The sequence below is a fragment of the Numenius arquata genome, chromosome 3, assembly GCF_964106895.1.
Source record: "Numenius arquata chromosome 3, bNumArq3.hap1.1, whole genome shotgun sequence".
Classification (NCBI taxonomy): Eukaryota; Metazoa; Chordata; class Aves; order Charadriiformes; family Scolopacidae; genus Numenius; species Numenius arquata.
Window position 1 is genome coordinate 14,635,935 of NC_133578.1, and position 71,845 is coordinate 14,707,779.

Here is a 71,845-nt window from a genome sequence, read left to right on the forward strand (position 1 = left end):
GAGCTGCCCACGCCGCTGCCCTGGGCTCTCCAGCGCCATCGTGAACGAGCCCCTTTGGCTTGCTGGGACCCCCCCTGCTTTGCAGGCTGCGGCATGGTATGCACGGGGAGGGGGGTCTCCAAATTTCTTTTTGGGGTTTAAACAACTTCTCTCCCCCACTCACGTTTCACTGTTAAACTTGTCTAAATACTGCCTCCCCTCCACCTATAAGGTCCCTCTACTCATTCAACTGACGGAGACTCCTCTTTGTTCGGATGAAGCCCCTGCTCCGATGCCACCTTACAGGCACAGCCCTGAGCGGCAGGACTACATTTCAGATTCTACATTCAAAAAGGCTTCAGCAAAGAAGAAAACGTTAAATGCCAGCAAGTCTTAAACAGATGGAGAGTCAGTGGCAAAAACTACAACGAGGATGCTCCAGAAAGGTGATGCAATGAAGAAAGGCCCTTACAGCAGCTACGCTGGATAATATGGAGGGAAGACAGAAAGGTGGTATTGGAGGAGTAGAGGCAATGGAGAATGAACGGCAGAAAAGGAGAAGGAAAATATGAAAGGAAAAATTACCTGAGTGCTGGCTGATTTGTGGAGAACTTGTAAGTCTTGTAAGCTGCAAAGTACAAATGCCCTGCTTGAAAGTATCCTGCACCAGAGATGCAAAGCAATTTTCTCTCTAATGCATGCATTTGGTGGGCACTCTGGATAATGTTGTAATGGCCTACCATAAGTCTCTTAAGCATAACTGAGTGTACATTTAACTGCAATGATTTTATGAGGGTAGCGAGTCAGATGGACTGCAGCCTCTCTGCAAACCAAGCCTCTTACAGTACTCAGCAGATATTATTTGTGCTAGGTCTTAGAGATTAAATACACCCCTGTTCGGTTTTGTATGGCGAAAATGCAGAAAACGCTTGCTAATAGGCTACCTCTGCATGTCACTGACGTTTTTATGTGGTCTTCTTTTGCTGACCCCAGCGAAGAAGGGCTCCTTGACTGAGCAGGGCACTGTGCAAAGTGAACAGAAAAGCCATTCTAGAAGCACAAGAACTGGCAAGGCTCAGAGTGCAGGTAAACAAAAATACACTTCTGTTTAAAAAACCCCACACCCATAAACTGACAAGTGATTGATTTACCTGTGCAAGTGTCTCTCTGCCTTTTAGAAAGATGTTAGCAGATGAAGACAGGAATAGATTATGTAGCAGAATTGAGTGGTTTAGGCAGAGGTCATTTCTTAATTGAAATTGTCCAGTAAGAAGGATGGCTGTGAATTAAGGCGTAATTGCAGAGCTGCATGATTTTTATATGAATAGAGAAGCTGGTCAAAGCTTTTCTGTCAAAATGATTAGTGAATTCAAAATTATTGGTGAAGCTGGCATTTTTTGTAGAGTCTCCTTTCACAGAAGCACTCTCTCTTTCTGTTGCTAGAAACCTAACCAGAGCAAGGTCTCAGCTACTTCTTCCCTTCATGGTTTCTGACTGAATAATATCCGATTTATATTTTGGCTTTCTTGATGAAAAGTCAACATTTTTTCTGCATTTCTCTCCATTGCCCTTCCCTGTCCTCTGCCTAAGAAGGGAAAAGCAGAGAAATAAAGCAGCTACAGAATACAGCCTCCCGGTACTTCTGAATGGACAATGTGCTTTAGCAGTGACTGAGGGCTCCTTTGAAAGCAACAATAAAAGCATCTTTTCTGTTGAGGAGCACAAGGCTCACAGGGGCAAGAGACTTTAATGACACCATTATCTTTCAGGCAATTAGGACTCGCTGGCACAATCCAGCATTGGTACAGGCACTATTTTGATTGCACTGCAATGGCTTAGTGAAATGTAGACTGCTGAGACTTAGGAACATCATAAATCGCTTTTAATCTTAAACCACCATGGATAAAAATGTACTAACATGGGCATAATCAGAATTCACAGGCATATTTTCTCTTTTAAAAACATATGCCCCGAAACATATGCCCCTCCTCCCATCGTCTCCCCGCTTACATGAGCCATGTAATGCTTATTCTGCTTCTCTCCTAAAGCGCTTGCAAAACCGGGTTTGAGCCTGCCAGCTGCGTGTGTGTTTGTTGTGCATTGTGGATTATATTTTAATGACATACCCTAAGCCTCTTACGCTCAAACGAATGTGCATTTAACTGTCTGTGCGTTAGTGCCGGTTTATAAGGTAGAGGGTCAGCCAGCTTATCCCCCGGCTTCTCTGCGAGGGCACCGTCCAAGAATTTTAATGGAGCTTTCAAAAGCCTCCCGTTACGCAAGGTGCCCTTAATGGAGAGTCCTCCTGCCTCTGAAATTCCCTCTTGTTGCCAGACACAATGAATCGCGAACCATAATCTCTGCAGAGAGCGCCCGGATTTTTTCGTGTCGCAGCGTGTAGCTGGGATGCGGAGCACGGCTCCCTCCGCTCTCCTGCCACAACCAGGGGGATTCATTTCATTAGTTCAGAGAGCTGTTTCAGAGGGAAGGGAGGTTATGTAGGTCACCGATTCATCTCTGCTGCCTTGCAAAAAGAATTCATTATGAAATTTCACTTTAATTAATGCAATGCACCGGCTCTTAATAGTATTTCATCAGGACATCTGGTAAAAGCACATTAGCTACAGTTTAATGTTAAGATATAATTGAAAAGAACTCCTGTTGGAGCTTGGCTTTTGCAATATGTTTCACTTCTGCTTCTCCTGCAAGCTGCCGATTAAAGGAATTGCGAGACTCCCTCGTCAGAAGGTGATGGAGCCTGATCCAAAGCTGTGTCGACTTAACAGAAAGGCTCTGGTTAACATTCATGGGCTCTGAAGAAGGGCTCTGAGGAACAAGCCCAACATCCATCCTATGTTTACATACCAGGTACTACTGGTACCGCTGCTGATCTATAATCCTGAATATAAAGTAACAACTCTGGTGTTTAGTTCCAGTTGTGTTTGAAAGGCCATCATCAAAAGGTCTTAGTAAACCATTTTCTTTTGGCTTAACTTAGAGCTTTTCCCTTTCTAATTTTATCTCTACATAATTGTGTGTTTTAATACTTATTTGATTATCTGCCCAAATTAATGTCAGCGCAGCAGCTTTCCAAACAGCCGTATTAAATATTCACATCCAAAAGGGATTATTCAGCCCTTTGTTTTACAACGGTCTCCTGCACTATAAATGTGAACTCTCAAAAGATTTTAGTTACTCGGTAAGTACTAGGTCATGATTATTTAAGTCTAACTAACAGGCTACAAAGCCTTTGGAAGATTAATATATTTAGAAAAATTTTGTGAACTGTTTGAAATCTTCTGTTTGATTTGAAGCTGCTGCCTTCACTTCTCCTTTTCTTTTTTTGGGTAAGTGTTTGAATAGCCGGTAACAGTAATAATAAAAAACATCCACTACTAATGCAAGTGCAGATTGCTTAGTTTCCCTTTTACACTTTCCCCCTTTGGAAATTTTTTCACCATTGTTTTTGGGGCAGTTTTACCTCCAACCGTTGCTGAGAAGGGACACAAAGAACTATGGTCTTAGAGAAGCTTTTTGTGCTGTTTAGCTGTTCCTTGGGTCATTTTCTGCACCAGGAGAAAAGAGAAGGGGACAGGTGGGATCTGGAAAAGTGTAGTGTGCTCTCACCAAAACCCCCAGCAGGTTCCCAGTGGAGCCCAGCACCCGGCAGTCCTGCTGGCGGTACCGACCCTGCACACACGTGAAGGGGTCCCGGTGGCGTATTGGCCTCCCCATCCACACCAGACGCCATATGACCAGCTGCGTCTGAAGAACATCGCACCACTCACCCTGTCTGCGTTTGCTGCTGGACATTGTCACAAGGGGCAGGTGGGACCAAGGGGGAGCGCTGGGACAAGACCAGTCCACACGGCGGGTAAGGCCACCTCTTCTTGCAGGTGCTCTCCTGGGATCCAACCTGTCTATAAAACGGCTGATCGTGATACCATGTGAAAACACAGTGTTCCTGTCCTCATCTGGTCAGTGCAGGGGATTCATTTCGGGAAACAGCTCGATTGCTCCAAAGCGGTGCTAAGACCCACTTAGTGATACAGCTCGGCAATGAATTTGACCCTGTCCTTGAAGCTTCTCCGTGCAGTAACCACAAATCCAAGCCCACACCATCAAATTCAAGGCACCAGCCTCTCTCCAGGGAGGAGCACCAGCTCTGTCCCACCTTTACAGAGGCTGGGGTAAAAGGCTGTTGCAGACAAGAGGCAGCTGGGCAGTAAAAGAAAACACTGGGAAATACGCTGCTTCTGGAAGCGACCTTTACCTACTAGGTATTTACAGTTTGTGTCAGGGACTGAACCTCTCAGGATAGCTGCCCTCAGATGTCTTCTTTCAGCATTTAATAATTATCTTCGTTTAAGTCTGTGCTAATTGTAGTTTCTCAGCTTGAAGCAAACTGAGCACAAGTCCCAGCAGTGCTAGGTGTTCGGGCATCTCACCAGCTTCAGCTCTTTCTTTCTGTATGCTTCAGATCGCTGCGCTCTCATTTCTGCAGCGTACAGAACAAGATCTGTCGCCTCTGAGTGTCCTGACTGTGAAGTGGTTGGATCGATCCATGAATGCTTTATGATCCTGAAATGAAAAATCGTTAGTGCCACTTCTCTATCCTTACAGCAGCAGGTACCATGTGAATTTTCCCAGAATAATCATTACATGTTAGAGTAAAACCACCAGAAATGTAGCAGAGTGTCATCTCTGACTTTAAGTATTTCATGCTGTTGCTGTGACTCCTCTTCCCCGTGAAACACCTTCTGCCAAAGGCTGCCCAGTCACCCCCCCATGAGCACACTAACCCTTCTGGCCAAAGGGTGTTGAAGAAAACAAAGAAAATTCACCAAGTTGAGCAAAAAAACGTGGGAATGGAACTCTGTGACCAGCTCTGTGGGAAACTCAATACCAGAGACCGGCTTAAGCTCTTGTGAAGGTTTGGAGACAGGGAAGAGGGCAAGGCAAGGCAGGAAGCTCCCAGGGGAGGGCGGGCAGCACCCTGTCCCCAGCTCACACCATTGTGCTTTGTTCAACTTCCACAATTGCGCGAGCAGAGCCCGGCGCATCAGCCTTCACTTCAGATTTCCTGCTTTTTGTCGGCTCGCATCCCGGGAACTGTTGTTTGAAACACGGCTCTTATTATGGAACTTGCAGAAAAGAAACCTCTGCCCCATAAGCATGTGCCCAGGCCTTTCAGCGGGTTCCCAGCGCCAGGGCTCCCACTTTAAGGGGACATGGGCTATTGAGATGCAAAGAGGCATGCCAAATACCCAGCTGGGTCTTGGGCTGGTTAGGCATGACTACAGCAGTCGAGAGGAGCTGCTGTCGCAGAAGCTCCACAATAACCAGCTCTGTGTGCAGCAGCCCAAGGACCAGCTCATGACTTGTTCAGCTGGGCTGACTTCTCAGCAGAGATTGTCCTAATCATGCACCGTATAATGTCTCTCACCCAGATTTGCAGAGGATTTGGTTTTATAAAACAGGCTCCCGATTCACAAAGCTCCTCTCTTGCTCCTGCTCTCTTTTGTGCAAATCCAGGATTTTGTCTGAGTCCCTCCTCTTTGGCTGCTGGACCTGACACATGCCCAGTCTGAGCTCTCAGGCTACATTGCATGCCCTGGTCTGCATGAGAGAGACCTGGGAGAAAGGATGGAAACCAGAGAAGTAGTAACACTTGTGGCAAGTCAGACTGCTGTGTTGGGCTTGACTTGATGTTGCTGGTCCCCCAGGATTTGGCCAAGGGAACCCTCAATTCAAAATTCAATAAAAAAAACTGTCTCAAAACTTCCAGAAGGATTAGGGGATTTTGCCTGTCTCTACTCCGCACTCAGCACTGCTAGACATCCCCATCACTGTCGGGAGCACTAACCCCTGTGCTTATCAACCCTGCACGGATCTCACATGCCGAGTGTGAACCTTCCTCCCCTGGCCCCCCTCCCTTTGGCATCTCACACAGCAGCAACACAGCACCCACGTGTTTCTCCTGCCTCACGAAGTCTTGGCCTGCCTGTCCTGTTGGTCACTTATTGGTGACTTCTTGAAGCTGAAGGGATTTGCCACAGTGGTGGGAAAAAACCCCAAACCAGAGCATAGCTCTGTGCTGCTGCTCCTTGTCTCTCCCCATCATGGGATCCAGCACACACAGAGTCGTCTCCATGCTCTGTTCTGCTGCGAGCAAGTCCCATGCCATTCCAGAAACTGTGTCTGTGAGATCATCTATGAAATATTTATTCCCCTTGCATGCAGGAAAAAAAAAGAAGCAAAAAGCCTGCATAATATCGATGGAATCCCTGATAGGCAAATATTGAATTATTTACAGCCTAATTGTGCAAGTGATACTCATGAGATCGCTTAGGCTGCAAGATGCAATTAATACATTCTGCAAAATTGGTGACTTCTACTTCAGGCTTTGTTTTGATGCATTGGTGAGTCCCTAAAAAACAGGTGAGATCACTTTGCAGGAGAAGAGCTAGAATATCCACAGACACTTGAATATCCACAGACTTTTCTCGGAGCGCTGCTGTGAAATAGGAAAGGGCTCTCAAACCACCATGGGCTCAACTAGTGGCCTGAAAATATGCACCTGGAGCCATTTCAGATGCTGAGGTGAATCTTACCTGGCTGCTGGCTGTTGCTTCAGAAGGGCACAGATCTCCCATAGGTCTTGTGTTACATCTGCAGCTCCCAGGCAAATGCCCTGGATACCCTGAGGCATCTCAGGTGGCATTATATATATATATGCAAGACACAGAATTGAGCCTATGTGACCACTGGCCCCAGCAGACCTCCCAGCACAGGGAGCAGTGACCAAGAACTGCAACATTCCCTGCAACGTAGCATCCTTTATCTCCTTTTTACTGTAGTGCTGGATGTGTAGCTGTAATAAGGTTCTTCACACATACACTAAAGCTCCTCCTTTCTGCCCAAGGGACAGCAGGTAGAGTAGATTGGCCATTGAACCCCAACTCACAGAACTTGGATTTCCAGACACAGAATTTTTCTGTCCAGTCCCAGGTACACGTGTCAATGTGGCGGCTGTCACGGTGGTTTGGATATTTCTCTAATGCCAAACTTCTCTCAAGCCCTCCCTCTCTCTCACTAGTAAATACATATCTGAACCCTGACATCTGGAGTAGTCCACAAGTTGCGCCTCTTAAAACACTCTTATATTCTGTACCTCTAATTATCTTCTACCCTTAGCAGAGCTTCATGGGGATGGCCTCATTCCCAAGCACTTCAGCAGCATTTAGTGATCATCCCTTGAAATCACTGGAGCTGAACAAGGCTCTGGGCAGTCGGTTTTGGCCTTAGGATGGTGACAAGCATAAAAAATAAAAAAGGAAAAGTCTGAGCTGGTATTACAATACTGTCCTCTCTGTGCCTAAAAATGCTCATTTCCTCTCGAGACAAGACACATCATGTATGTATAAACCCCTCAGCCTATCCCAATTTACAAACTCTGGTACAACTGTAGGTTTAAAGAGCCAGCCAAAATTAATTATGACAGATTAAGGAACAGAGCAACATACTACAATGCCCTCTTGCTAAACTGAAACACCTGATCCAAATGAAGCAATCTCAGCCCCTCATTAAGCTCCTGCTTGTCTTGTTCGCCATCTCTAGTGTTTTTCTGCTGAGCACCATCATCTGAACATGGTTTACTCAGATGTACCCAGACTTTCATTCAGCAACTTTGCCAGTGATAGCACTGGCCTTGGCTGAGACAGCCAAGAAAGCAGGTTTGTAGGTAGCACACCACCTGTAGGGCTGCACGGTTGGGTTTTTTGTTTGGTTTTGTTATTATCAGGCTTTTGTTCCATTCAGAGTTGGTAGGCAGAGAGGGATAATTAAATCCTCTGCTCATGCCAGAGGAAAATGTATTTATTTTAGCCAGGTACTTTTCCTTCTCTTTCTTCCAATCCCCCCTTTTCCTTAAACGAGAGAAAAAGACAGCCAGACAGATGACTTTTCTTGTACAATAAATGCCACACGTCTCAAAGGCCAGTAAGAAAACAACCCAGTGTCTGCTCTATAGGCAGGAGGACCTGAGGGAGGAAACAGCAAAAACAGCAACACAATTTACCTGAAGGCAGTGGTACAGCTGGGATGACATCCCAAGTTGGAAAGGTGAATTATGCCTTTAAAAAGCCAAAAACTTATGTAGCTTATGATTTTTTTTTTGTTTGTTTTACAAATATTTGTGAAATGAAAAAAAAGGAGGTAATTTGCCTAAAATGAAAAAAGGAGACCATTTGGGTATTAAATATAAGCGAATCGGTAAGGTTTTACCACTCCATTTTGTTTGTTGGTGTCTGTTGAAAGCAAAGCAAGGCTATGGCCAGCTCTCCTTTCTAAATTCCTGTTTATCAGAAGAGGAACCCGTTTGCTGAGACAAGCGAATGCAGATTTACCCAGTGGCTGAAGATGACATTAGGTCACTTGGACCATCAGCTCTTTGGAATATGAGCCCCAAGTGCACCCTTGTAGGATCCTTCTCCAGACTGCCTCTGACCACAGCAAAGAAGTCCCTTTCCATTGGATGTTCCACAGAGAAAAATAAGCCACCCACCAGCACAGTTGGTGCTTTTGGTAGCGTAAGTACCACCAACCCAGGTCTCCAGGTGCTGCGCATAGCAGGGAAGGTGCTCTTGGTTTGCTAACAGCGCTGAATATGAAAAGGTGAGTTAAATGACAACAGGTTTTGTATCCCTTCACTATTTTGAGTACCCTAGACTCCTTACAGATGCAATCCCAATTGGAAAACACTATAAACAAATTGATGAACTTGGAAAAAAACAGGCATGCTTTCCCCATTTGCCACTAACCGTATTCAGTTGCTAATCTGTTCCTTTCCCCTCCTCCCCCCATTATTCTGCAGTGTCTGTTAGTTGCTCAAGAAGCTGAAGAAACAATTAAGATGCTTCAGAAAAAGCAGATAATTTCTCACATGCAGTGCTGAGAACCCAGCAGATGTGACTCAAGATACACACATGCTGTTTTCAAGCAAGTATTCCCAAGGGTTTAGATAAAAATAATAAAGATGAGGGGTTTCAGCAGACATCAGGTTATTTTTAAGTGGAAGGGCTCCAGGGGGTATTAGCAGGGCTCCCTGAAAATGCCATCATCTTCTTGTGTATGGGATGCCATAGCATTAGATCCCATAGATCCCATATGGGATCCCACATACAGTAATTAACGTATAATTAAAAAAAATTAAACCAGTAGCCAGGCTAGACAGGGATTCTGGCAGGAAAGCAGTAACAGCAGTTACAGCAAATTGGGTCGGTTGCACATATCAAACACCTTCTGATTTAGAGGTTTTCAAGGCAGAACAAATGAAATGCCTACAGGGAGCTCTTCAATCCCAGAAGATCGTGGCAAGTCTCAAGAGCCAGGATTTGACCCTTTGGTCACCAAAGTTCAGCCAACACGGAAATGATACAGTGGGAGAAATCCTGCAATGGTCTGGAGCCAGATCTCAGTTGACACAGGGTGTTGCAACTTTACTGAAACGTGTGGCCCACATCCAGTGCAACAGTCCATGAAAAATAGTTCTTCCCAATATCCGCCTCCTTAATCCAGCCCCAGCATCTGTCATCACACAAAAGGGGACGGATCCAGTGGAGCCAGCGTTACGGGAAGCAGCTTGCTGAGCCAGCTGCAGAGATTTGCCATCTTCTGGGCGGGATGAAGACCGGACAAATTAGGAAAATGTTTTCATTAGCCACACTTACCTGAAAAATAATCAGCAGCCATATCCCAGGTGGCCTGGCAAAAAGTCAAGAAACGAAATCTGGCGGCAAATGGATTGCAAAGACAAACATAAACAACTACGTCCGTGATGATCCACCATCTTGAACACATCTTCAATACCCAATACCAGGATTTTCTGCGCTCAGACACACAAATCTTAGGCATTCATACTCTGCCAATATTTTAAGTCATGCCCATAAAGCATACTTGAATAGGATTCAAGCTGATGAAAAGCAAGTTGTTACTTTTAAGGGGGTTTGGTGACCCTGTGAATGGAGCTGATGGCTTCACTCCAGCAGATGACAATCCATTAAACTTAAGAAAAAATTGCCACTGCAATTAGTGCCAGCAAAGGTGTGAGAGAAAACGTGGCCCCTCCAGGATTGCAGAACTGTACTTCTGGTGCCACAGATGGCAGCTTGAATGGCTGCAGGTTTTTTTTGCCTTGCCTTTTCATAAGGCATAAAGATATTTAGTCTCTGCTGTTTTCAGGGAGACTTTTTAGATACACTAAGCTTATGAAGAGACATATCCCACTTGAGTAATTTTCAAAACACCTCTTCCTTTCAAGTCACCAACTCTCAGCGAAGCGGGGAGAAGAAGAAATGAAGAAACATCGAGCCAAAGCCCACAAACAGACTTTTTTTGTGTGTGCAAGATGAGCCTGGGAAAAGCAGGACAATTCATCCACCCAAGAGCGGCTTTGCAAGGAAAGGTTAAGGAATAATAAAGAGGGATTTAGATCACACCACTTTACACACATTTATGAGGGAGAAATTCAACACCCAGATAACAAATACAGTTCAGGTTTTCCTCTCTCCTCTCTTACCTCGCTCCCTTTCTTCCCCCTTAAAGATGACATACCCTTCCATTTGTAAATTACTTTAATTTAAATACTTCCAGGTTAACAAAATGTCTTAACTTTGACATGCCCCAAATTACAAAACAGAAACAAAATCTCTTGACAAAGGGTAAGAAAAAAAAATAATCCAAGCCCAAACCTCCTTTCCTAAGCTGGAGTTTATGGTCTGTGAGCTGGCTGCCCTCCAGAGTCTGACACAATGTCTGGAGCACCCAGAGCAGCTGGAATTCATTTTCTTCCTCCAAATCTATGTACTTTCATATGAAGTTGTGTTTTGGCACTGCCGTGTAAGAGAGTTCAGTGCAAAAAATCTAACCCCGGCCGTGTTTCTTTGCAACCCAGCACTCGCTGAGCAAACAACCAAAAAGGAGAAGAGAACAAAAAAAAAAAAAAATAGAGAAAGAAAAGCCCTTTCCCTTCCCCCACACATACACAGACTGCACCAAACAGGGGGGCTATTCATGGCTGTTCAGAAATGGGTCACAAGGAGAAATGTTTGCAGATAAAACCAACACTTTTTTTTTTTTCCTTTTTTTTTTTTTTTTTTTAAATAAACATCATGGAGGCCCCTGGAAGGTGCTGGGGATGTTCAAGAGTTGAGGTCTGCTGATCCCTTCTGCCTCCCATTCGCGCCGCTCCCACGCCGGCCCCGACGCGCAGCCCCTCTCTGGGGGGTTCCAGACCCCCTCGAGACATCTCTGAGCCCGAACCACTGTAGGGAGCCCGGGGGGGGGCAGGCTGTGGGGTCGAGTGGGTGTCGTGCTGCTGCTCCTCGCCTGGGTTGGCGGTGGGTCAAGGGGGCAGGAGGGAGGCGTCCAAGGCACTCCCAGGCGGTCCCGTCACAAAATCACACACTGGAGTTTGTGGGAGCCCGTGGCTCTGTCCCCTCGCCATTTGGTCTTCTTCTTCTTCTTCTGGCTTTTCTCTGGGATCTGTTGCCTGTTTTGGGAGACAGAGAGGAAAATAAGCAGGTGGGGCACAAGGCTGGGTTGGACACCAGCATCCAGAACCCTGGGCAGGCAGCAGAACAGCATCTTGGTATGCATATGTATATTTGCATATATATCTCCATATATAACTCCATATACCCTTCCACCACCACATGGCTTTTCATGCCACACAGCTAACCAGACAACCGCCTGCATTTTTAAGGGAGGAGGAAAGAAGCCATAAGCCAGCATTAAGGCTAACGGCAGGGATGTATGTCCTTCCAGGGCACTACCCCTCCGGCTGCCCTCCGGGAAACAGGGATGCTCGAAGTAATGCAATGTCATCCATCTCCCTGCTGCTAATGCTCATTAGGGAAGAGGATGAAAGAGATATGGAGTGCACAGAGAAATAAACCCTCCTGGAAAGATTTGCTTTCAGCGGGCATTGCCCTTAGCCAGCTGCACTGCTGTGGACTTGGTTATGAAGGGGGATTCAAAAATAGTAATAATGAAAAATTATTACTATTCTGCTGTATTCTGCTGACAATGGGACGCTGGCCTCCCCTAGAAGTTGTGAAGAGCACCAGAGCACGGGGAGCAAGCTGACCCCAGAAAGATGTCCCCAGGTGCCTGAAGTCACAGCCACCACCAACACGCAGCTGAGACCCCTCCTGCACTGCGCCCTGGCAGCCCCCATCGGTTGGGTGGGTTGTGAGCAACCTTGAAAACGTTATGCTGAGGGCTTCCACCTTTTCATCAAGAGGAGGCATTGCTCAAATGCCTGTTTGCAACCCTACCTGTTTGTAGCAGCCCAGCAGTGCAAACTCAACAGCAGAAGGCTTCGTAGTTCAAACACCCGATAGGCAGACTTAGATTTTATTGCAAGATAAACCATACAAACACCGGCAGCTTCCGTAGATTCAATCAGTGTCTAAATAACCAACCTGAGAGTTTGAATAGTTCAAAACCAGCCTCTTTGCTATGTAGTATGTCAGGCACTAAACTGAGTGTTTAGACCAAGTTATCCAGACCAGGATGAGACACAGGTGGGGGACAAATCGTTATAGCTTTAGTTGGTGTTTTTCTTACAGCCTCGGGTCCCACGTGCTTGCAACCACCTGAAAAACTCAGCTTTGACGAATAAGATCTTTTTTTTTCAGTGAGTATGAAGGCTGAAGGCATGAAAAATATAAAACTTTAAAGCTCAAAACTAGAAAGCTGAAATAAAAAAAAGTAATTTAAAGTTAATTTGGATAAACACTAAGCGGCCGCAAGCTGTTCACAGCGTTCTGGAACTGTTTTAGATTTCCAGAAAACCACGTCCCGCACCCGCTCAAGATTTCTGCTGTGACAGTCCTTGTGTACGCGCTGCCGCAGCATAAAAGGGGCATCAGGAAATTTAAAAGATCTGTCGGGTGGACTCAAACACCCCACTCCTTTCTGGATTACTTCCAGGCAACAGTTTCTTGCACAGAGCTAAATAAGCTGGGAATCAGCCAAGTGCAAGGAGCACAAACAGCACCAACCCTGAACGAGCGTCCTCACCCTGCAAACTCACAGGGGCTCTGAGGAGCCTCTACGTTTGTAAAGCAGTCCAGGAATGACACAGTTATAAGGGAGCTGTAAATTTACATTTTATTTGGAAAAACTCACTTAAAAAAAGAAAAGCACCACTTGGTGGGTGATGCCATCCTACGGCTGCGGACAGTTTGCAACGTCCAAAGACCAAGCGAGGCAGCTTGTTGGCAAATGGCAAAGCTAGATCGTACAGCGCCTCGCTGCTCTCTGACTTAACCCACCCGAGTTCAAGCTCTTGTGAACAACTCTGGTGCCCTTGATGCCACGGAGGGTTTCACCTGGCTGGCAATGACTTTCACGGTGACTACTGAGGGAACCGAGCTGCATCACCTATTTTCGAGGTTATGGAGGGAATTTTCAGGGCTTCAATTTAGTGATGTCTCATTACAACACTCCTTCCAGCCTGTCTGGAGTTGCGTTACGTAAAGAAAGCAAACAGACCCTCACCATCTTATTTTGGCTGTGTGTTTTATTTTTTTTCTTTTTTTTTTTTTTTCCCTCCAGAGTGGAATAGATGGTGGTGAGAGCTCACTGTAACACAAAAGTAACATCAAGCCAGCTAACGCTGAGTTACAGAACAGTTGGGAAGTAGCTTGGGACGTTTCCAACTCAGCTCTGTAGTTCTCCAAAGACTTTCTGCCCCCTGCTTTTGAAACATGTGGGAAGAGTGGGCAGTACCATCTGCTTTTGATGGAGGCTGACTCGAGGCTGCGCTAAGATATTCACAAGTACAGATATGCTGTGAATAAATGCCTCATGGTTTAATTGCCGAGAGAGGCACTTTGCACGGCGAGGAGGAGCACGATTTCAAGCTCAGCACCCTCCCAAAACATGAAAAATGAGGGCCCAGAAAAATCTGGCAGACAACTGGTGCCAGAAAAACAAATCTTCTGAGAGAGATTTGAGGTTATCAGCCGAGATGTGCGTGCAGCTCTTTTCCTGCAGGGCAGCCGGGATTTTGGGAGGCAGTCCCGACCTGCTGGCAGCCGGAGGAGGGGTTTGCCCGGAGAGCAGGCGTTTGCCAAAGCGAGCAAAGGCAGCTCATGCCAAAACTGGGAACAAACTCCTGCAGTCTGAGGAGGAAACCTGTGGCTTAGCCATTAGGTCATGCTATTTCTCATACAAAGCGGCTTAATTTTTTCCATTTAGTGAGCAGAAAATGTTAGAAGTCACCTACAACAGTAGAATTTTGTAGGATTTTGTGCCAGTGCTTTTTAACTTCTGGCAACGCGAGACCCTGAGAGGACAAAGATACGAAAACCCAAATTACTGGTCCGGAGCTTTTAAAGCCAGCCTTTTAAAGCTGACCATTATAGTAGGCTTTGCACTGGTCACTAAAGAATGTATTTTCATCACGGCCACAGCTAGTTGTCAACCTGCCTAGCAATTATGTCCTGCAAGGGTAACTAAGTGCGAGTAACAACCCTATGCCGATACAGGACAAGAATGTTTAATAAACTCCAGAAATCTCCCACCCCCAAGGAAACCACCTGGCCCCTGCTCCCCAAAAGTTGGCTCCTGTCTCTCTGGGCCAGGAATTCTGCAAATCCCCATTCACAGGCAGTGAGCAAGCAAAGAGTTTGCAGCTTACCTTATTACCCTCACGAGATCATGGAAGGCCTTGTCAACATTTAGAGGCGGGTCCTTGGCGCTGGTTTCTATATAGGGAATCTGGAGGAGAGAAGCGTGCCATGGAAGAGATTAGTAACAGCCTACATGTTGGTAGCAAACCAGTTTCAAAATGAAAAACCCTAAAGGCTGGAGAAATCGGGTGCCTAAGAGACGAGGGAAACACAGGTAAACAAAGTGTTGTCATGACACTGCTATCAACACCTTCACGCTCACAGCAAGGTCAGCAATCGCTTACAAAAGGTCCGGAATCAGCACCAGGCAAACGAGCTGCTATCAGAGCTCCGGGTTTGGGGAAGAATAATCATAGACTTCATGTCGTCAGATGTTCTCTCCCCCTAAGCTGTGCTTGCAGACAAGAAAATAGCCGAAGGTTGTTGAAAGACAAGCACTTGCCAAAAATTCTTGCTTGCCACATTTTATTAGGACTACCGCATGAATATTTCATGACTACAATTCCCCTTCAGTGTAAAATGATCTTCTCCTTCAAAGTCTGACAGCCAGATGGGGCCTCCTACAGCGCTTGTCCAGCACACTGGCAGATTTATAAAACTGCCTCTGATCAGGTATTTTCGTACACGGCCGTTTCCAAAGCGTGCGCGTACAGATGGGTGCGACACGCTGTGTTGCAGTTTAGGTGTCCTGGCTCCTACAGAAACGAGATTCCTTGGGGAGGGGAGGGAGAGAACCTGCCCTGCCAAACTCCCATGGTGGCTTGTTTAGAAATACCGCATGGCCTGCCGTTTCGGCACAGCCAGCTGCCAAGAGGTCTCAGGCTTGTTTGTCTTTACCTTTCCATTCAGTTCCTCCTACGGGAGTTGTTGCCTCCCTCTGGGTATTCGGGGCTGCTGGCATTTAGAGGTGATTAGTGGAGTATTGTGTCATCTACACCCATCCAAGACCGATTTCTTGGCCTAAACTATGGCATGAATAATGCAGAGCTAAGACCAGATTTAGATAGGCTTAACAAGCCTGTAACTTCATTATCTTTAACAAGCTCTCTTCCTACGGACACCTGCGTAAATTTCCTAATGCCTGACCCTGCTTTTTCACTCCAGGAGGGTTCACTTTCTTCCCTTATTTTGAACATTTCACATTTGGTACCACTTACAGACACCTTGTACACACGGCTTTGTGATGGCCACAGCTTTGCCACAGCCTGGTGCACAGCAGAGGTTCTAGCTTCAGTGATGAATTGGCCCTACTGAAAGGAAGCTGCACAGCTACTACTTTGTAGTAGTCGAAAATGTAATTGCAAATGTTCAATTGTAAGAGAAATGCTTTAATTCAGCTCTAAATGAGCAGAGAATTCAATTCTGAATGCCTGTAATGGGACTTAAAACAACCAATTAAACAATCCCGCAAACTTACATTGTGTTTTGTTGCCATTTCTCTTCCCTGTTCTCTTGTAATTTTCCGTAAATGCATTAGATCAACTTTGTTCGCCACCAAAATCATCGGAAAGGACTCTCTGGAAAAAATCAAAACCACCACCCAATTACTAGCGGACTACAATAAAAAATGCTGAGCATAAGTTTCACTTTCTGATGCTGACATCATCTTAAGACATACCACATATGATTGAAGAAATATAAAGACCAAATGAACACACATCAGCCCCCACCAGACTGTGTTGCACATATATTCATATTGTAAAAATTTACTTGACAATTTGCATGCATCCACATATTCATTCTTATTTGCAGGCACTTCAGGGACCTTAGTGTCATTGCTTTTGCAATGATAATAGCTAAGACTGAAGATCCAACTAAATGAAGAAAAAACTACAGAATTTGTCAGGAAATTAACTGAGACATAGAGACAGATCTTGAATAGGAGAACAGGATCCTCTCGTAACAGCCAAGGCATATCAGTAGCTGCCTATCTTGGCAGCTGCTAGACACTGCAAGGTAACGAGGTATATTGGAGGAACTGGTGTCAGTTCATGTCTTGGTGGAGACTCATCCACCTAGAACAACTGTTGAGGAAGAAAAGACAGACTCTGGGAGAGCTGGCACTTAGGGGGGCATCTCATGGGGTAGAAAATGACTGGGGCCAAAGATCCCCATCAGTTGCTACCCCAAGTCAAACTGAAAGACTGGCAGTGGTAGCTGTAAGGAGGCTGGAGGGAACTGAAGAGTTTTGCTAAGTTTCCAGATGCTACTACCTGCTTCTGATCCTACAGCAAAAATCTGAACGACACTTCTTTTGTACCAAAACCATCTACTTCTGTAATAATACTCAGTATTTCTTTAACTTTACCAGGCATGTGACTGTCTTTGGGCACTGCCTGAGAAGAAACCCATCCATCCACAGCACATCCAGTGCGAGGCTCTCCTGACGAGGTGTGTGGGTCAGGCTTTCCCCCAGTAGGAATCCCCCATAGCGCCAGTGATTAAACAGAACCAAGGCAGCTTGTGTCACAGGAGGTCCTGGCAGTGTGGCTGCTGCCCACCCCACCCCACTCCCATACAGCAGCCTCTCCTCCGTACTGCAGAGAGCAAAGTCGTGCTGTAGGGACATCACCCACTGCTAGGAGGGAGGAGGTCCCTTCTGATAATTGACAATTATTGCAATATTATTTTCTTATATTTAACTTTAAACCCTCCTAAAATGATTCCAGTGTTCTCTGCTGTAACAGACCTGATTTTATTGGGATAAGGAGCAGCTGGCCGTACTCATTTCTGCATAAAATACTTCCCTGAGTAACTCTGGATTTTCAAAATGCATTTCTGTGTCATTTTTCATGGAGACGATAAGGGCTCCATCTTCTCTCTGGCACGTTGCCCCATTGCTCTGGCTGGAAAAATACCGTACTGCACTCTGCATTTTAAATGAGTCTTGCAGTTATTCATTCTGATAAAGTGGCTTTGATTTAATTTTAATGCCTGAGCATTGATATATCTTGACTCTGATCATTCTGGAGCAAAACACTTGCTTTTCTGGATTATTTGATTCCTTTTTGGCTTGCAGCACATTGATAAGAAAGGGATTACATTTGGATGGTATCTCATTTGCCTTGTTTACATCAGGCATAAAACTCTGTGGGGACTTTGTTCCGTATTGTAAGCCGTATGATTGCTAGTTGGGCAAAGCTACTACAGTTGGAAGTTTTACTGTAATGAAGGTTATGGAAAGAAAGAGGAGAAGAGCTTTGAAGAGCTCTGCTGAAGCGGCAGCCTGCAATTCCCTTGGATTTTAAGTTGCCAAAGCTGACTGCTGGCTGGAAAACCAGGGCGATGCTCTGCTCCCAGCTACCTGCGGGTCTGGCAGGACGGTTTCTTTACTCACGCTGCCTTTTTCTGAACAAGCTCAGGTTGTGGATGAAGCGTTCAGCTCCTCGCGCTTCGGTGGCGTTAAGGGGGGGGGAAACAAAAACAACCTCACCAGCCTGTTTCACTTCCTGCTTCTCACACGCCGGCCCCGGTGCTTGCACAGCGTTCGGAGGGGTAAAAGTTTCAGTCCAGAGCAAAACAATGAATACCGCATCACATTTTCACAAAGTTAAATTAGGTAAAACCGACACCGGTTTGGGGCAGATTACAGGAAACGCTGTCCCGTCTTCTTCAACTTTCAGAAACAGATTTAATTTGCCCCAAGCTGAGCTGGCATTGAAGAAAAGACTGGCGTGATCCGGGAGGCAGGCTGAGTGACTGACATTTTTCTTCATTTAGATGAAATCAAAGGGTGGTTTTCCTTTACTTTTCACTCTTGTGGGCTCCGCTTTGGATGCTTTACTGGAAGAGCTGTCAGCTGTGAACCTCACATGATACGAGTCCACCCTTCCTGTGGGGAAGTTATTCAGAGCTGCGAAAGGAAGCCAGCAACGAGGCCCGAACCCTCTGGTGGCTTTTCTTGATGACTTCCATAATTAAAAGCCATTATGAATGGAAAAACTAAGTGTTTTAAAGCTGCAAACATATAAGGGCTTAATTCACACCCCACCCAGTGAGGATGGATTCATTGCCTCTTGAACCAGGATGGGAAGAGGGAGTTATCTCAGAGATAAAACCCTGGCAGCTTCCCCTCGCATTTGCTTACCACGATTAAACTCTCAGAGCTACCTTCTCCCACGCACACACAAGGAGGGGAGCGGGTGACCTCTCTTGCTTTCTCCCCAGTCACGCAGAGATGTTTTGTACGTTGAAAATGGTTGCTGCACAGCACGACACGTTAACTGCATTACATCCCTTGTAAGAAATGCAGTTCCTTCCAACATGAGGCGTTTTCCCCTTCAAGACACTTGTTCATACCCCTGTATCGTACCAGGAACCTGGTCTAGTGGGAGGTGTCCCTGCCCATAGCAGGAGGTTTGGAAGTAGATGATCTTTAAAGTCCCTTCTAACCTAAAGCATTCTATGATTCTATAATCATACAGAATCTTCTCAGGTTTGTTTGGCACAAGCTGAAGCCAGGGAAAGGAGGATGCTGCCAGGACACACCAAAGGACTAGGGTCGAATGAACACTTGCTGAGTCCTTGCCAGCGGTCCCCAAGTGCCTGCACTATCACAGAGCATCCTTCTCCCTCTTCAGAGCCAAGGGGGTTACCTTCAGGGGTGTCTGCCTCTGCTCTGCCAGACCGTTCTGGCAGGAGTTCTGCCCTTCCAGAACCATTTTCACTCCATCATAACACTACTGAGCCTTTCCACGTTGAATGCACTACATGCTTATCAGAAGGGTAAAACGCTACTTGTTCCTCATCGGCAGGTCCACAAGGATTTGCCCTGGGACACCCACAAGGTGAAAAGCAGGGAGAGACATGCAACCGCCCCCACGGCACAGTGTCCAGGGCGCTGGGAGGAGGGATCAGGCTCTACAGCACCCACCTGTCCTTGACTCTGAGGATCAGCTGGTGGAACCGGTCCACATGCTCGAAGCTAGCCTTGTCCGTCACTGAGTAGACTATGAGAAAACCATCTCCAGTCCTCATGTACTGCTCCCGCATTGCGCTGAACTCCTCTTGCCCCGCAGTATCCAGAACTAGGACAGAAGAAATGAAGGATTTTAGTTACTGTGAGGACCTGCAGCTGCTGTCACCGCTATGCGTCCTACATGGCCTTTCTGCCTCCGCTGGGCTTGGTCCTCCCACAGGCTGCATGATTTGACGAAAGAAAGGTGGACGGACAAGGTGGTTTCTTGGTACAAACCAAAACCCAGTCCCTGACCCCACTTACCACCCTGTGCCTATGCTGGGAGCGGATGGAAGGGAAGAAGACTACATGGATTTTACTTTCTTTTTCCAGTACCAAATACCAAGCACCGAACTTGGGGAGTTGCTTCTCCGGCAAGAGATGGAGTATTTCACAGCCCTCCATCTTTCCCTCTCCTAGCTCTCTCTGTTCCCAGCATGGAAAAAACCAAGACTGGAAAAGTAAGTAAATGCCAGTTTAAATGTCAGGGACAATCTACAAACCGCACAGTGAGGCAGAGCTGGGAGACAACCCAGAGTAACAGCTACAAGCATTTTCCTTTTCTCAATACCCGGGTGTGATTTTTATACAATTATGTGCTTTCAAAGCAAGACAGTACAGCTTTGAGGAATTCCCCTTAAATATTTAGTTCCAAGTGGCGTGCTGATACTGAGAAGCTAATCAAAACAGGTGGAAAAGCTTTAAGTGACTTGCATATCCTATATAGCAATTGTGTTTCTGTGCATCGATAACACCTAGTCCTCTGAAACACCCCAGTTGTGGCAGCAACCCAGACGTTGTTCCCCACTAGATTAACTTCCTCTCTAATATCACCATAACTCACTGGTTCTCCGTCACTCTGCCTTGTAGGGTGTCCCATCAGCTACATCATGGACCACATGCGGAGCAAGCTATGCCAGCCTTGTGGCTAAACACCACATACTGATGCACATCAATTCTAGGGCCCCAGCTTTGTGCACTGCCAGGAGGAGGTTACAAGAGGAGTTCATCAGCTTAAGCTATGTGTACTCAGGCCAGTACAAACACACGCGTTGGCTGCTCAGAAGTAAAAGTCCTAATGCATCATTGCGTCCTAGAGGCAAATGCAGGACCTTCATGACGACTAGGAACGCTTTCACATCCCAGCCAACTGGGCTGGGTATGAAAACTGTTTCCACCTCCTCTGTACGGCCACAGCGTTAGCATCTGCTGCCCACGAGTGATGGGGAAAGCCCAGGGCAGCGCTGGATGGAGACCGCGGCAGGAGCGCACTGCTGACAGAGCAGCAGGGCTTGATACGGGTTTTTCTAGTCTGAGCAGGCCCACAGTCCTACCAAGGTGTTCCCTGAAGGGGTTGGTACTCAGGCTGCCCTGATTTCCAGATGGTACCAGGATAAAGCCCACTTTGCTGCTAGTGTTACTTGCTGAATCAGCAGGGGTGGCCACGGGCAGACATGCTGCATGTCACAGCACACCCCAGGAACCAGCCCAGGCCTTCACTATATTTCTGAAGGAAAGGCAGCTATGCTGGGGGACCTGGAGACCTTACTTGGTGACAGCAGGCCCTTTAAAGCCTTCGGCCTCATTTGTTCGCCTGCCTTAGCTGGTCTTGACTGTCTGTTTCTATGAGCCTTTAAGGTGAAAAGGGCTTCTAAGCTCCTGCAAAGACCCTGAGATTTAGGTTTTTTTGCCAACCAGCTGGAGCTTGCTGGAGTCATGGGGGTCTCTTCATAGCCTTTTATCCTGCTTCTGCCCTCTAAATCAAGGAAACAAGGGTCCCAGCTAAAAGGTATCCAGGCTGTTCTTAATGACTCTACAAAAAAGAAAAAAAAGAAAAAAGAAAACCAACCCAAAGACATTCCATGTGCTGGTGAATTTCTATGCCCTGGGCAGAATTGCTGCCATGGAATAAGGCCAGGACCACGTGGCTGGGACGGAAGAGGAAATTAATCCTTCCTACCCACCCAACCTGTAAGGAGAGGCTGGGCTGCCCTCATCTGACTCCTGCACCAGCTGGACACGGTATCAGGGCAGGGCTGAGAGCTGACAACCAACACACACACACAAACACACATTCCTTTCCCCTCTCCAACACACATACCCAACTGGTGGTGGAGTGGCACAGCTTCTCACATGGGGCCAGGCTCTCCTGCCCTCCCTCCCCCCGAGACAGGGCAGGTGCCCGAGCGCAAGCCGTGGGCAGGAAGGTGGAGATGGATGGTAATTTGCTTAGGGACTTCCCCTTGCTCTGGCACATTTGCAAACCTCCCATGAAACACATGAGGAGCATCCAGCTCTGCTCCTGCACCCATCAACCCATCCCTAGCTGCTGCCTCTCCAAAGCTTTCCATCGCCCTGCAAGCGGGCAGGGGATGAGCCTGGGGGGGCTGTGGGGATACTCGGGAGACAGCACAGGGCTGTGGTCCTGCCACTCCTACCTCGCTTGGATCTTGGCCACGGCATCATGCTAAACACAGGCAGAGCTGCTATGTCAGCACCTGCTATTTAAAGGGAATCCACTTGCAGCATTCGTGGAAAGGCGAGCAAGTCCAGGCAGCATTTAAAAACGGAACTTTGGAAATGCAAGTAAAAGACATGCAGCAGTGAAGGTTATGGTTAATCTCAGATGGGTTATTCATGCAAAGTTAAGCATCACGTGGATGGCCAGAGAAGGTCTTTGTTGTAAACTTTAAATGTGCTCTTCATAAAGACAATCCCCCGTCCCAACACTTCTCTGCTATATGAACTGTAAACAATCAGAGAGAAGAGTGTGATCTGGATCCTCCGTAGGCAGGATGGGACCACATCCTGGAATGCATCAGCACCCAAAAAGGGCCACATGCAAGTGGCTGTGCTCCTGCTGTCATCTTGTGCCATAAAAGCTTCAAGAAGACTCTTATCTACAGAAATGGGAAAGTAGCAAGGAGAAGCCTTGGGAAGGGGAAACTCGAAAGGCGATTTGACTGGCTTCCCAAAGGGGTGAGGAAATGTAGGGTGTTAGCCAGCATCCATCTTCTTTTAAAATCGCTGTTTCTGCAGACAGGATGCCAGAAGACATAGAAATAATCATGAGCAGAGAAGACCTCTCCTCCCCTGGTACCCTTGAGAACCAGCAGTTGCCTTTTACTGGCAGTTGCCCCACTGGCAGCGCATAAAAGCTGATGTCGAAACAAGGCTGGACCAAAGCACAGCGGGTTTCCCCTAACTCATTCTTCCAAGAATTATAATCAAATTCACAGGCTGGGCAGCGCATGGTCAGGGACTTCCAGCAGCAAACTTGGTGAAGTTCCCACAAACTTGACGGAAGAAGCAGCAAGAAGGAGCGTTAACAAAAGCGTTTAAGTGAAGAGTGAGGAGAGAGAAGCCAAGGACTACATCTGACCTAGGAAGAGACATCCAAAGAGGGCAAAGCCATTTTACAGAGCTATCACACAATCAGTTGGAGACTAAACTAAAAGCAATTAGGCTGTGAGAGCCCAGCAGGGAGGTCTCTTGCTTCGGCAGGTAAGAGGCTGCTCAGCAAAGATATGCCCTTTTCCACTTCCCAGTGGATGTGACCCCAACTGTTGTGAACTCCTTGCTAATTGGATCCTGCCCCTCTATGCACCATTTTCCTGTGAATCCTGATGGGTTAGCAAGAGTGCGGCTGCTTAGAGAGCACTTCTGAGCAGATACAGGAGCCCAGGAATACACAGGAATTTGTGGCCTGAAACAGAAGCACTCGGTGCTTCCAGGTATTTTATGTGGCAATGTCTCTTGAACCAACAGTGCTCTGAGTGCCCATCCAGAGACACAGACATGTAAATCTCAGCCAAGGGCAGAGACATACTATGAAATCTAAGTCACGGCATTGCTTTTTCTAGAGCCTAGGCTGGATTCAGTTCAGATTCAAACATAGCCTTCCCAGCCTTCAGGGAGCTCAGATCTGGTTGTGCAGGTGCGTTCCTCTTCTCTTGTCATACCTAGGCAAAATTCCCTCCTACGTCTTTATCTTTACCTTGCTGGGTGTATAAATCAACTGAAGAGAGCTAATCCACTGTCCATGGCATTTAAGGGGCCAAAGATGACCAGACAGGCAGGTTAAACCTATTTTCTATACTTCAGCCCTTGGGTTTCACTGCCTGAATCAGACACCAGCAGCTCGTTCCACGTAGTGATTGCACATTGCTGCAGCCAGTCCTGGAAGCAGCTCAGCACAGTTCTTAAGAGTGCCTTGCCCTCCAGCATCCAGAAGAGTGGCTGCACATCACGAAGCTCAGGGACAGGATGCAGTTGTTTGTACCTACCTCATTCTCATGCTCAGGAAAGGCAAGCACAATGTGTACAACTTGATTTTTGCAAGTAGTCTCTGGCGAAATCCCTTTGGTTATGTATTTGCAGCACATGTGCAAACCTTTAAGGGGCTGGATGGGTCAGCAGGCAGAAAGGAACCTGTGTTCACATCACCAGGGAGAGAAGCTGCACAAAGCAGCCTGACCCCAGGCGTCTTCTGCCTCTTCAACTTCTTAATATGATATACAGGAAAAATCCCTGGGAGCAAAGAGCAGAACTGGGAATGTGGCACTGTCAGGGGACCACAGGGTATAGAGCTGGACCCCTCATGATGCTTCTCTCTCCACATCTTGCTTTCCTCTTGGCGCCGCAGCTCTGCTTCAACAGGTGGGGCTGGAGAGGAACCCCATCCTCAGCTGCCCTGCAGCTTGGTAGCTGAACTCAAGGGAAAATTTAAGTTGAATTGACAAGTCAAATGAGAGTTCAGGCTCAGCAAAGCCATTCCCACAGTCTTCATCTTCCTTCCATCGGCAGCACGGAAGGAGAGGGCAGCCCCTGTCAGCCACTGGCTTCAGATGAGGAACTGGTATTCTGGGCGCAGGGGCCACAGCTCTTATATTCTGGCTTCCCACACCCCAAGTCACCCTGAAGAGGTACGAGGTGCCCACACCGTGAGCAAGATGAGGTAGATGCTGCACTTGGCCACTCTGATGCTTCTGCTTCTTCTCAGATACAGTCATGCTGCTCCTGGCATGAGAGCTTTCCCTCAAGGAAAAACATGCGACGGGAAAACACTGGGGCTTTTATGAGCCCTTCTTCTGTGCCCTAACTAAATACACAGATGTTATAACATGGAAAACCCGAGTTCTTGAATTCTTGCCCTTTCTTTAAGAAAAAAAAGAGGGGCCTTCAGAAGAAAGGCTTCCACATCAATAAACAGAATAAAGATGGGAGCCCTTAAAGAAGCTCTTTCTCTAACAAAGGACAAGTATTCAAAGCCTTGTGTTTTCCATGTTGCAACATCAAAATTTTCCTGGCAGGAAAAAAATCCCCACAACCAAAGACAAAAAACCCTCTTTCAAGGTTGCAAAATCCCAGCAACTAAGGGAGGGAAAATACTGTACACACAAATAAAAGAATGAAAGTATAAACTTAATTTGAATTTTAATTCTTTCAGTGATGCTACCTACAGGTTAAATAAAAAAATAAGAAAGCAAGAAGCAAACCAACTCTCCTGCCTGCAAGTCTGAAGTGACCTCTGATCTCCCTCTGGCCTCCTGGCTGAATTGTTCCCAAGCTTCCTGAAGAGAAAAGCAGACAGCCTGTCCTGGGATGACTAGCAGCAAAAGCCCTTGGCAAAAAGGGATGTATCAGAGATGCTGGTGGAAACAGCAGAGAGGGAGCCCAGGGGAAGGAACAGTGCTTGGTGTTACTCCACAGGGGTGCACACCAGGGCTGTGCAGGTCTAGGCCAATACAAGGACACCCAGGGACTGAGAAGGGGACTTGAGAAGAAGAAAAATAAAATGGAAAACTGAAGCTCAGGAGTCGGAAGACAACTTCTAGGCAGTGAATCACACTTTCATCTGAATCGCACCAGGCTAAGGCAAAACAAGAGGAGGGAGACCACAGCCTTCTTCCATCCAACACACAGGCACAATTCCTTGCATTGCTGGTACCAATTGGCACAGCCCTACTGACAACTAAGAGTTTAGTCCGTGCCCAAGGCATGTGCTTGTGGCCATCTCTTCCTCTCTTCCTCCTTTTTATATCTCACCACCTTTTTATATCTCTGTGTGGTTTATGAGCCATAAGGAATTTTGAACCATTGGGAACTTTTTGCCATATTAAGGTATTCCACTTCTGGCTTCATGCTCATATTAGTAATTCCAGACTGGCATTTTGCAGCCACACCAAAAGAAATCCTCTGTTAATTGCCAAGTTAGCCTGCACACAGAAAGGAGTGTACAAAATTAATGATAGCAACTCAATTGGACCAACAGCTAATCAAAGCAGATTAACCCCGGCCCCCACTTAATTCTGACCTGATGTGTCTATACTGCACCTGCGTGTGAACGCATTTAACCAAGCACATCACTGTGCTGATTTCAGCATGAACAGCTGGAAATAAATGAAGATAACATGTGCAGAGAAAAATCAGAGGCTGATCTTAAAGCTTCGTTGGGGTGGCAGCAACTGGAAAAATGGGCTAGCCACAAATTGTCTGTGCATCACTTATTCAGGTTAAGTGCCCTGTTCCACTCTACAACACTTGTCTTCCAAACACCACATTGATGGTCTTTATTGTTGGACTTACGCCAGCTTTATAAGTATTTTTGTGTAAAGCTGGACTTAAACGCACCAAGCACAGGTCCCACAGTCTTCTGGGAAGCAGGGAACTATCACGGACTCTGGTGAGAAAACAGACACAGAGACATGCGCAAGCCAGAGAGCAAATATGTAAAAGAAGAGTTTGAATGTAGGTTTGGCTCCAAGGTCTAAAATCCATTTAAGTCTACTTTCAGCAAGAGATTTCAGCAAAGGAAAAAAAATGCAAGTCAAACATTTCATCACGCTGCCAGCTAGTGCTATTGAACAAATGTGGGTGGAGGTCTTCATGGAGGGAAGCCAAATGCTTTATGCAAGCTGGCTACCACAAGGGGTTTTTTTACAACATAATGCTGGTGCAGATACCAAATGCTAGAGATGCTTTGCACAGAACTGCTCAGGCAACACCCTCGAAGAGGGCGGGCTGTGTTCTCTTTTTTTAATTAAGTTGTTGGATGCCAGTGTATTTGGTGCTTTTTTTTAATAACTATTTCTGCAAACTTAGAAACTTACGGGACCCCTCACGCTATATCCTCACTTGGTAGTCTCATCTTCTAAAACAAGTTTGTGTTTTGGGGGTAGGCAGCTTCTTCTTCCCACCAAACACTGCACAGAACAACAGCTTCTAAAGGATTTGGTCATAAAGGACAACTGGAAAGTCTAAAATTTATCATGATGCATCTTTACCCTTCCTATCATGTTTGTCCCTAATTTTATACCATAAGTGATTCATGCAACCACGTGTAACCACAAGAGCAGCTGTCCAAGTATATGGTGACCTCCAAGAATGGCCTAGATCCAAAGCCTATGACAGAAAGCTATGGCAGAAGACACATGTAATAGTCTTTATGCCCTGTTCCTACTGTGCAGATGGTACAGACTCACACGCTTTTCCAAGCAAGAATATTGCCTTTGTTCTGAAATTCTGGTTGTTCAAAATCTCAAGCGGTAGGAAAGAGAGGGAGAAGCTGCAGTTTCACTTCTGTGGCTGCAAGGCATCTGCGGGCACACGAACTCTGAAAGTTAGAGAATCCCAACATGCCATTCAAGGCCACAACTGAATTCAGTTCAGTCACCGAACTCCATCTGAGCAAAAGAAAGGCTTTGTCATTAAAACAAAGGGTTAAGTTTCTGCTTGTTGGAAAACAACCTCCTCTCCACTCCCATCCAAGTCAGGGTTTTTTTTGACTAAACAAAAATTCCAAATATTCAATGAAAGACGCTTTTTCTACTTCCAAATAATTTACAAAACCCAGGCTGTTTCAGCCAAAACCAATGTTTACAGCAGCTGGTACTGTTATATCAGAAGATGGGGCATACCAGCAAAGATAAAGGTTGCTCATTTCAGAGGGCTGGATTCTGGACTAAAAATAAAGAATGGATTTCACTTACAGCAGGATTGGATTATTCTTTTATACAACAGTGTCATTTTAAAAGTAAAACTGCACAGGTACATTGGTTAATTGAGAGCAGGTGTCTCTGTTGCAGATGACAGGGAGAAACACATTTGGGCACAAATTTCACCAATATTCCCTCATATCAGATATCAACTACTAACATATTTAAATGAACAAATATTGGCAAGATTAAGTTGTGTGTTGTTTTTTTCTTAAAATACTGAGTAAAGGCTGTTCTTTAAGGACCTTGGGGCCATTTGTACTCACTAAATTGGATCTGATAAATCCTTAAGAGTACAACTAAGGTCTCAAGTATCCAGACCAAGCTTATGGTCTTCACAGCAAACCTTACCAGCCCCCACGTTCTACCACCCATGCCAATCCCCCAGTTTTCTGTCCTCACACACCAATGATACATACGCAGAGATACCAAAGGTCTTGAGCTCCTCCATGACAAGAGGATGGAGGCAGGAACTCGCCACAGGGGAGGTTACATTTAGTTCAGTTGTGTTAGTGGCCACATACATGCACTTGAGTAATTATGGCACAAAATATTTGCTTGCTTTTAGGTATTACCTAATTATTGTATAAAGCCAAACAAAACTTAGAAAATTTAACAGCAAGATTCCCCTTATAGCTGTGGTCAGTCTGTCTCTTGCAGCACAAACTAACTTGCAGCTTTAGGTAATATAGGGCTTTTTCCTCACCTGCAGAATCAAGAGTTTTTGGTTGGCTGCTTTGGGTTTTTTTGGTTTGTTTCATGATTTTTTTTTTATTTTTTTTTAAATTTTTTTTTTTACAGCAGCTCTCCAAACTGGTACCCTGCCCTTCTTTAAATGAAGCAAGTAACTAGATATGAAAACATCATGCCTGAATTACGGGAGTTAAGAGGTGTTACAATTCTTCACTGTCAGTGGATGACAGTTTTGATTAAATGTTCTTTCTGGTTATAACCCTCCTTCAGTTATCCACTTACTGTTATTTCCCAGGGGATGAGCCTAACCACAATGAAGTATCATTAGCAAGAGCCACCTCAGTGCTATAATTCACCCTTCGTAGAAGCCCACCCCAAATGTCTACGATGATCTGTAAGTTTTCACGCTCCTGCAAGAAACATTTGTGTGCAGAACTGGAACCAGTGCAACTGGAAGCAGAAGCCTTGCTGGAGGTCAGCTGCAGACCACGCGCCGCAGCTCACAGACCAGTTTGCACTCAAATTCCTGGCAGCCCACAGAGGAGTAGGAGAGACACAAGGACACAACACGCTGTGAGAGGCATCGAGGTCTATTTGTACTTCTGCTCAGCTAGAAGGGAAAGGGGACCATGAGAGTAGCTTGCTTACCATCGAGGATTGCCCATTGCCCATCTATTTCCGTGTGCTTCAGGTAGGAGTCTTCAATAGTTGGGTCATAGTCCGGCACAAAAATCTTCTGGAAAAATTGAATGGTGAGAGCGCTCTTCCCCACGCCACCATCTCCAACCACCACCAGCTTGTATGTGGGGAGGTTTTCGCTGGGAACGGCGCTTGTAGCCATGTTTCCAGTGTGCTAAACCTGCTGGAGAAAGAAAACAACTCCAATCACTCATTAGCAATGAAAAGAGGGCAACACGCACAAGGCAGCTTTTACCTGCTGCCTAAGAAGTGAGGATGAAAGCTGTACTGACATCCAAAGTCCTTTTGAACAGGAGCAGCAGCACCTACCCTCCCCAACAGCTCTACTGCAACCCAGAGCCATCACTGAGAAGTGCAGACAACCCCTCCGCTGTAGCTTGTTTGCTCCTGCCTCATCTACAAGGACCATTAATTGCCACCAAATGCGTGTGCAAAACTTTGATCATCTGAATATCTTTCCTATAGGGGCTGGGCCCGTGCGGCCCTGCCAAAGGTCACCCCAGGCCAGCGCAACTGCCAAGTTCCAGTTGCCAGTGACCCAGTGCCACTGAGAAACCAGAGCCTTGCTGCTCTTCTCTGCTTAACCCGGGGTACCGCAAACGTTAAATGGTGCGTTACATCCCGGGGCCAGATCTGCCGGCAGAACCGGTTGTGATGGATGAAGCCAGAGTTAAAGGTCCAATCCTGTCCACAGACAAGTTTTCAAGTTTGAGAAATAAAACCAAGAAGGCAGCAGGCCAGGAATGACAGGTGGCTTTTGTTTTGCCTTTTTTTTTTTTTTTTTAAAAGAAAAACCCCAACCCTGCGGCGGCAGGAAGGCTGGTTTCTGTGGCTATGACACAGTGGGAGAGGCAGGAGAGCAGCTTCCCCTGCAGCGTGGTCACACCGCTCCCCTCACCTCGGGTGGGTTGTGGAGGAACCGACTCTTCAAAGAAAAAAAAAAAAATTCACCGGCTGTAACCGGGCAACGGCACACGTGTGTGGAGAAAGGAGAAGAGGCAGCCATTGCTGAGCAGCTCATTTCCAACACTCCGCAGCAGCCACTGCTTATTTAAGCAGCAGCCAGGTGAGCGGTTTGGTACGTACACTGCAGAAGGCAGCACCCTCCACCCGCCTGCCCACATGGGCATCGGCGATGCTCACTCAAATCACGTGGGGAATGGGCGGCCATCTCCCAAATTTGAATGGCCGTTGCATTCGCAGGGAGGCCTTCAGACTTTAAAAAAATAAAATAAAGTAGAAAAACTCCATCTTAATGATAAAGCTTAACAGAGGGCAGTTGATTTCCTTGGTATTAGTTTTCTTGATACAATCCATCCAGCGAGGGAGCAGCTGTGGTGATGCTTTCTGCAGGCACCTGCTCCCATCCATTTTGGTGTTCCCATTCATTTTGGTTTGGCTTGTGCCCTTCTGGCTGCAGGCACTGGCTGGGGTCAGCGCTGAGGGGGGACGAGGACTGCTCTAGACTACCCGCTCTGGGGAAGCCCCCATAAACACTCGGCATCCTATCTACATCCCTACTTGCCCATGCAAGCTTTTGGAGCCTTTCCTAATAACCATAGGGATTTTTCTTCATTAAGAAGAGGACTTTAACTTCTTCATTCTCACACAGCACCGAGCAAGGCTGATGTGCTGAGTGACACAGCTTGCCCAGGTGGTGCTCAGGAGCCAAGGCTGCAGGGCTGCTCTGCGTACACTGTGCAAGTTGAGCCACCAACTACTATCATTTTATTTCAACCTATAGTATAGAATATATTGTTCCCAGAAATTCTTTCTTTTTGATATTTTTAAAATAAACCACTTTGTCTCTTCATTTCCAAGGAGGCCCAAAAGCCAACCTGGACCATGTTTCAAACAGACAAGAGCATAACCCCCTAACGGTCTGATTTCCTATTGAGGAAGGTATCAGCCTTCCAAGCTTATTTTCTAGTTTCTTTAGTCCCTTTCTCCTAAATCACTATTTCAGTTTAATCCAAATATTGAACTATAAAGGCACTTGCTTGGGGGTCCCACATTCCTTACTGTATGCTGGAGACATCATCCTTTGAGAATAGGCTTTTCACAGTCATTTCACAGCTCTACTAACCAGCTTTTCCCCCCACTACATACCCACCTTCCCACGCATGCGGGCAAGTGCACAAAAGAAGACAAAACAAAACCAGTTGTGAACATTCACATTTGCGTTTCAAGTTTTAATTATGGGGAAAAGATCCTCAGGCCAAAGCAGCCTGTGGAATTTGAGCCATAATCTAAAATATAACTCCAGTTATGAAACTTGAGTGATTCACTGTATGCTTTTTCTGTGCACAAGGTAGGCATGAGAACAAGGCTTCCTTGCTACTTCTTGCCTCTGATCACCATACCGTAATCCAACTAGTGCCATCAGGACACAACTCGGGGAGTTACATTCCCACCTACAGTCACAGCTCAACGCCAAAAGAGAAAAAACCTCAATTTTTTAAATGAGGGAATCTCCTCTCCTCCATCCTCCCCAGCACCACATTACGTATGATGAGCTTGCACTTGAGGAACTTCTGCAAACACAGGAATAACTTCCCATATGCATAATCTACATGTTGTGTGGGTTAAATGCCTTGACGTCTAATTAAGGTCACATACTGGATATTTCTCCTTGAAGCAAATGTATAGGAACTGTCTTAGTTTAAAAAGAAAACCCCATAAGAGGGAGAGAGAGGATGATCATAGAGGCTTCTAAGAACTGCAAAGGCCTCTTGTCCAAGTTGAGACAACATGAAGTTTTCAGAGCAAGAAGAAACATCATCAAGTCTGCTTGTTTCTAAACTATCTTTGGAGAAATTCTTGAGAACAGCAAGAATTTCCACTGCAAGCAACAGCTGCTGGATGGGGAAGAGGAAACCAAGCGCCAGCTGAGCTCTTAACCATTCTTATTGCAGTTCCTCACCATAATCCCAAGGAAAAGTTCCTTACCCCCATTCTTGGGAGAGTAAGTAACCTTCTCATACTTACAAAATCACACATCAACAAGCAGCATGCTTGGCTGCATAGAAACCTACGAACTTCAACTAAATTTCTCAGTTTTGCTTGAAAGACCAAGTTTTCTTTCAGTGTAACCCTGCTCGGGTCAGACGATCCTCACAGGCCCTTTAGGACAGAGACCCTGGCTAAAACCCTGTCCCTCCCCGAACACGTCTGATGACAATTTTTTGCTGTGCCCGCGGCCAAGATTTCACCCCATCTTTCTTTACAGGGTGGAGAGGCTCTGGCTGGGCGGCATGAAAGGCCGATTGTTAGTGACATGGCGAGGGACAGGCCACGGATGTGAAAACCATACTCCGTTTGTGCACGATTTTTGACCTCATCGCAAAACCACAAGCTACCGCTCAGCAGACAAGCCTTACATTTTCACTGACATTTAGTACCAGCCCCTTTAACTCGCTCCTCAGAAGCCTCGAGCTTCGAAACGCTCCCCAAAGCACTAGGATAATATTTAGCCCATTGTGCAAACTGTGAATCTGCCCAACGCGCCCGTGGGTTGAATCGAGGCATTTGCTTCCCGGCGTTTCCAGAAGTTTGGTCACACTGTACGTCTGCGCTTCCAGCCCGAGCATGATGTAGCCTGGGGAGAAACAGCAAGGACTGAACTGAAAAAAAAGTACTTAAAAAAAAAAAAAAAATTATCAGGCACTGCAGGCTGGTTTGTTGAGCAAAAACCCCGTGTATTTGAGGTGACGCTAGCATGAACAGATGAAAACGTCTATTGAGAGTCAAAAGGCGGTGAGTTTAGGCATTTCTGTAGGGCTGTTCCTACCGCACCAGCAGCCACCAGAGTGGCAGCACGCAGCACACACTGCCTGGCCGGGCAAGTGCCTGCTAGGTACTGTCCCCAGCACACCACTGAAGGTCCCCTGCAGTGACAACTGCCACCAAACTGCCTTAATTCCTCAGCTATTTGCTAAGCAGGGTCTTCCTGCACTCTGAACCCAAAAGACACACTCATGGCCAAAGGCAGACAGCTACACGTGTCTGCCAGACAGCAGTTAATGCTCATGGAAATGCTCCTCCTTCTTACCGAGACAGCAGGTCCCACGCACCCAACGTGCAAGAATGAAATGCAAAACCTCCAAAAGCCAAGTACATCAATCCCTCTACACCTCCACCTGCCCTGATAACCAACGCAAGAAGACAGCTCATGCCTTGAGGAGATTATCATCTAAACCAGCCAATAAATCAAACCTTAAAAACAACATATGTCACCTCCTGGAAAATATTAAACACTCCCAAAGGTGTGCAGAGCTTCCTCACCGGCTGGTTACATCGCTATGGGCAAGTGCACAAGACTTGGGCTGATTTTCATGTTTTTGGCAAGAGTACTGACACAGTCCTCCTCAGATGGGAGCAAGAATACGCATGTTTGCTGGAGATTCGATTGAGAAAAACGAAGCACAGACGTTTTTATCTATTGTCTGAATACAAAGCAGCATGTGGTAATAGGCTAATAAGCTCTGATGGTAATCATCTTACAATTTATATAGTTGTTTATTTTGAAGGAGCCAAAAGAAGGATCCATACCCTACACTGATGAATGCTGTCAGGGCTCTGGTTAAGTCACTAGAAGGAGGCTGATTTCTATCAGCGTCTTCAGGCACAACAGCAAAATGTGTGTTCCGACAGCACAAGCCAGGAATACCGAGACAGTCAGAAATGTGGCTGCTTCTGGGGTAGATGGCAAGGAAAAAAGAAAAAAGCTGACCCAAGAATGTCACTGAGGCTGAGTCTCCTCTGCAAAAAGAATTTCTTATGGAGGCAGAATAAACTGTGTAAAATCCCATTTACCTGTCTGGACATGGGGATGGAATGGAAGGGCTGAGCTATCCCCTTGGAGCAGCTATGGAATATAAAACCACCAAAGATGGAGAAATTCAGCTTAGCTTGTGTGATTAGACCCCCAAGGCTCAACATATGACAATGATAAAATTGACCCCAGATATTTGATACTTGATGTGTGAGTACCCCTATCGCTGGTTCCAGCTCTGCTTTCCCGGAGGCACAGCTCCCGGGGCAAAGCCAGTACAGCAGGTAAACGAGCTCAGAACCAAGCCCTGGATTTGCAGGGGAGGTTAGTGCAATTAAAGACACACCGGCTCCCTGGCAGAGAAGCCCAGCATGACAGTGATTTAAGGTCTCCATGGCAACACATGACAGAAATTGCTTAATTCTGTTATGAAACCTCAAGAAAAAGCTGCAGCAGGGTCTGTGTGGGAACCAGCAGCTCCCTCCTCCTCTGCTGCAGCTCACCAAAACTGGTAACTTTAGGGAGCCTGTAGCCGCTATAGCAATAGGCTGAGATTTAGCATATATGTAGGTATATGTATGTACCCTGACCAATTCCACCATCCCATGGCCAAAGGAATTTGCTTACCACCAGCCTTCTCTGGTCTCTTCACGTACACCCTGCCAGAGCTCTGCGTACCTGAAGGCACCAACCTCACCTGAGGCTGAGGAAGACTACCAGTGACTGAGGCTGCCAACTACTCCTACAGTTGCAATTAATAACTCTTCCTCTAGCCACAGCTCACTCGATTACATCCTTTTACCCGGCCACTTTGCAAGCATTAGCAGCTCCATGCAATGCCTCCAGGGCTGAAACTCTGTAAGATCTGAACACTTCCCTCTCTGTTCCTCTTGCAGACTGCTGGCTGCAGCCACACAACCACCACGACACACCCAGAGACGCTCGCCAGGTACCAAAATAGTTCAGCCTTTTGTGTTGCAGGCAACCCCTTGGACTGGGAGCTACTGAGAACCCTTGAAATATGGGACGTGCCCTTTTTGGAGCTTAGCTGACTCCCTCGAGTCGTGCTGATCAGGACCAAATGAACTTCAGGAACTTCTCCCTTGAGTTGGCATCACTGTGTCCCAAACCTTTGAGAGCCAAAGGACCTGTAGGTGCATGAACAACCACCGCCAATTATTATTAAATAAAGATGATTAACTCTTAGCCAGGTTTCCTCCAGTCTGTCAGATTTCCTGCCTGGTCAATGCCACAAAAAGGACACACCAAGCGAAAGCTGGACCGCATGCAAGTCTTCAGTGGGAAGTCAGCATGAAAGAGATCCATCATGTGGGAAGCCAGAGCCTGACACCCTTTGTAGTTCTGGCATTAAGTTGTTCAAAACCCAAGTGAAATTTCAACTCTCTGAGGTTTTCTAAAAAGGAGGATCCTGCCAGGTGAGAGTGCTCTCAACTTCCATCAGCTTCCAGGAGATCTGATGGAGCCCAGCACCTGGCAAGACCTGCACAGGAAATTACAGGCATTTCCTTTTGGAGCAGTGATCAAAGCACTATCGGATTGCTACTAAAAAGGAGAAAAAAAAAAAAAAGTAAGTTGTAAACCAACTGTTGTTTAAAAATAAAATCCTCAACCCAGTAATAAAGAGCTGCAACTGGTTGGGTTTTGAATTTGGGGGATGTGGTGGTGTGTCCTGGAAGTGGCCTTATGAATTTGCCTCCAGCAATTAAAAATGCTGTACCCAGAGGGCTGAACTCCCTGATCTCCTCACCAGTTTCCCATGCCAGCCAGACCTCTTCTCCTTTTCATCCCGAGATCGCATCGCCTCCCCCACCACACAGATGCTGCTCATATTTACTCTAAGAGAAAGAAAGCGCACCGGGGGAGTAATGAAGCACTTGAGATTCACACAAAAGGCAGCTAAAGGCAGTGGCTGCCTGATGAATACTTGGTAGTTATTTCAGGAAACACGGAATTATAGTCTGAACAAATAATAATAATAAAAAGCCACGTCACTGGAAATTGCTTAGGTGGTAGGTGGCCCCCGTCTCCCCCTGCTGCGAATCCTTAAGTGATAAGAAGGAGCCCTTGCTGTAGCACTGAGCAGCAGCTTTCCCGTGGCCAGGCTGGGCTTGGGGGCTCACTCGTATTTACTTGGATGCACGTGCTTGTCGGTGTCCTGATCTGTGTGTAAATGCAGCACAGCACGCGTCAACCATATTGACAAATGTCATCCGAAACAAACTCCGCTTCCCTCCCCCAACTCCTCCTCCACCTCCCACAACAACTCCATTAATCTTCAGCCCGTTTCTCTTGGTGATGTAGTGCCCTTTTCAAAATACGTAAGAAGATTCCTGTCACTCTGACAAGCGAACAGTCAGATGCAGAAACCAGATTATTATTATTTCTTTAATTAAAAACAACACTGAAGTTAGATTTGGGTCGTCTGTGGAGTTACAGCACTGCTGCTACCAGTTTTGTAGGAGAATCCAGGTATGTGACCAGAAAGCAGCTACGCAAGATCCATTCCTGTATCTCTCAGACCTTGATGACGACTGTATTGTTGCCAGTTTAGGGGTGTCCACTGGAGGCTGATCCAAGGCTTTTGCCAAGGCACGAAATGAGAGCATCCCTGCCCAGTAACTGGGGCCTGAGGAAGCGGATGGATCAGCTACTTTTACTTCCATCACCTCTCGCATGCTTAAATCCACCATCCCTTTCCTTACTCATTTATTTCCAAAGCTCTCAGGAGACATTACGGGATGACAGATGCCTGTATTACTCTTGAAAATTCTTTGCTAGTGAGGCCAGGAATGCCTCTCCTATGTTATCATGGAACTGATGAAGCTGACCTAAACATACTGTAGCAAAAAACCAGATAGCCAAGATGTTCCCCTGCCCTGCCCAGCCAGAGATAACACAACAAGAACAAATTTACAGTGGAGGAAGCCGCTTCGAATTCCAATAGCTGCCCTTCCTGTTCGCACAATCCCTGGAAATGGGCAGCTTCCCTCCTACACATCCCAGCCTGCTGACACGCCAATAAAAAGACCCCAAATCCACTGCCCTGGGTGGTTTTGCCGCTCTTATACCGCTCAGCAAGGTTTCCGAAGCAATAGCCCACAGTGCTGTGGCAGTGCTCGGTTTGCAGCCAGGCGCTCTGCTGCTTGCACGTGGTCCTGCTGCTGGCAACGTAGCCAGATGTGCGTGGCACAGCCAGATGCGTGGCAAAGTCCTTCTAGCCTCGGCCAGCATCGCCTTGGGCAGGTGGAAGTGGTCCACGCGACGAATTCATGCCTTGCAGCACGGAGCTGTGGGGGGAACCTGAACAGCACCAAGAACTGCCCACCATGGCCTCCACCCTGCCTTCCCCACCACAGCCCCGCATCCCCCTGCCAAAATAAGGGGTGCTCGATAGTATCCTGACCGTGCTGTGCACCCACCCCTCCACCCAGCTCCTTGCTGGCTCATTGCGCTGTGGCTTTATGGACATCATGCTGTGCGCAGGGCAGGCATGGCTGAGCCAATGCACAGACTTCATGGCACCTATAGATGCTTTGGAGATGGTTTATGGATAGAAAGGGTACAGGGCCACCTTGTTCCTGTCACCCTCTCACAAATCAATCAATGCATTTGGCTCCAAATTTCTCTTCCAGTCAGGCTCAATTCTGTATTTAATGCTTTTTTACATCTTCAGTGTTGCTACCGGATGTCTTTTGGTATGTAAATGGCTTTTTCAAGACACCCTTCCCTCCTGGCAAACATACTTTGCATCTCTTCAGACAGCAAAAAAGAGCTGAAGGCTGTGAAGGTCTCTGGTAATAGCATTTCCACAAGGGGATGGGTGAATCCTACCAAGTTCCAGGCTGATGGTCCCTTCTCCTGGGGTGGAAGGTGAGAACAGTAGGGATCTCCTGGCTATTTCCAAAACCCATGTGCTCTACTGCAAATCTCCAAAACTTGACTCTATGGGGCAGCATAGATGTTTCTGCAACACTTCTACACCCCAGGGCACAGGGCATGCTTGTAGGGCGTGCTCTCAATTTTCTCAGGCTCCTGGGTTGAGGACAGTCGTCCTGGTTCCCCGCAACCCATTTAATACTCATTTACAGAAGAGCACAGAACATGCTAGTCTGTAATGCTGGAGCTTTAGTAAAGCTTCACCAGCATGGACTTCAGAAGATGAAGGAACAGCCATCTCCCAGGTTTAGCTAAATAGGCACTTGGCACATTTTAGGTAGAATTTCTCTAAATCCCAGAACCACGTGGAATGCTATTTTCCAGGCATTTCCCAGGTCCATGTCATTACTCTGTCACTTGGAAGACTCCAAGATCTCATCACTGGCCCAGGACCATAACAGTCATTTTTTCCAGGCTCGTTACAGTATCTGCCAAGAGCATGAGCCTCTTATTTATGTACAGCATGCTGGAGAGGCGACTCCGTACTTGGCAAATCCAATTGGCTTGTCTGAAAGAGGAGTGTGGGCAGTGCTCAGGGCTGGGTACTGGGGTGAGGAGCAGAATGGAGCGGGCTTCAGAGCCTCCTTCTCTGCCCTGCACGTGGTGACACACAGCTCTGCAAAGCCACAGCATCTCCCCAAACCTGCCTGAGGACAGGGTGCAGGTACACCTCCAGGATCCCAGCCCCAGCGCCTCTTCTGAACCCTTCTCTTCGGCAAGCTGTGCTGCTCTCAGCTCCCCCCCTGCTGTCCTCCTCCTGCTCCCTGTCAGCCTGGGCAAGCCCTCCCAGTGGCAAGCACACACCTTGACACTCAGACTGGCCAAACCACCCTTGAGGAACAGAGTTTACCCATGCATGAGTCAAGTCCTTCCTCCGATTGAGTACATTCACCCTGCCAGCACCAGAGAGAAGCATCCCGCAAGGATACCCCTTTGAAAAAGATGTATCAGGGTCCCAGCCAGTGCTGCTCAGTACCTGCACTTTGCTGTTGAATGCTCAAGTTTCTTCTCAGGTGTCACAAGTGGACGATGCCATAAATTGGAGAGCAGCAGCCCAAAGTCAACCCATCTCTGAAAACATCCTATGGGTCTGTTGACCTAACTTCAGACCCCTGTGGCCACCCCTCACCGCCCAGTTTCAGTACAGACCTGCATCAGGATACTCTAAACCTGTTCCTTCTATGCTCAGTCTAAACCCTCTGCCTCAACTTTTAAGTCATTCAACTTACAGCTGCGTGGGAGGGTATATATGTACATTCATTAACACTTCCATTATGCCCCGTGGTTTGGCAGGTGGTGCTGCATTATGGATTTAAACAGTGCCAGCAAGCAAGTCTACAGCACTTCACTTGATTAGCATGCGATGGGAAATCATCCCTCAAAAGTGTTTTGCACTCTCATGAAGCACCTCCGATGAACGAGGCAACAGCAGCGCTCCAACCACCACTACCTCTGTGCAATCACATCAAAATTCACTCACAACTTCAGGGAAAGACAAACCCCCTCAAAAATCAATTGCCGTTTGAGGGGGGAAGGAAAGAAAAGAAAAGGAAAAGGAACAGCAGAGTCTCTCTCCCCGGTTAAAGGAAAAGGGAGAGGCACACCCTCCGCTGCCATTGCCACAAAGCATCTTTCTCATACACCAAACAATAACATCTCCTGCTTTTACCCTATAATCTGGTTCTAGCATTCACATGGGAGAAACACACCACACACGGTTATACTCATTCCAGCATTCAGCCTTCGAGGTACTCAGCGTCCCACTGCCCCACGCCAAAGACCATGCCTTCTGTCGAATCATCAGGCTGGCACTAACAGATTTCCAGAAACTGTGCAGTCAGATTCCCAGAGGGAATGCTGTCGTGGAGGGATGAGGAGCCGACCCACCGATGAGCTCCCTCCCCGCAGCAACATGGACAGCAAACACACCACTCAGTATTGGTGAAAAGGTGGATAAAGACCTTTGATGGGACAAGAGGATAAAACATTGGTTAAACACCGATATCACCACATTGCTCATCATTTACTGGGGCTGGACACACTCACTTTTCCTTAAATGTGAGTGGTACTACAAGCGATTGGACCTGCAGTGGTACAGAGTGCTGGCTCCCACAGCGTACAGGATTTCTGCTTTACCTGGGTGATGGGAAGGGTTAACTCACAGACAAGACCAACTGAACAAAGCAAAGCAACTGGACATAGTTTCTGAGTCTAGACTGTTGAGGTCAAATCAAGAGCTGATTTCAAAGAAGAATCCCTGGTCCTTGGTTAGCTTTCTAGAGCACTGTTTTGGTTCAATGATTCTGCTCTCCTCTGTGAACAGGCTTCCTTGTTCCTGAGATTTAATCCCCTACAGACCTTGGCTGAGAAGTTTCATAGAAATGTTTAGGCTCTGCCATCAGAGCCCAGGAAGATCCGGTTTTAACTTCCATCCACCACACAGCTGTGAAGTACAGCTATCCCACTACAAAGTCACAATGGAGTCAAGACATTAAGGTCTTTTCTCAAAAACAGTGGGATGCAGCATTGTGTTGCTCTGACCTTACTGTAGATCTCATACGCCACTCTAATGCCTGCATAGTGCCAATATTTTTAAACACCAAGCAAAGAGCTGTTAGCCTTAGTCCTGGCAACTCAGGTAAATCTCTCATTTGTGTCTTATTTTACATACCAGACTCACAGAAACAGCAAGAAATTTGCATTTGGCCCTTCTGTGAACTGCTGGGTTCTCCCTAAGGGACATTCACTCCATGTCAGGGTCTTTTTCATATGGTTCAGTACATTCAAGGACACTGCAAAAATAAAATTTGAACTGAAAGACAACTGTAGATATCCTTACGTTTTATCTTGACCTTGTGAGCCATAACACAACATGGGATGGTTTACCCTGAGGGTGTCTTGACATGTTTCTGCATATAAAAATATCTCTATTAAAAGCACAGATAGAGAAGGCATGGATTGCAGCCACTTGAAATAAATAAATAAATAAAGCCCCAAAGCATTAAGTGCTGGTAAGGGACAAGATTACTTTCATCCTGCCACAGCATGTTTCAATTTAACCACTGCATCTCTCAGCACTTTTGGTTCATATTCTTTTACCACACAGAAACACAAGTTTGGTATACGCCCAGCCTTAGGAAGGGGAAATGGTATTTTGGGTCATCAGCTCCACCCACCATGTCCACCCACCCCTCCACTCGACAAGGCTTTTGAAGTGCACCGGTCTCAAATGAGAGCGAGATCACATCAGCCTGGGGTCAGCAGGGCTTGGGGAGCCAGAGTACTCCTGAGGTTGGGAGATATTTTGGGAGTTTGTTGGGGCCAAATGGCTTTATCAGCAAGTCCCTCACCTCTGCTGCTCACAAGGGCACCCTGCCCAGGGCTGCCTGCACTTCTGCCCCCACCATGGACACTAGCAGGCACTTCCTCACCCCCTTCCCCGGCTCCTCATTCACTGCCTTGAAGGTGGCAGACCTCCACTTACCGCCCAAATTCAGCAACCCTTCACCACTTTGGCTTAGACAACTCCTCTTTGTCCTTTCCCACCTCTCAGCTAGACCCATCCACCTCTTTGTGAGCCTTCCCAAGCCCAGGCGAACTGCGAACTGCAACTACTGTTATTTTTCTCCACTTTTTTTTAACCCCCAAACCAATGAGGCAATCTGACCTCCAAACCAGAGAATTGTGCAGCACAAGGATCTATTCTCACGCTGCACAAAATCAAACAGATGCTTCAACGCAGGATATGCCTGAAAACACAATTTTTCTGCTTTGCTTCGACGACCTAACATTTATTCCCATATTCTTGTGAGGCTGGTATGTAAACAACAGGGAGTGACTTGCTGTGCTCAGGAGACCTTAGCCTAAGAGTTATATTTCTCTGCCCTCCTGGATCCACTAAGTTGTCCTCCTGAGGTCCTCCTGAGGTTCAAAGAGTTTCTGAACCTCATAATTTAAAAATCCAAGGAATAAAAATGAGTTGCTGGAGATCTTTACCAACAGAAAAGTAGATTGAGACTGTTCTGTTATTTAATAATTCAAATCCCAGATGCTTAATTAAACAGACTTGCTACATTGCAAAAAGAATAAGAAATTATATATCCCCTTAGCTAACTTTGTTGATTAACATGAAAGACCTTTCACGCTCTGCAGGCGTTCGGTCCAAGTCAAACTTTTGAAGCTGGACTTAATACTCTGCAGGTAAATCTCATGTAATAAAACACTTGCTGCTCACAGGACAGGGGTGATGCAGCGCCTTATCAGCACCTCTGTGCTGCATGGAGCCATTCTGCAGAATGCACAGAGGAAACGATGCTCAGCAGAGCATTTTAGCAGAGCATTTTAACAGAGCATTCAGTACCTCTTCAGACCAGATCAAACCTCAAGGAAAGCAAATGGTCCGCTCAGCTCCTCATGCCTGCTGTTTCGCCTGTTTGCAGATTAAATCTGAAAGCATCCGCAGCATGTGGAGGAAACAGAGAAGTCTCTCTCCCAGTGCTCTGCCCCTAAGATACAAAATATTTTCTAAGGGAAGAGCTGCAAATATACATTCAAGTCCACCTCATTGCTACAGCTCATCGTAACCTCCGGACTTCTAATCCAGAGTTACAATCCTTCACCAGCTACCACCAAGGCCTCTTCAGGTGGAGGGGAAGCAGGACATGCACAGGATGGGCTCAGGTAATACCTGCCTTGTTCTCCAAGGCCATTTATGTCAGATGTAGGCTTGTGGCTAGGCAGGTACCTTAACAGCGAGATCGTATGCTGCTCTGAGAGCTACAATGGCAATACTTCATGTTTCACAAAAACAATTCACAACAGCTTGAGGTTTTGCCAGAGCACTGGGGCATATCTCCTCCTCCTCTGAGGTTAGCTGAGGACTCTTGTCCCCACCAAATGCCAGCAGCCATCAAAGCAACCTTCAGTCTGCAGCTCGGCAGTGAGCACTCCTGAAATGACAGAATTCCTTCAGTGATCTCCCCCTTCCTGGTTCATCACCCCAATACAAGCTCCGTAAATACCCCTGATGACTATTTCTGGGATTGAGTGCTGGGTACCGAATAACTTCTTCCCCACGAGTCCTACTTTACAGATAGATGTCTCCCACCCAGCAAGTCTTGTATGTACACTGGTGGCACTAATACTTCCATACCAAGTATTACACAAGACATTAGCTACATATTTTCTGAAGATCACAATCTCTACTAAATTGCCAGCTGTCTATGCAGACCACTCAAGAGCTATCTGGGTATGTTAAGTACAGATGACAGATAACAATGATAACAATGTCTGGATGTGCTTGAAAGATTAAATTCCATCTGCATCCTGTTACTTTTTAACATTTCATACCTTTTTGGAGTCTTTCTGTGTCACAACAACCAACTGGTAAAGAGCTTATATGACAGGCTCACGAACTTACACAAGAAAATCCTCTAAATGTTTTTTTGTTTGGTTGGTTGTTGGGGTTTTTTTGAGTGACCAGGTGCCTGGAGACATGCTACAGTGGATGTCTCAGTAGCCCTTTAAGTGGGAAGACCAGGTCAAGAAAAAAATGGATGGGATTCCCACTACACCAACGTCCATTAGCATCCTTTCAACTTGGCTTGGGTGGGTCTATGTTCCAGCTATCGTGTATCAGACTCACCATCAGGCTTTGTGCTTCCAGCAATGCAAATAACTGATCCCTATTCAAAAGCCTTTCAACCCCTCTTAAGACTGCAAGATGAGCAAGTATTTGTTTCCACAAATCAGAACCAGCCTTGCACCATTGCAGCCTTTTCTGTTTTCCAGTGTAGCCTTCAAAAATATATTGAACACGCTCATATTGATACTGATATGACCAATTCTTAAAAAAACCAAACCAAACAACAACAAAGAAACTAAAAAAGCCCAATAAACCTGAAGATTTAACTTTAATAATTATTTTCTGCTCACTTTGAAAACTTCCCTCAAACAAGTGGGCAAAACAGAGGAGCTGCAGAGCACCTTGCTGTACCAAATCTGCATTTTCTGGGCATGCTGTGCTCTCTGGGTTTGTTCACAGCCAGTCCATCTCCATCCTCTGTTCTCAGCCCACCCGGCAGTGAAATCCCAGTCCCAGTCCTTCCTCCACCTGCAACAGGAGCTGAGCCACGCTGGCAAGCAGCCACTTGGAAAGGTGAATTCACAGGCACTCTCAGACAAACAGTATTTCATTAAGGAACTTTTAAATAAACAGACAAACAAACCCCAACACTTGCACTTCATAATTAAGCGTAAGCCAGCTGAAATAGTGTCAAGACATGCCATAAGCAAAAGGAACCGAGCCCTGGCATCCCTGTGTCTCTAGCAGGCTCTGAACAGATTGCTCTGACAGCTTGTACCACAGCAGACCCCATCCATACATCTCTTTTGGAGCACAGCTCTTGTAGAGGAGCGGGCAGAAGCCGAGACATGCCCAGGCTCTGCCTGCTCCCACCCAGGGTGCAGGTACCTGCTCGTGTGGTGCTGTAGACATGGCCTGAGAGGCACAGGGACATCGCTCCCCTGGTTGTGACCCAGAGCGGAAGAGCAGTGACTCCTGAGAGGGTAAGATCTCTGCTGCAGACCCCGGCTGGCGAGATCCTGCCCGAGTCCAGGGACATCGACAGCACTGAGCGCTCCCAGTATTTTCAAGGAGAGCGTTTCACTGTAACCAGCACAAGGTACACAATATGGGCCCCAAGCGAGGCACAGCGTGACTTACGGATGACTTCAGCAGGCTTTAGTTTGATCTGTATATCCTCTAGACACTTCACAAGAGTGTTGCTCAACTCCTGCTGCCTTCAGCCTCACAAGAGGTAGACATAAATACTTAGCATTAGCATAGCTCCCCATGACTCATTTTTTCTCCTTTTTAAATATAGCATCCTATAAATGTGGATACATTCTGAGCAATAAAACTCATATCGTTACAATTCACCATGCAACCAAAAGAAAAAATTCCTCCTGCCAGCTTTGTGACAGCTTCCTCCCCCAAACCAAAACACTAGTGCCCCTCACAAGGCCAGGATGGAGCAAGAGTCGCTCTCCTCCATCAGGGAGACCAGGCAGCACAGGGACACAGCGTGGTGGCAGCAGATGCAGAGCCAGCAGCTGGGCAGAAGGCCTCATCATCAACCCAACCACTCATATGAACTTCATTAAAAAGAGCAGATCTGGCTCGGAGCACAGCCAGAACAGGGATTTGCCCAGAGGAATGGAGTTTTGATAACTGCAAAGCAGCCTGCACCAGCATGGGGGAAGCTGGGCTTGCTGAAAAAGTGGTGGTGGCATCTCTAGCTGGGGGATGCTCCCCATTCCCCATCATCCCCCAGACATATATCATCTCCTCCCTCCACCACCAGGCTTAAGCCTTCCTCCTTAGGAAAGCCAAACCCCACCTTGTCTAGCCAAGGAACTGCCCTAAGCTGTCTCAGAAGCACCGAGGAAGAACCTGGTGGGAAGAACACAGACCACAGCTTGGTGGTTTTCATGGGAATTGAGATCCAGTTTCAGCACCCTCCTGCCTGTCCTGCTGCAGACCTCCCTGTGTGATCCTGTGTGCTGTGTTTAGCTTTACCGAACACTCCAGTTCCCCAGCTGTACAAGTGAGATAAATAGTAGGTCCCTATCTCACAGGTATGTTGAAAAATAAATAGATTTTGCATTACAAGTGTTGCAGGAATGCTTTAAAACTTGCAGAAGTACCAAGATTAATCCATCACTGCTCAAAAAGGAACCCAAGATTGATAGCAAATTAAAGTCTTACCTACACAAACATAAATACCAGAGTATGCAAGAGTGTTTTCTTAGTTTATCTGTTTCTCCTGATAACCATGTTTGCCTTGGTGACTCAAACTGTTGCAGTCACAAGTTGTTTGAATTCAGTGCACCAAGTCATGTCTGGATAAATGTATGCTTTGCTCTGTCTACACTGACTGCCGAGACATCAGTCATCCTCCTAGCTGTCCTGAACACATACCTGAAAATACATGCTCACATCCATCCTGCTGTCAGGTGATTGAAGAACAGACATTTTTACATCTTGGACCTCTCTAGTAAGATTAGCCACGAGAATCTATTTTCCATAGTATTTTTCTAATAGTTTCTTCAACCTCCTAATTTAATATCTGAAATGAGTGGAGTGGCAGAGCTGCCATGCTCGTCCTAGAAACTGTCATTTTAAAGACATGATAACAGAAGGCTTTTCTTAAAACTTCCAGGAGTATCTGTGGCTTAAAAATCTGATTCCTGTTTAAAATCATGACTAAGACTCTAAGGAATCCAACTCCCAAAGTCACACAGGTAGTTTTGAATATGTTACCCTTTTAGAGTAATTATGCCATCAAAGTTCCAGTCAAAAGCTGATGAGCGTTACTAATATATGCCGATGAGTGAGCCTGTAAGTAAAAGACCTTCTTGCTTTATTCACACTCCAGCAAATCAGAAAGCACACCAAGACTTATTTTCACATACAAGAGTAACAGACCTGACCCCAGGAGACACTTAACGAGGTTAACCCACAGCCCAGGGAGCAGGTTTATTGCAAACTGGCTGCGAGCTGATGCAAGTTGTACTCAGGTTGTACTCTGTTACGCTGGAGATGACGGGAACTTGGAGCAGCTGTTTGGTCTTCAGTGGACTAACACCAGCCACTACCTTTGATCATTACAAGTCACCATTCAGATGCGAAATAGTCCCCTGGAAGTCCTCAGTGACACTCATCTCTAGACCAAGAGCTAGGCAAATGCAGTCGGGAGTTGGCTGGGAGAGCAATAAACAAACACAGAGAGAGCAGAGATCAGCAAGACATCTGGGGGCATCTCCCCCACACTTGGGAAAATACATAGATTTTCCCCTCCATGAAATGAAGCACCCACTTCAGGTAGGTTTTACAAGTTAATACGAGGATGAGAACTGTTGTACATTCAAAAGAGAGGCTTTGTATGAAACTATGTGGAATCTGCAGCAACAAAGAAGGCTTAGAGAGTGAAGGGCTGAGAGAGATGAAGAAAGAATAAGCCATTTTTACCACACTGCATAAAGTCATATATTTGGTACAACATTATTTTCAGAAACAGACCTTCTGAAAGAGAAGGCAAGGCAGGCATTATGTTATCTGGGAGAAGGTGAAGGGGTGTAAGCACACATTTTAAGCCACTCTAGATCAATAGCAGAAGAATGTACAAGAAAGTAGTTCAAGATGTTAATCTCAAGCCCATCAATGGCAAACAAATTCTGAGACAAACAAGATTTAGCCAAAAATTAATTAAGAAAGCCTCATTTGTAGAAGAACTGAGCAATTCTGCTTGTTAATTCTGGCCAGAAGAGAAGGAGCAGGAAGGGGGGAATCCAATCCCAGAGTATCTCAGATACTTACAATGCCTTCTGAAGTATCTCAGCATTTGCTATATTTGTGTTCCCAACACACCCCACAAAGAAAATTCTACCACCCCATTTTAGAAAGAAAAGAGGGCTCAATGAGAGGCAGATTCACAGTTACAGGTATGTACAGGAGTTGCTGACCTTAGCCTACTTGCCTTTGGATAGTCTGTGTCAGAAAAGGTACCTGGGGACAGGTTTCCCAGCTCTTCAGCTACCTCCAGCCATTGGACTGCTCTTTAATGAAACCCATGTATCTGTGCAGCGCTAACCACCGCCTACTGAAGAACTAGTGGCTGAAGTAGTAAAATTAGCAGGAGAGTCAGTTATAAGTACAGCAAACTACTTAAAAATATCGTTAACCTCCCCCAACACTGCCCCCACCTCTTCCCTCAATCATTATTTCAGGAGACTTATCTTTGTATAATTATTTCATCACCTAAGAACAGGTGGCCGGTTTGCCATATCTCTATGCAAGATTTCCATATGTATTACTCCTCCGCTGACATTTTCTCATCTATACACACATGCATGGATCAGCAATTGCTTCATTACTTTCTCAAACGGAGAATAAGAGTCATAAATCTCTAAAAAAATGAATACGCCAAGAAATTCAGCATCTGAAGTTACAGCTGTTCATTTCTTCTCTCTGTTCAAAAAGAGCCAGTCATGGCTTATTGCAGATGTTATTGAAGTTGATGGACTTGCTCTAGATTTCCACTGGATACAAACACTCAGGATAAGATCCACTGGACCATTGGGCCTTTGTTTCCCCATGGAGAAAAATACAGCCAGTGACATTCAAGTAGAACAGGAAAGCTGTACTCCCCTCCCCACCAAGTATCTTCTGTCAAGTCCCTCCAGTAGGCAATAACAGGAGAAAGAAGCAGTAACTCCATCAAGGAGTGGGCTAACATTCCTCCCATCTGCCAGTCCCACGCTCATTCTGTTTTCACTTGGACCAAATCCTCCCAGCTCCTTCTGCTTTATACTTCATTAAACCTGGGTGCCTCAGACACCAAGAATAACATCGTTGATCTTTGAAAGGTCACTTTCAAGGCACGTTTGTGTATCTTTTATCACCACTTCTCTTCCTCAGCCCTGTCTATAGTACTGCCTTGGAAGCCTGAAAATGAATTCCATATTTTCCATACTGAATTTGTCCCCTCAGCCCTGATCTACTTATTTATGACAGTAAAAGCTTACACAAACACCACCACCACCATGCAAAAATGCTCCCCCTCTCTTTTCCTGTGGACTCATGTTAATATTCTCCATCTCCAGAGCCTGGAGTCCCCTCTGCACCGAGTGCGGCACATTCCCACGCTGAGGTGCAATCCCTCCTTCCTCCATCTCTGCAGCTAAAGAAAGGTAAAGGGATGTACAGTCATGGAGAGGTTACAACATGGAAGCAAGGGCAGCTCCCACGCATGGGGACACCACATCACACCAGAGGCCCCGTGTAGGCTGAGTGATGCTGGAGTGAGGAGCCACCAGGAATGAAAGCATCACAGAAGCAGTGCAAAGCAAACAAAACACGCGAAAACAAATTAAGACTGGTCCAGTTGAACTTTGGAGCCTAAAACTGTCATAGGTCAGATGGACAAGAGGAAATGGCTTCAAGTTAAGCCAGGGGAGGTTCAGATTGGACATCAAGAAAAATTTTTAGATGGAAAGGGTTATTAAACATTGGAATGGGCTGCCCAGGGAAGTGATTGAGGCACCATGCCTGGAGGCATTTAAAAGACAGGTTGACATAACGCTCAGTAACATGGTTTAGTGATGGGTTGTTGTTTGGGTTTTGGTTTTTTGTTTGTTTATTTGGTTGGTTTTGTTTTTTTTAAAATCAGAGTTAGGTTGATGGTTGGACTAGATGATCTTAAAGGTCCCTTCCAACCTAGTCGATTCTATGATTCATCTTAATAAATTGACTCACCCTGTCAGCCTGGACACTGGGGGAGGTAGCCAGAGGCTCTTGGCTTGAATCCAGACACAAAATTCACACCCAAATTTCACACCCAAAGAAGGAAGATAAAAAGGAAAGGGCAGAAATGAATGGAGCCAAACAGCTTTCCTCAAGGAGCCCTCCAGAGTTAAGAGCAGAAGGGAGTAGAGTTTCTACCATGATGATCTCAATGGTGAAACAGTGCTGCTCTTAGCAGCACATGGTGCGAGCTAAAGGGCCACACGGATCTCAGGTACAGGACACCGTTTCTGTCCCCAGTTAAAGAAGAGCTCTAAGGAACCACAGCATGATATCAACAATAATGATTCATCATACTCATTTGCCCTATATTCACTTGTCCTTACGTTGCCCTCGTGTACTACTTTGCCAATGACAATGCCAGCTCAGGTTCAGGACTTATCCTCCTCCTTCCATTCCCAAATGCCATGCCTCCCCCTATGCCAAAAAAAAGCATAGGGATAAGGAAAGAAGTCCTCTCTAACCATCAGATGATACAGTTTTATTTCTCCCTTTTGTTAGCCTCAGTCCCAGTGTAAGAAAAAAAAAAAAATCACCCAATGCAAAACATACCAAAAACTCCCCTCATGAAGAAGGCGAGCTTTGTTTCTGTAATTCTTAGTTCCTCTGCAAAAATTTTGAGCCTGTGAAAACACCCACCAAAAACTTCAATAAATAGAAACTGCCTTTCACATCATTTCTGAAAACAGATGCTGGGCCAGCTCTGACCCTGGTGCAGCTGCTCTGATTTGGGAATCATGCTGGTGGGGTGTTTGGCCCCCTGCAACCTGGGCTACACACTCCATGGCAGGGGATATCTCCTGGAATGGAGGAGCAAACTCAAAGAAAGTCAAACAAATTGATGCAGGACTATAATATGAAGAATATCCACTTTCTATAAGCACTATATTGTTTTTAAAGAGATGCTGTCAGCTTTGTGTTTTCAGACGCAAGTACACAGAAAGAAATCCTATCTCTATTAGGCAGTCCAAAGCTATGCTACTGAGAGGTGGTTTTTTTAAAGCTATTACTTCATAATTTCCTTGCCACACCCTTGTTCTCTCTCTTATCTTCTCCTAGTTTTTCTTACATTAATAGACCCCATTTTTGCAATGTCCCTAACAGATTCAGAGCAACAGACAAGCACTTTTCATAAAGAAAAATAATGACAGCTGACCCATGCAGTCTTAGGCCTTTGAAATGTATCTCTCTTGTGCAGAAAGGGCCTGAGCTAACTGGATAATTTTGTAGTGGAAGTTCAGAAAGCACACCTATATCCAGGTATGACTATAAAATTGGTCCGCTTGTTTTTAGTACCAACTATTGGATGAACAACAGTTTCCAGGTAAGACGTAAATAGAACATTTCCAGCCAATAGCACCACTTTAAGCCTGGCACCAAAATCTGAACGTAGATGACTTAAGATACCTAAGGAGTTGGTGGCTTAGATTTTCACACTTTCATAACATTAGGCAGCTAACTAATGCAGAAAAAGGCCAGCTGATGGGCGCAGGACTGCGGTTACCTGTGCTGGGGGACAGCCTCACACGGGGGTCGGGACTTCACTGTGCACTTTGCTCCTCTCACAAAACCCCAACCTCTACCCCAAGCCACCACAGCATAAAGTCATCACCTCGACAGGGAGGGTGACTAGGGCAGCCAAGTGCAGGATGCTGAGACTGGTCCACCCAGGGTCTAACTCTTAACTTGCTCCTGAACTTGCCGCCAGCATGGCTTTATCCTCCTTTCTCTGTCTGGGAAGCAGGGTTTTCTAAACACTGTTTCTAGAGCTCTTGAGCCATTCAAAAAAGAAAAAAAAAGTTGCAAGTTTTCTTTCTAATCCCCAGCAGCGCAAGCACGAGAGCTGAAAAGTCCTTGTCCTTCAGCTGCGGTTCAGCTTGTTTTCTTAAAGCAGAGAAAAAGTAAAACCAGGAAAAAAAGTACCTCCACCGCTCCTTGGTTCTTTGTAATTAACGACAGCATCTGTATCTTCCTTATAAAAGTCTAGCAAATAACTCAAACACATGAATCCGGAAGCTTTCACAAAGTATTTAGTGGTCCAAAAGCAGTTTGAATACAAGATAAGAAATCTTGCAATACACAGATTAGAACACGCAAGGGGTAGGAAAGGAAAAGATTAACGTGGCTCTGAATCTACTAGGGGCGGAAAAAAACCCCAAACACTACAAAAGTCCGGCAAACCCTCCACTTGCAAAGATCTTCCATCACCCAGTGTAACTCAAGAGTTTACACAGTGTAACTCAGAGTGACCCCCTCTCCCCACCACACACCCAGAAGAAGACACGAGACCCGCCGCGGCTCAACCACTGCTTGCCATAGTCCATTTTCCAAGCGTTCAGCAGGGAAGGAACGACACACACCCCCCCACCCCGCAGGACACCGAAAGCCCCCCCGCGGCACAAAGCCACCGTACCGTCCCGAGCCCGGCCTCCGGCGTTGCTGAGAGCGGCGGCTCCACGGCGACAGTCGGCGACAGCCCGTTCTTCCCGACACCGATCTGCGGGCAGGGAAAGCGGCGGAGCCCGGGGAGCGCTCCTCCTGCCGGGGGGCGGGGGGGGCTCATGCCAGAGCGGGGCACCGCATTTCAGCGGGAATTACTGGGGAAAAGAGAGAAGGGAAAGCCCCGCCGCCGTTACCGCTGGGTGTCACGCTGAGCCTTCCCCCCCCCTCCTCCTCCTCCTCCTCCTCCTCCCTCCTCCTCCTCCTCCCGCGGGCTTTCACGCGTGGAGCCCCGCAACTCCTCGCGGCGCTATCCCGCCTCCCCTAGCTTCACGGCGGGGGGGGGACCCCAAAAGAAACGGCCATTTATTGGGTTGGGGTTTGGTTTTTGTGTTCGCCCCCAAAAGCGCCACCCACCCACGAGTCCTCCAACCCTTGCCCCCCCCCTCCGCCCCAAGCCCCGCTCACCCGGGACCGCGCCGCGCCCTCAGCGCCCGCCCATGCCCGCCGAGAGGCGCCCGCGGCCGCGCAGCGCCGCCGGCCCCCACCCGCTCCCGCCCGCCCCGGCGGCCGCGGCCGGGCAGCCCGCACCCGGCCATCCCTTATATCGCCGCGGCGGCTGCTATAAATAGCCCGGCCCCGCCGCCGGGGGCCGGGCCGGGTGCTGCCGGCGGGGGTTTCTCCTCGGCGGCGGGGAGTGGGGGGACGACACCCGCCATCACCTGCGGCTGGGTGACGGCGACCTATTTCTCACTTTTTAGACTCATTTTTTACGCCGCTGACCGGCGGGCGCGGGGCGGGGACGCGGCTCCCGCGGGGGGCCCGGGGCTCGCCGACCCCCGGCGCGGCAATGGGCCCGTCCGCAGCCGCCGCCGCCGCGTTAAGGTGGACCGCGGCGGCGGGAGCGGGCGGCGGCACCTTAAACCTCCCGGGCGGCCGGTGCCTCCTCTCTCCCCGCCCGGTACCCCCGGGCCCCGGGGAGGTTATGGCTGAAAGGGAAGGGACCGACCCCCCCGGGCCGCGGGGGTGGCGGCGGAGGAGGAGGAGGGTAAACAACCGCGTCTCTGCGGGCGCTGCTTGATGGACGGGGCAGCAACGGGAGGGCACGGGAGCCTGCAGACGGAGTTCACGCCACATGAACGCGGCACACGCTCTGCCGTTAAGAACCAGCCACTATAGGCACACGCACGCTCACATATATGTTTATACTAAAGACAAGGAAGCCTTATCAACTTTTAGCACAGTAACACAATTCGTGTTTAATCCGGCAGGGCTCATCCCAGACAGGACTTCAGGGAACACAGAGGCAGCGGGTACTTTTCCTACCTCTTTTCTGTGTCCTTGGAGCTGGGAGACAGGACCAAAGCAGCGCTTCACATCTCAGCTGCTGACTCCTTTGCCACCTCACACCTTCCCCTTGCAGCTGACGGGAGCAAAAGTCCCGCTTCTGTGCGTGCGCTCGTTTACTTACACCCGCTGCCCTCGCAGAGGATGCAGGCAATAGCTACGTGAGAATAATCCACGTGAGTAAGGACTGATCAGTTTGGCTCTGCCCCGTGTCCTGCCACGGGGGCGAGCGTCTTGGGCACGGTCCTGCAGGGTGCTCAGGCACGTCCCGAGCATCTCAGGGGGCTGCATTTAGGCACCTGCTGATTCACCTTGCTGGGTCAGGGCCCACCTCCATGCTGGTTTGCGAAGCAGATGTATGTGACTCAAACTGGCCCTTAACAAGTGAACAGCCCCAGCTCCCTTCCCCTGCCAAATTAGCGTTACGTACACCCCAGTACTCCCTGAAAACATCTACCCGAGGCAGTCTGACACCCCACTGTGGCCTGCACAAAACAAGAGAGAGCCTCCATGCTGTCTTTCCCACATAAGTAAGCAGCAGAGAGGAGCACGCTGCCATTTTACAAACAAGATACACCAGTTTCTACCTCAAAAACTGCATTGGTCAAGCAGTGTGGAGGAGATAAGAGGGAGCAGACCCACAGCAAGCATCTACAGCGTGCCTGGCTGCAATGCCCGTGCCGGCTCACCCTGCAAATTCTTCAGTAATCACACCCTGTCTCGAGACACGGGAGACATATCCAGGAGAAGCTCCACAGGCTTTCCCAGCCAAACCGAGGGATGGAGGCATTTTGTTCACATGAATCAACTGCTGGGTTTGTAAGACATGTGTTTGTCAACAGGAGTCACAGGTTTGCACATGAGTTTGGTGCAAAACTTGGCTTCTCTTTTGGCTGCAAATTTTCCTTCCAGGACAAAATGGTCTCCTCAGTTTCCCGAGGGCAGACTTTGGCAGCAGCTTTGTGCAGCGCAGTGATGGAGGTGGCTGGCTTCGAGGAAGCTGTTTTTTTTTGCTATCAGCACATCTTGCCACGACTCGGGCAGCACTGGCAAAGCTGCTGGTAAGCGGTACCTATCAGTGAGTCTAGAAACACATCAGGTCATTTCTATACCTTTGAAGGTGTGGAAATGTTGTCACTAAATGCTGGGGACTTTAGTCCCAGCAGTCCTGGGGCTGGCAGGCCAAAGGTTTCAGGTTTAGATCTTTAAATTTGAGCATCCAGCTTTGTACCTTAGCATCTTAAACAGATTACCCTTCAGAGCAGGCATATTTCTATGATTCATATGATTCAATGATTCTATGATTTCTGCTTCTGTGGAGATAGCTGTATTACCAAACAAAGCCCAATATTCAGACACCCAAACCTGAAAACCTCTGACGCATTTCATACCAAAGTCAGTAACATTTGAGAGGAAAAACCCGTGGCCTGGCTCCTGCACATTGGGTCTCTGGGGTATTTCTCAGTTCTCAGTAGCCTTCCTGCCCATAAAAAATACTCAAATTATGTAAGGAGGAAAGCCAAAAACTCCTCTTTCAATTCCAGCCAGTATCTGGAGCAGCATTAAATTTCTTGTAGTGCGTATTAGTTAACAACATTGCTAAAGGGGAATTGCTGCTGTGGTTGAGCACTTACACAATAGAACTCCTATTTAAGTGCATTTTTGTATCCTGCTGAGTCACCCCAAGGAGCCCTCGAACAAAACTTCATGTTCAGTTTGACAGCAGAGGCAGTGGCATGCAGAGTCCCCCCACCCTTTGCCGGCTCTCCCCGGGGGAACGCGAGTGCAGGACGGGCAACGCTTCAAACTGTGGAACTTAATACAAAGCTGAAAGAAAGAAGTGCCTTAAAATCTCAGCCAACATTTCCCCCCCATACAGCTTTAAGCACACGCCATTTCCAGTCTGTTTCAGCTTCACTTAACAGATTAAAGTGACCGTACAGTCTCTGAACTGCTCAGGTCAGACTACTCTTCAGGCGAACTGCTTCTAAATAAGAGGACGCATTATTTGTACAGCATAATATTTCACTGTTAGGGCTAGATGAATGTGGCTGTTTATTATCCCATATTAAAGCTGAGCGGGTTAACGCAGCACGAGCCTCTTGGCTTGTTTTGCTGGCAGCTGCCTTTTGGGCTGGCTGGGGACGCTTCCCTTGCCCGCCCCTGGCACGCCGCACGCCAGCTGAGGGCTGCAGCACAGGGCCTCGCACAGGCAGCGAGGCAGGGACTGTTTGCACCAAAAAAAAAAAAAAAAAAAAAGGCAAAAAAGAAAAATAAAAGCAATATTTTCTCTCCAGGAACAGTGTGCAACGGGCAAGATTTTTGTCTGTAGAACCCGATTTTTGTCTGCCGGTGCCACGTAGCTGGGGATAAGGGCTCACTAGAGAAAAGGCAACGGGTGGAGGTGAGGTCTGATGGCACTCGGTGGCTCATGAGCACCTCCCATGAGCTAACCCAAGGCGCTGCGGGTGTCACTGCCTAGGGGACAGTTGGGTTGTGCTGGAGCAGGGTGCTGTACCTGATTGCACCCTGCAGAGGTGCACGCACCATCCTGCACTGGATCAGATCTTGTTAGAGCGGAGCCCCTCCAGCCTTGGTCCTTCGGTGGAGCCGGTCCAGCCTTGACCTTCGGTGGTGAATTTGGAGAAGAGCACCAGGAGATCAAAGCCCAAGCCCTGCCTGATGGCTCGGTCTCAAATGAGGAGCTGCAAAGGAAAAAGTTGAGGTGCTCCTATGCCATGCCAGATGGCTCCAAATCTGCATGAAACCAATACAATAGCTTTGCTGTCACTCAAAGTCCAGTGGGTCAGAGGTAGCAGATCACTCCTTCAGGCTATGGATGAGGAGCATTGCTGTGTATCTATAGACTAGGAACAATGAAACTGTAAAAAAAGACAGCTTAAACAACTGAGATTCATTTCACTGAATTTCTGTGTGTTGCTTGGCTATGATAAAGCTACTTAGCAGTAGAGGACATCTAGTGATATTCACATGCAACTACATAAACCCGATAAAAGTTCACATGTGACCTCTTAAGAGCCAGTGTGGCTAAAGATGGGATATGGTGTGGCTGTAACAGCTGCAAGAGGGGCTGGCACAGGCTGACCATGCAGCACCCTCTGTAAACAGGTCGCGCAGAAAAGAACTCCCGAGAGGCTTTATAGATAGAAAACATACAGCGAGGACATAGACAGAAAGCTCAGGGGAGCTGGTGGTGCTGCACCTTTTAACAAGAAGACATTATAGGGAAGCGCAGCACTTTCATTTCTGCAGCAAAGACCCTGTAAGCAGGGATACAGAGATTAAAATCAGTAGTTTTCTTTCAGGTGTCTTTGCTCTTATCTCAATTTGCCTTTCATGTGACTCACCCTGAGCACACACTTCGAAGATCAGCCTCAAGATCAAGATTTTTCCTCCCCTAGTACAAGAGATCAGCCCTTTCTCCATACCCTTTTGCAGCCTGCCACTCTTTGTTTTAGGAAGGATACATAGAATACTTCCCCCTCCAGGTTATAAATAACAGGGGCTTCTCTAGAAATATTTTCCCGGACATATTCCAGGCCTAGGATGAGGAATTTGGCTGCGAAACAAAGAGACCGCTAATTTGGTTTCTAGAAAGACAAGGATCAGCAGAGCTTTATAAAAGAACACACTTCCCTAAGGAAATAGACTCATTTTATCTGACATTTCCTTTGAATGGAATTATTCCCGTTAAGGTCACCATTAATTTAGGAGCAAGGGCTTCACATTTGAGGCCTCACCATCTTGCAGTTATTTCCATGTCAGATGCACTCAGTTTACAAGTGTTGAGGAGAGGTGGGATGTTATTACTCCTAATAAAACACACGGGAAGTACGTTTCTGCTGGCCAGATCAGATCTTTGGGAATAACTTAGCTGCCTGAGCTGGCTTCGGCTCAGCAAACAGGTCTGATACAGGATCTGGGTGGTACCTGGCTATTAAACGGTGACAGTGGAGCAGGACTGGGAATAAACTCTGACCAGTGCCAGCAGGGAGCGACCACAGCAGCAGTGAGTAGCCAGACAAGACTTTAGCTCTTACAAAAACATGTATCTAGGCTGAATTACACATTGAAGGCCCCATCCTGGACTCTCTCGCAATGAGAACTGGGCATAAATTTGGTGCTCAAAGATATCTACTCAAAATGCAAAGGCTGGTATCGAAAGGCCTCAGACACAGGCAAAAGAACAGAGGAAAAGGCTGTGTTAGCTAAGACAACTCTGCAACAACTGTTGGTTTTTGCACCCTTCATGCATCTATGTTATTTATCAATGGCCTTTATATTTAGCAATCCTAAGACCAGAGCGTGGAGCAGCCCCAGCTCCTTGCTGGCGAAGGGGCTCTCCAGAGGGCAGCGGGTGGCTAGCTGAGGCTGGCACAGCTCTGAGAGCTCCACGGTAGCTGCTCGTACAAGGCAGGAGTCATTTCTCCAGCACACTGAGTCATTGTAGGAAGGAGACTGAGTCTTACCCAATTTCCGAAAGCAGAACAGCTCTAAGCTCTCTTGTGATGAAACAAAAGCTGGCAGAGCACATGCTGTTATGTAGCAGGCAGGGATGCCACTTGAGACACATTCAGGAGGTCTTCATATGAGCAGCAGTAGAGGACACTTCAGAGGCTGAAAGCTGCTGGTGTTGAGCAGGGAAGGCACAGTGCAGCTGCTTCAGTACTGGAGAGCTGCAAATTAATGTATGATGTGAGTTTTAAGGCAGAGGAGATGAGGGAATCAATGACCCAGACAGAAAGGGAGATAGTGCCAGATGAAGCCTGATGACGACATTTCCAGGCAATTTGTTCACACTGCTGGGTGAGCTGCTTGTGGAGAGATGGAACAGATTAGAGATGACTGCATATGCTTTGCCCGAGAGCAAGATTGTGAGATTCACAGTCGCGAGGGCCTCGGTGGCTGTGCTGCCTCCATGCAGAAGTATTAATAACTGATTCTCTTAACTACCAAAGCATTAGCTCCAGCTGATTTTACCATTTCTGCATGTAAAAAGGCAATTACTTTCCCTCTTAGGGGTTTCATCTGAGGGATGTACAATGTTACAGTCAGATACGTGTTCACTCACAAATACAGTCTGGTGAAAGAGGCATTCTCTCAGGGGAATTTGAACATGAAGGGACACATTTCAATCAGAACACTAACAAAATTTAGTTATGAAAATCTTATTCTAAGAAATACTGTAATTGCCATTTTACTGGAAAGAGAATGACAAGGGTTTCTTACATTGTGCTGGCAGTCCAAAAGCAGTTGCAGGGCATTAACCTGCAGAAATCTGACATCAAGCACGAAGAAAAACTAGCTAATCTATCTAGTTAATGTTCAGGTTTCTGGTTGGACATTTGCCAAGAGCAAAGGCAACAGAACTAAGCACAGGAGAAAGACAAGTGGCCTGGACACTGGCTGTGTGCTGCGAGACGGGACACTGCAAGTGGGAAGTGAGGTAACTTTTAGCATTGTTTCAATTGTAATGATCTCAGGTCTACACATACAAGAGAGCTTATCTTCATGGACAGCTTGAGCTTTGGGCAGGTCAGTTCATCACCACATCTGAGATGCAGCACCGTGGTGCTTTGGAGCACCCTGTGTTTTAGCCTGCAACTCCAAATACAAAGCAGGGAACACACATTGAAGAATATTATACTAGGAGAGCTGTAGCAGCTGCAGTTGGTGGTGGCTCCGTCCTGCTCTTCTCCAGCACCTTCCTACAAGTTATTTATTATTCCCTAGACTCATTTCAACCATCTTATCCAGTGACCTTATGCATCTTTTGGGCTGCTTCAATATAGTTAGAACATAGGAGAGATGATCCCCCACGAGAAGATGCAAGACAGGCTCAGCACAGCTCCATGATTTCACAGATCTCTGTCTCCTTGCACCTGGAGTTTATTTCTGCTTCTGCTGCAGACAGGCCACAGATGTATGTGCAGCAAGTGGGCAACTCTCTGCCCACGCGCTCTGGAATCAGCAGGGGTAGTCTGCCCTGCCATTTACTGAGGGCAATACCTAAATAAAGCAGTTGAGCTTGTAGTGGCTGTCAAACCTACACTGAGGCAGGGACTCTGATCTTTACTTGCCCTTATTGGCTTGTATACAGAGCAGAATGCTGTAAACAGAGCTATAAATACTCCTGTGCCCACTGCATGCTCGAGGTCGGAGTAGATCAGCATAGCAATTCCTTCTGGCTTTAAAAATAAGCTATGAATCAATGTATTCATTGCAGGCTGAGTATCCCTGGAACGAGGCTGATGGTGCTGCTCCAAAACATTGGCAATTTGGGCAAGAGCACTGTAGAGAACAAGGTACATGGCAGTGAACAATACAGAGGAGGGCACGAAGCAACCTGGTCCCTAAAACCCACCTCTGGCAAGAAGGACACCTGGATGCCAAACCTGGAAATACCTGTTGGCTTGAGGAAGTATTTATAACCCTCTGAAAGGCACTGACCTGTCAGGTTACATCTCAGATCTCTCTGCTGCATCTCAGCCTTCATGCTCTCCATGTGAAACTCACTTTATCGGCTTGTAGCCAAGGAAGCGGGACAGTGGAGAGGAATGGGAACTGACCTGGAGCTGGAAAGCCAAATCTCAGCCCTAGGCAGGCAGAACGACCTCACTGCCAGAACATCAGCTACCACCCTGCAAGCCCAGAGAACGCAGTCAAGAGGCAGGACACATCCTACTCAACATTGCCAAGAGCAAAAGCTAATGCTTTTCAAATTCCTTCAAGCCCAAACTCCCTACACAGGCAAAAGGTTTTGGATCCAGAATCCAGCTTTAGATTAATCCAGCCTTAGCCAAGCATGTGAATGAAGGTCTATTGTCCCTACATCCTTTATGGGAAAGCCCTGTAGTTACAGCTAGAAGTGACACACCCTCTGAACCCACCTTGGATGTCCCCTGCAGGGAGACACTTCTCTGATTTCTGAAAGACAGCTTTATGTGGAGAGAACAACCATCTCCAGTAAACTCGTGATGCCACTGGCCCAAAGACTACTGTCGTCAACGAAGCTGGTGAAGGAATTAGAGAGCGATTCTTATGAGGAGCAGATGAGGGAACTGGGGTTCTTTAGCCTGGAGAAAAGGAGGCTGAGGGGAGACTTATCACTCTCTACAACCACCTGAAAGCAGGTTGTAGCGAGGTGGGGGTCTGTCTCTTCTCCCAAGTAACAGGCTATAGGACAAGACGAAATGGCCTCAAGTTGCACCAGGGGAGGCTTAGATTGGATGTTAGGAAAAATTTCTTCACTGAAAGGGGTATCAAGCATTGGAACAGACTGTCCAGGGAAGTGGTTGAGTCACCATCCTTGGAGGTATTCAAAAGAAGTGTAGATGTGTTGCTGAGGAACATGGTTTAGTGGTGGGCTTGGCAGTGCTAGGATAATGGTTGGACTCGATGATCTTAAAGGTCTTTTCAAACCTAAATGATTCTATGATTCTTGTAGAAAAGCATTTCGGAGAGACCCTCCCTTGGATTCTCTTTCCAATTCATATTACTCTTCTCTCCCTCCTTACCAACTTCACAAACATTTCTGTGGCTGAGTAACATTTTTGGTCCACTGCCTGTTGCAATCAAGGAAAACCTTTCTATTGACTCCTGGGACAGTCAAGCCCAGCTATTAGTGAAACATAAAAGCATTCGAACCCCGCACTACTGGGACTGTGTGTGTAAATGGCATTACTTCCCTCCTCCTGTGGTTGCTCATGAGATCAGGACACAAAGGCAGCCTGTCTTTTGGGAGCCTTCCTTCCCTGAGAAGCCTGTTTGCCTTTCTATCTCATAATGACAGTGAGAAATCCTTAAGGGTTTTCTAACTCCCATTCCCCAGCAGAGAGCCCCAGCAGGCAAAGGCTTTGTCAGGCAGCATATTAATGAAACAGAAAACATGACCTGAATTTTTATAGCTTGTACTTAGCAGGTCATTTGCTTGTCATGAAAAGGGACATTGGTTGCCCATAATAGCTTCAGAAAAGCAAGCTCTAAGCTCTCATGTTTAATTCCCCTGAGGAGAAAGGGGGAGAGGAGACTCAGAGCTGCTCCCTTTTCCCCCACCCCACACTGGGACATTCAAACTATGCAGAGCATTCTCCTAAAATTTAGTTGCAGGAATGGGGGTGCTTGTGTGACCCTGGTAGCGAAGCCCACACATGTGGCCAAGCTGAGCCCCAGGTCCCAGCCGAGAAGGGTTTCTCATCCTCACATCCCACACAGCAGCAGCCCAGCTGAGCAGCTCTTTGCAGAGAAGAGCTTGCCATTTTCCTGGCAGCTGGCACTGTTCTGGCTGGTCAAGTTAGCTCTTCGAGTCAAGGCTGGGTCAACCGGACCCAAGGTAAAATTGCAATACAAAAGTGCTCTAGCTGTGGGGTGATCTTGGTCAGGCCTTTCTCTTTATGAGAGGGGAACAGTGAGGCATGCAAATGCTCCCAGAGATAAGGAAGATGTTCTTAAACAGTCTCTGCATCCAAACTAGCACATGTACCAGCTGCAACACTGAACTGGGTACAAGAGCTGTGTGGGCCTGTGCCAAACCCAAATCGTTAGATGAAGTGCTGATAAGCACTTCAGTCCCTACAGGTGGAACACAAGGGCCCATTTCTCTCCTCACCTCTCCATGACCATGTAAGCTTCAAATAATAAAAGGGGTTGGGATAAACCTCCTTACAGGACCTTTGAGCACCTTTAGCAGCTCCTGCACTGGCCAGGATGTGAACAAAAATTTCTCACTGATTCCAAGTACTGCATTTTCAACTGTGCAATATTCTTTGTGTTTCATGGAGAAACCTTAAGTTTAAGACCAAAAAACGTTTGTGATGTCCCCTCTTTAAATGGGAAAAACTTCAGATTTCCATGGAAAGCTCTAGAGATAAGACAATGTCTCCAGCTGGTACAGACTGCTTTGCTACCCACCCAGTATCTCAGTGTTTTGGCTCAGCCTTGCACTTCCTGTTGTCCATGTTGCCTCTCCAGTGCCTATTTCTTGATACCTTCGATCAGCTGAGTCCTTTTCAAAGAAGCGTTCTAGAGACTGATAAAGAGAAAGAAAGCAACACTGCGATATTGTTTCCAGCTCTCTTATGATTGCCTGCGCGTGTGTCTTCTCCCCGTCCTTAGATCTTTTCTGAGACACTAGGATGTGAACATTTGTGCACTGTGGAACATGGCAGGGTCACAGACTGCTGGAAAGGTATGTTGGAAGGGACCTGTGGAGGTCTGTAGATCAATCTCCTGCTCAAACTGAAACTTCCTGCTAACACTAGACCAGCCAGCCATGGTTTTGAGCCTAGACACAACTGTAGTGCATTAATTACTGCCTGCTGCACTCTCACATGAGCTATGTGACGGCTGGTCAATGGCAACAAACTGAGTCATAATATTATTCCATTAATTCCTTCTGTTCCTACAGCTTTCTTCTAAGTCTTGCTGTCATCCATACTATTAATGAACTAAGATCACATGCTCGTTTTTCTGGAGGGCATATAAAGCTAAAGGCCTGTGTTTTGCATGCCCTCACCAATTAGTAGTACCGTGGCCCATCACGGGTCAATGGGGCTGTTGTTGAATAGCCCTTTGCTCCAAAAGAGCCACGTGTCAGAAAACCATCCTCACCAAGAGGTAGACCCTACCCTCAGGAGCCAAAGCAGACCAAGTGTTGGTGAGCACACATGAATGCATGAAGTAGGAGCCAGGAGTGCTGACATGACTCTGCTCTAACTCATGTAGGTTCACACGCTTCATCCCACATTTATGTCTCTGAGGGAAAAATCCACATATCTCTCAGGTTGGTCTAACGATGCCTTTCACACACAAGCCATCAAACTGCCAGACCTGCCCCTGTGCAGGGTCTTTAAGACGCTGGTATCCAAATCTTTTCACCAGGGCAGGATCATTGAATTACTGAGTGCACTCAGTACAGGATATTTAATAAGGGCATGAAAAAGCTACCGAGAAACAGAGATCATGACCCTGCTTCTGCTAAACCAGTTTAATTTTAAAGTAAAAAACTCTAAAGAAAAATTTGAAGGGACTTGTAAACATGGATAGCATGGCTCATCAGATTAATTACAGGACAGAGTGCATTTCAGATATTGATCTGGGTCTGGAAAGGTTTTAATAAGATTAGTTAGGAGTTACTAGCACAAGATGGAGATATTCATCTAGTTCATAGCTTTGCTGAAGTCAGGGTACTTACACTAGACAGAAGTGCAGCCCTTTGAAATCTCCAAGCAGAAACTACCACAGGCTTTACAAACATCAGTAAATCAAGTCTCAGAGGAACCGTTATCTCATTTCACATATGGAAAATGGGAAAACAAAGGCTCTTTGCCCCACTGTTTTACAGGTAGTCAATGGAAAACCTTCAAGCACACCAAATTTTAGGAAACAACCTGCTCACAGCTCAGTGAATCTGCCAGGCATTAGATCAGGTCACAAACAAACTTAGACTACTTACTCATAAAAGGACTGTCTTGAAATGGAAAGTCACTAAAATTGCCATCATGACTGGTACGAGTTTACTTCTTTCTTGGTGCTTCTTGAAGGGGAGTTGAGTTTGGAACAGGTTCAAAGACAGACTAATGATTTCAGCCTGAAGAGTCACTGCTTGCCCAGCACCCACGCACCACGTGGAGACCTTATGGGGATGCTGCTTAGACTGTGTTACTCTTCATACTTCTTCTGCTTGCTGCCAATTTCTAATAAAAGTGAACTATTTCTTTTCAGAAGGAATTCAATGATATGTTGCCTAAGTGAGGAGGAACGTAGCCCTTCTACCCCCATTCCCTTGCTCACAGTCACTGAGTAGTGTTTACGAAAGGCCATACATTTTTACAAATACCTCTTTGCAAGAAGCAAAGCTGAGGCTCATAGGCCTTCAGTGGAAGTCTCCTGATGCTCTAAGAACCTCTGCTTAAATGTAGTTGCATAGATACATGCAAAGCTGCTTGCAGCATTGAGGCTCCACCTCACCCTCAGCATATTGCCACTCTGAGATCCATTTGGATAAAGGATGTTGCTTGCACATGTCATCATAACTGAGGACATAATCTTTTGATTTCTGCGATGGTCCAGGTTCCAAGGAATAATCCAAAGGGTTTGGGCACGTAGGGGTTGTTTGCACTGACAAGAAATTAATTTGATTTAAAGAGATGCTTCAGCATGCTCCTGTAATTCAGACTGCATGCCAATTCAATCCCTGGCCTCTTCTGTTAAGACTGTGTCACTAAAATTTCCAGTATTCCATATCAGCCATGCCCCTTCAGAAAATAGAAGCTGCCAGCTCATTTTAAAACCAGCTGTCAAGTAATGTCAGTTTTTACTTAGACCCCAGCCAAGATCCAAATCATTAAGACTAGAAATAAAAGGCTCAGAAGTGGGCTACTAGCTTGGACCTGTCCATTCCCCCTCAGCTGTGCCAAAGGTCATGAGCAGTTATATGATTTGAGAGCCTGAACAGCATTTCTCAAGCAGAGAAGCCACAGAAAAGAGAAGTCCAAGTGTCGTGACTCAACACATTTTGGGAAATATCATAACAGAGTATGAGGAAAATTCAGTCACTTGCAGAAAGAAAATAACTTCTGGGTCACAGGGTCAGGGAGACCTAGTTCATCCATGGGCTGTGGAAAGCATTCTGGGCCATTCATGAGAGATTTTCCTTTCTTCTGCCGCTGGAGGATGGTGTAAGCGATTGAGTGCATTGCATGGTTGCCTAGAAGTAGAGATGCACTAGCAGGAGTGGGAAATCTAAGACCTAAGAGAAGACAGTCTTGATGTGTGACGGTATGTGGGTGTCAAGTTTTAAAAAGTTGCAATTAAAAGAAAAAACTCTGAGGAAAGCAGAACGTGACACAGCAGACAAAATACTTGGAAGAGTACAGACTCAGACACAGAATAAAGGGACATAAGAAGCTGACGCATCACGTGCACTTCAGTGATCAGAAGAAAACTACAAATAAAAGCAAGCACTCCTTTGTAACTTGTACTTTTCTTTGAGAGTGAAGAAAAAACAAAAAAGCCTGACTCTCAATTGGATTGAGGGAAAACCATTTGATTGTGTTCTACTCTTAAGAAATTAAGCTAACAAGAGATTTAGATTTGAAAGGAAGAAAGACAATCCCCTTTGCTTTCAGATTAAATACCTAACAATGGCACTTCTGCCTGGAGTGCTTAAAATCTGTGGAGGTGCTCACATGCACAATAAATCCAGAGGAGTTAGATCTTGGAGGCTGAGACTGCACAAGCTGGGTGAACACCAGCAGTTGGATTCCCCCTCCTCCCCAAAGTCTCTTCTCTCCTCCTCCCTTTGTTGTGAAGTCATCATTTCCAGGATGCGTTCTTGGAAGCTCACAATCTGATTTTGGGGGAAATCCTCCATCCATGATAAACTGATTCCACAGGGATTAAATATTTCAGTTTCATTTTTGTGCCGGGAGCTTCTGTAGAAGATTTACTTGCCAGTTTTCCTGCCACTAAAAAGATACGGAAAATATCACCACAACAGAGGTCAATTTATACTCCCTCCATGTAGAAGATACTGGGTAGGGTGAAGTATGGCATATGAAAGCTGCTTGATTCTGTATGACAAATCCAAACATTTTCTCATTATGGAATAATCTCAATATACAAATGAATTAGAAATATCAAGAGGACAATTTGAATAGGTTCAAGTCTCCAAGTCCCTATTAGCATTCCAGAAGAGGCGGTAGAAAACCCAACCCCATAAACCCAATTTGTCTGGAGAGTAAACTGGGAAAACAGGTAGTAATGTCATACGTAACCAGGGATTTCTCATTTGCTCTTCATTCTATTGACAATAACTGGCCCCAACCTGAATTCTATGCAAGCTATGCAAGGTTCCCAGTGAAGCCACTAAGAGTTTACTGGGGCAGGGAGGGGGGGAAGCCTCTCAGTTGCACCTTTGATATCTAGAGTCACTCCACCTGTGTCTGGAAAGGCTAAAGGATCTTGGCCATATCCTTTTACACTAACAGAAAAGCTTCTAAATTGTATGTAACTTAGCAGTGTCACTTCACTGTTAAAAAATACATCTTTGATGCAGTTTTTCTTCTGCTTACTAGATTACAAAAGCAGAGTTCCTCCTCCAAGTGATAGAGTAGCCAATGAGAAGAGGTGCTATGCTAGACCCTGTCACCAACAAGGAGGGGCTGGTGGGGAATGTCATGCTTAAGGGCTGGTTTGGCTGCAGTGACCCTGAAATTGTGGAGTTCAAGATCCTTAGGGCAGTGAGGAGGGTGCACAGCAAGCTCACTACCCTGGACTTCAGGAGAGCAGACTTTGGCTTCTTGAGGGATCTGCTTGGTAGAGTACCATGGGATAGAGACCTGGAGGGAAGAGGGGCCCAAGAAGGCTGGTGTATATTCAAGGATCACCTCCTCCAGGCTCAGGAGTGATGCATCTCAACAAAGAGGAAGGCAGGCAAAAATGCCAGGAGGCCTGCATGGGTTAACAAGGACCTCCTGGACAAACTCAAACACAAGAAGGAAGCCTACAGAAGGTGGAAGCAAGAACAGGTAGCCTGGGAGGAATACAGAGAAATTGTTTGAGCAGCCAGGGATCAAGCTAGGAAAGCTAATGCCCAGATAGAATCAAATCTGGCCAGGGGACATCAAGGACAACAAGAAAAGCTTCTTCTGTCGGTGTTAAAAGGAAGACGAGGGAAACTGGGCCCTCTCCAGAAAGAAACAGGATTACCTGGTTACCTGGGATATGGAGAAAGCTGAGGTACTCAACAATTATTTTGCCCCAGTCTTTACCATCAAGTGCTCTAGGCATGCTGCCCAAAGTCACAGAAGGCAAAGGCAGGGACTCGGAGAATGAGGAGCCACGCACTGTGGGAGAAGGCCAGGTCCAAGACCATCTAAGGAACCTGAAGGTGCACAAAACCATGGGACCTGATGAGGCGCATCCACAGGTCCTGAGGGAACTGGCAGATGAAATTGCTAAGTCACTTATCCATCATATTTGAGGTTAGTAACCTGCAAGGGATGTGGGACTTTGAGAATACAGAAAAGACTTGTCATCTCCTCCCTACATCTACCCGTCTGGGAAGACAGCTGCAATGTCTCTCCACCTTTTTGTTGTCAAATAACATCAGTCTTTAAGGTACTCAGTAGGAGCTGGGTTTGGACACTGAAGAATAAGCAAGCACTGCATGAGCTAATTTGAGCAGCGAGGAGAACGGAAAGGGAGATCCTTGCTTCCAGCTGTTTTGTTGTGTGCTGGCTCATTCACTTCGTGATTTATAATTTGTTGCTGGTGAAACAAACCAGAGCTCCTGCCCATTGCTGCCACATGAAGAGCAATGGGGAAAAGCTGCCTCTGTAGGCTCTTTGTGACACAGACCTTCCCATTGTTGCTTCTAGAATCAGAGCACATTTGCAACACACTGCTTAAAGGCTGAATTTGACACCATCTTTCCTTTTAAAGAAGCTTTAAAGCCACTTCTTTCTATTTAGCAAGTATCATTACTTTGAAGAAATTTGGTTCTCAATTTCAGCTTGTAAAATTAATCTCACCATTTCCCCCAATCTCTGTTACCAGCTGGAGTAAAATATCCACGCTGTTTTCTTGATTAAAAGATTGTTGCAATCAGCAATGAATGAACAACTGTTCATGAGGATAAAATTGAAATGATCCCTGATGTGAGCACATGAGCTCTTACAAATTTTTCCTTGCTGAGCTTTCAAAATAATTATAGCAACCCTGCATAATGTGGCTTACGCTTTATTGTATTCCACATCAAATCAAAACCAATAATGGTTATTTTTAAAAAATAGCAATATCCCTTCAGTACAACTCACCCAAATAGAATCAGTTCTGTCAGTGGGTTTTCTCTTCTATAAAAAAATGCAGCGTGATTTACAGCTACACAGAAAATTGGTCCACTGATGCAGTCCTATCGCTGGTACCGTGAATAACAGGCTCTGCCGTCAGAGATACACCTAGTTAAAGATAGAAGGTATTTCACACCTAATACACTAGTGACAGCCCAAGCCTTCCAACTGCTCTCAGACTACACCCTGGATAAATAATTGCTTTTGTTTTCCAGCTTTGGTCCTGATCTTGCACACAAAAGCAGCACTGCCAACCGGCTCCTGGTAGCCATAAGCTGGATCCTAACAATTCATAGGAAAAAGGATCAGGTTAGAAGCCCGTGTCCTGAGATTTGCCGGACAAAGAAAAGGAATCATGAATTACATAACAAAGGAGAAAGATCAAATTAAGCTGGATTTAAATAGACTCAAAATGTTGTCAGATACAATTGTACAAGTTAATGCTCAATTGGACAAAGGTCGGAAGCCCTAGAAAATAATTAGAAGACTTTGGACTGATGAGTATTGAGTTTGGGGAACAGGAATGGGAGTTGAAGGAGGTAATCCTCTTATTACACTATTAAATTGTTGGTGGAATCACTGGGTGATAGTCCAACTCATGAATTGATGCGTTCAAATATTCCCATTAACAGGAAATTTTACCCCTCTGGAGTTAACCCTAGCAGGGAATGGCAGTACTCGAATAACTTTCAGCAAACTTAAGCTAGAAAAGTTTTACCAAATAAATAGGGCAAAGTAGTCTAAACTAAAGTTAGTGTTTATCATTGGAACAAATCCCTGGTGGAAAGGCTGGATTTTCTCCCGTATATGCTTTTGTGTGAAGACAAGATGCCTTTGTATAAGATCTGAAAAAACCCACAGTTTTTGACCTTAAAATAGGGGAAGTTGGTAAAATTAGGATCATCTGAAATACAATGTTGTTCCTTCATGAAATACTTCAGTTTTGAAATAGGTTTTTGTCTTCCACCAGCTACAGAAGTAAAGCTTTCAGGATACCACAGGCCCAAGGACAGAAAAGAAAGATTCCCAAAATGATTAGAATGCCAAAGCCCAGGGCTGGTCCACACCGTGGGGCTCTGGTTAAATCCCTTCTCTGGCCGAGCTGGGGAAAACTTCTGGTGCAGGTACATTGTTCTGTGCACTCCTTGTTTGCATAATATAAATGCTGCAAAACCACTTCTTTAAGGTGAGAAAGTTATCATACTGAAGTTATCTAATTAGTAATAAATTCATTCATTACATTTACTGAAATAATTTACTTTACAATGACACCCGTTTCAGATTTGAGGAACTGGGCAAAGGGGAAGTGTGAAGAGGTTCCTTAGCAATTCCACATGGTATTAAATAGCCTGTGGTGTGCAGATGATCGTAATATAGGAGCTAGTGGGCATAGACCTCATTCTTTCCAGTTTCAGATGTCTCGGAAGTAAGATTTTATTAATGAGCTAGGTGAAGTTGAAAGGTAGATACACTATTACTAGCTTAACAGGGACTATTATTACTAGTTTAGCAGGGTGAGGGTTGGGAAACCTATGTGAGGTTTCCCAATTGACCATTTAGTTATCAGTAAACACGCGAGGGAGGAATTGCACTCAGCATGAAGCACACACTGATGTTTTACAGAATCAGGACCCAAAATGAGACTAATACAGTCTGTCTGGTAACTCATTAGCAGACATGGTGTGAAACTTTGCACTTGCTTATCCACGATGGGACAGCCCTGCTGTTTGGGTCAGGAGGGATTCCTAGGACTTTCAGCTCTGTCTCAGGCTCTGCACGTTAGAGTTTGCCGCGCCCCACAGACTTCAGAGGAGATAAGCCAAGCCCCTGAATGTGGATTACAATGTCTACAATGTGTGGGTCCCCTCCTGAAGCCATTCAAACCCAACAGGCATCAGAAGAGATGCTGCCAGCCCTAAGGTGCTCAAAGTCTACAGAGGGCTTAATTTTGCAGATTAATTCCTTATGTAAAAACTGCAGATAGTCAGGTCTTCTTGCTTTTTATCCTCTGTCCTGCCTGATACAGGAGCCCTCCCTTTTTCTAGCAAAAGGATCCAAAAGGCAAGCAAGTGAGGACACTAAGTGGAGAGTCACATAACAACACCCTCCTGCCTGAAGCAGCTTCCAGGTGGCTCTGGGTGGAACGCAGCTCCCCTATTCAGCAGAGGCTGGGGAGCAATACCTTGATTTTATGGTCATCAGAGCTGCTCGGGGACAGACCAAATAACAAAATGGTCACACACGTGCTCACACACGCAGCAGTAGCACCGCTGACCTCCGGATGAGCACATCCCATTCAAGTTCTTTACAGAATAAATAAAAAACCTTGGTCCTGGTGTCAGACAGTATAAGAATTGTGACCCTTGTTCTTCTGTGCTCCAAGCCTCGTTTCTTCATGCTAGCTCAGTGCTCTGGCCAGCTTAATATTTCAGTTTATTCGCTGTGACATTATAAGACATAGCATTGACTTTTACGTCTCGTTTATGAGTGGTGAGGATCACTATGCTGTAATCAGGGAAAAAAAATTTTCAGCACCTTCTTGTGGTGGGGCTATGGGGACTTGCATCAGCTAGAGGAAAAGATGCCTTATTGTTCACTGGTAACTGGAGCACAGTGATTTTGTAGAAGAATGTGGAATAATTTACTTAGATACTCTGAAAAAAAAAGAATCTGACATCTATATTAGATACCAGGAAGTTGAAACAATACCCTGATGTCTGAAATTTTTTAAATAATGGGCCAAAGTATTTTACAGAGATATATATAATTTACTTTCTTAACCTTGGTTTTTTGGCTCCTTTGCTCACTATCTGTTTTCCCTGCAAGCTGTGACAAAAACTTTTCTGTAACCTGTCCTGCTGCCATAGAGCTGAGATAGCATAAGGGGTAGAATAATAACAGTCATGGACTAAACCAAAGGGTTTTCTCGCACAGGAACAGTGTTCCCAAGGCCATTATCAAGTTTGCAAACTCTGCTAACCACGTTAAAGCTAGGTCACAAATTACTTTTTTTTTTTCCTCTCCAGAGAGATGCCTCTGTAGCACATAGGGCATTTGCAACAACGCTACTAAAAATAAGAGCATGGTCTGACAGAACTTTCAATTATTCATGCATTCACAAGTACAGGACAGGCAGGCTCGCAGCCTCCAGAGCTGCACCAAACACATCACTGGTACCATCCAGCTATGATGTCTGTCAGTGCAGCATCTGCTGGATGCACTGCAGCCTTCTGCTAAGGGGCCAAACCGTTATTTAACAAAAAAGCTATGGAAGTCCAAGGGGGAAAATCCCCAGGTTCCGAGAAATCCATCTCAGCTACCAGAGACTTCATGGCCCACTCCTGCAGGCACTTGGGCTGTCACCACCACACCAGCTCCTTCCTTTCGGGGAGAGGTCTGTTAGGAGGCCAGCTCATGAAACATTTACTCTGCATCAATGCCACATACTGTGCACTTTTCTGTCCCAAGCTATAAAAAATGCAGCGTGCCTCCCTGCTTTCCGTTAAAAGGAATGGTTTTGCAGTTAGCAGGTTAACCTTTTCTTCCCCACCCTTCACTTGAAGATGACTCCCTGATGCTTTAACTCAGAAGGAATCCAAGTGCAGTAGCAAAGCACTTCTGTTGGGTGTAATTCCTTTCAAAATGACTGTGCTCGTAGGGATTTCTGTGAGCAGGGAAGCAGTGAAAGGGACACTAAAAGTCTTCAGCTGAAGCCTGGGCCATACCTGGGTCCTTTGGAGTGCAGTTGGGAGAGGTGGAGATGTCTTCTCTTGGACCTCTCTGAAATGCTGCTTATCCTGGATGTATGTTACCGTTAGTAAGATGGGGTACCAAGGTTTGTCATTCTGCATTTCCCCTCTAAAAGGGAAATTAGTTGAAGGACCCAAGATCTGTACGGGGAGCTGCTAGGTGGGATGTGGCCAGGTCTCCTGGCTCGCATGAGATTAGCAGCACAAACCATTGCAGACAGAAAGCAGGCCCTGGTGGGTTGAAAGGCTGTAGTTCACCAACTGAAGGCTGAATGATTGTGCAGTAAAATGAAAGAAGAGGTTATAGACTATCC

The 71,845-nt window shown here is 46.5% G+C and overlaps 1 protein-coding gene across 2 annotated transcripts; it reads right to left on the reverse strand.

Annotated features, from left to right (window-relative positions):
* Positions 1 to 10,469: 10,469 nt before the first annotated feature.
* On the reverse strand, positions 10,470 to 52,079 carry MRAS (muscle RAS oncogene homolog). Of its 2 annotated transcripts, none has more exons than XM_074145908.1 (7): positions 52,031 to 52,079; positions 51,537 to 51,720; positions 28,977 to 29,190; positions 19,555 to 19,708; positions 16,099 to 16,198; positions 14,690 to 14,769; positions 10,470 to 11,530 (listed from the first exon to the last, which is right to left on the reverse strand). In XM_074145908.1, exons 3-7 carry the CDS (start codon positions 29,167 to 29,169, stop codon positions 11,431 to 11,433), a joined length of 627 nt encoding a protein of 208 aa, XP_074002009.1. In that variant the 5' UTR covers positions 29,170 to 29,190; positions 51,537 to 51,720; positions 52,031 to 52,079; the 3' UTR covers positions 10,470 to 11,430. The 2 variants fall into 2 exon arrangements, with proteins under 2 accessions (XP_074002009.1, XP_074002010.1); XM_074145909.1 differs by having other exon boundaries at positions 28,977 to 29,187; positions 52,031 to 52,072.
* Between the last annotated feature and the right edge of the window lie 19,766 nt (positions 52,080 to 71,845).

Excerpts from the sequence above, each read along its gene's own strand:
- MRAS (XM_074145908.1), bottom strand. The coding sequence starts at position 29,169 with ATGGCTACAAGCGCCGTTCCCAGCGAAAACCTCCCCACATACAAGCTG. Across the intron at positions 19,709-28,976 it reads GCAATGGGCAATCCTCGATG|TTCTGGATACTGCGGGGCAA; the intron begins GTAAGCAAGCTA and ends CTTCTGTCCTAG. Across the intron at positions 14,770-16,098 it reads AAATGGCAACAAAACACAAT|ATTCCCTATATAGAAACCAG; the intron begins GTAAGTTTGCGG and ends TCTCTCCTCCAG.